This window comes from Gobio gobio (assembly GCF_949357685.1).
Source record: "Gobio gobio genome assembly, chromosome: 13".
Classification (NCBI taxonomy): domain Eukaryota; kingdom Metazoa; phylum Chordata; class Actinopteri; order Cypriniformes; family Gobionidae; genus Gobio; species Gobio gobio.
The window spans coordinates 15125911-15197999 of NC_137106.1; the positions used below are offsets into that span (position 1 = coordinate 15125911).

Consider the following 72089-nt stretch of genomic DNA (forward strand, 5'->3'; position numbering starts at 1 on the left):
ATGTCATCAGTTCATTTCAATTATCATACAGTGACAATGTGGGCTTTCGATCAGTAATTAGATCAGTAATTTAGTTTATATGGTTCATTTAGTTTAATAACTAGATTTATTTGGATATTTAGTTGAATAATAGTTGTATAATAGTATAAATAGTTGCATTTCAGTGATAATATCTAGGTGAAAGCGTCTCTATGTGCTGGGATTTTTCTGACTCCGGTGACGTGAGACAGCTAGCAGACGGTCCATCCCTCTTGGGGTGGTGCCGCTCTTCTCTCTAGTAATTTGGCACATAGTCTTAGAGCTAAACCTTTACTCACTAGGGCCCAGGTCAGGAAGCAGACAAACTGGCTAAACTGACCGTCTGCTAGGTGTTTCACGTCACCGGAGTCAGAAAAATCCCAGCACATAGAGACGCCCTAGACGCCCTGGGCCCTAGTGAGTCAAGGTTTAGCTCTAAGACTATGTGACAAATTACTATAGAGAAGAGCGGAACCACCCCAGGAGGGATGGATGCCATCCTTCTTCAACAGGTCAGTTCTGCCCCAAAAGCTTTTCCAATTGTCTATGAACCCTATGTTATTTTGCGGACACCACTTAGACAACCAGCCATTGAGTGATGATAGTCTGCTAACTATCTCATCACTCCTTACGGGGAGCGGACCAGAACAAAAAACTGCATTTGACATCGTACTAGTGAGTTCACACACCTCTTTAATGTTAATTTTGGTGATCTCCGAATGGCGAAGTCGAACATCTTTAGTGACGATGTGAATAATAATCTTAGAGAATTTACGATTAGCTTTAGCCAGCACTTTTAAATTTGCTTTGATGTCAGGTGCTCTGGCTCCCGGTAAACATGTGACTATGGTGGCTCTATTTTCACGTTCCGTGTAATAGAATCGCCAATCACTAGGGCACTTTCAACAGGATACTCAGTATGCTTCACTGAGAGGGGAGAACCTGTTTGATGTTCTAATCGGAACAGAAAAGCATTTTTTTTAGATCCGCGACTATAACGTCTCACCGTCACCCAGTTTCCCTGCTGCGGGGGCCCTGCAGCTGGAACCGAAGAATGTACAGAGTTCACTAAGCTATTTGCATCCAAATCAGTGTCTAAAGATGTTACATCCTCACTATTCTCAGATAAAGTATGGATGCGTGCTTCTAATTCTGAAATCTTCTCCGTCAGCCTAACTCTCCTTACATTTATCACATGTGAAGCCCTGTTCGCAAACGGTGAAGCCTATACTAAACATGCAGCAAGCAGTGCAAGTGACAATGACAGGAGATGACATGGCTTACCGTGTTTGTTGATTAATCCAACTTACCACAGTTGTTTGCTGGACACTATTTACTAATCCAATCAGGAGACCCGGGTGCAGAGATGACAAGCTAACAGGCTAACGAAATGCTAACGTGTGATGGTGATTTAGATTAAAAGCTAGCAATGTCAAATTTAGCGTGATAGGCAATATTTAAACAATGTATGGTGATGAGTAAGTTATATTTAGCAGTAGAACAAAGAAAATATATCAAAATAGAGATTCAAAAGCAAGATTGTACAGAGCTACAAACACTGAGCAGGAGGCAGACAGGAGACAGAAGACAGGAGCAATCGATCAGGAGCAATCGATCAGCAAATCATTGTTCGACAGAAAACAAACCATTGTTATATAGCTCAACACAGTTAATCTTATTGTTTAAATCTCGTTTTCTTGATTTACATTGAGTACCATGTTTTACCATGCCTAATATCCATCTAGCAATCTGCAGTGTGCAACAAGTGTCTCATAGTCACCCTGCTTCTGTAACTTCAATAAATCTTTTTTACATTAGCTCATCCATAAATATTATTTTTTTGCTGAGTCCCGTCAGATCCTGAAGACATCAACTCCCTTGATTCTGTAAAAAATCAAAAGCTATGCCTTTGTTTTGAATAAGCGACCTCTAGTGGCAAAAATTACATATTGTGCCTTTAAAATCCTGAAACCTCATACTCTAAACATCTCTAAAAGGTACTTAATAATGAGGTTGCAACTCCATGATTGTTTCTAATTATAACTAATTACAAACTAAATGTAAAATACAGAAAATATATTTTAAAATATTCAATTTTTTTTGGGAAAATTAAATGTTTTATCAGATCTTATCACATTAAATTATATGATAAATAGTCAAAACGTTTTCTAATGAAAAGGGATATTTGATATTTTTTTTATATTTGATAAGGGATGTATAAGGAATGTTTGATATTTTTGTGGAAATGGTAATACACTACCATTCAAAAGTTTGAGGTAAGTAAGATAAAAAATCAAGGATGCATAAAATTGAACAAAAGTGACAGTAGAGACATTTATAGTATTATATTTCAAATAAATGCGGCTCTTTTCAACTTTCTATTCATCAAATAAATTTTAGAAAATGTGTCACGGTTTCCAAAATATTGATAATAAGAACTATTATAACTGCACCAAATCAGCATATCATGTGACACTGAAGACTGGAGTAATGATGCTGAAAATTCAGCTTTGCCGTCACAGAAATAAATTACATTTCAAAATATATTAAAATTGTTATTTTAAAGTGTGATAATACTTCACAATATTACTTTTTTTACTGTATAAAATAAATCAATTATTTTTAAAATGAGTTTTTGCATAACCCTGACTCCAAAAAGAAACAAAGTAAAAAAATGTCTGTTAAAAGGGAAACTTTTGAAAAATAATTTGAAGGGTAAATAATAGGATTACTATTTTGGAAGTCATTGGGGTATCGGAAAGCAATAAAGTCAGTCTAAACAGAAAACGAGGGTTCTCTTCTTGATCCATGTTCACGTTGTTCTTCAGCTTTAGTACTTTTGTCTCTCCCCAGCAGCAGTTCTTAAGGCAGTAGTTATGTCTCTCAGAGGGAGACGTCTCATCGATGTGCACTCAAAGGGCAAACTCGGATTGTTTTCTTGGCTGTCCTTTTCCCTCCTGTCTGTGCTTTTAGTGCTCTCTGTGGATGCGAGTGTTTGTTAATGTTCAATGTTGTCCTCGTTTAAACCCTGTTTCTCTCCAGTGTGGGAGTGTGCGTTTTGTTTGTCCCTTGTCTCTTTCTTTCTCCATTATCGGTTTCCTCAAAGTGTGAACGGACAGACACCACCCAGCAAGGTTAAATGCATACTGACCCTATCCATCCTGTTTCACTACAAACTTAACGTTATCTGAAGCTCCTTGCTTATTTTCCTGTAAAGTGAGGTCGCAGGCCCCCCAACTGTAATGTCTGTTTGTAATTTCCATTTCTATTTGTTTTAAATTGATTCAGCGATGCTGTCGATTTAAACACTTCCTGAGGCTGAAATCAGGGGATATCTAGCTAATTGCGTCTCTGTGTCACCTGTGATTACCTTTCACTTATTGAGTGCTCTCTCACAACACCCTGCTTCAGCTGAAAGACAAAAGAGAAACCTGTTGAAAGTGTGAAATGAAGAAAAACAGGAGCCGTACACACGGTTTTTCATCTGATCACGCTAGTAAATATATTTTTGCAAATCAATAAGCTAATTTTTTGGTGTGTTTAATAGGCTTTGTTTTCTGATACTTTTTTAAAGTGCATGTCTTAATTTATGAGACTTTCTAATTTATGAGACAAATTTGTTTTGTGCGCAACGAACTGAATATGAATAATGCATCAAGTGAAACTGCAAACATGAGAACATTAGGAAGCAAGAGGGGATGAAAATTGGTGAAGAAATACAAGTTAGAGAGTTATGTGGCAGAGATTGTAAAGAACTGAACAGAGAATGTCAGTTCAATTCAATTCCTGATATTCAATTGAAAATGAATTGAAGTATCAAGCTCAGAAACACCTTTTCTATTTGCAGTATTTGGATTTCTTTAAAAAAAAAATAATATCCCAATTCCATAATTTGCAATTAGGTATTCAGGACACACTTGGAAGCTAAAAAAGATTCATATAGATTTACATTTTTGGTCTATGCTATCAAGCAGATCATTTGCTTTGAAACTGCCTCTGGTGTCTCCTAAAATCATTACACCCCAGGGCTATAAAAAATTTTGAAATCTAGCCAAGTAAACGGAACAATATTGAGAACTTTATTGAAGGGATAGTGCACACAAAAAATTAAATTCTGTCATTTACTCACACTTATGTTGCTCTAAATCTGTATGATGTACTTGTTCACACAATAAAAGCATGGCAGCATTTTCATTTTGGATGGAGTATCCTTTTAAGAAGTTGTGTGGTTTAGGGAATAGAAAATGTCATAAATACAATGGATGTCCCTGTCCTGTATAGTTATTCAGGTTGTACCTCTTCAACATACACAAATGTATCTGTTTGATCTTCTAATCTAGTCCATCTCAAGAAGGCCATGTACTGATAAACATCACACACATCGCACCAGCCTTCATGAATACTGGCGAACGAATATTCCTGTTTGGATTTACTGGTGCTTATGAATGATAATGAGTATAAAGATCTATTTTATGGGGTGTGACCTCATCCTTGCTGTGTGGATGAGTGAGAGGGAGCGTTTTCTGTTGATATACAGACTGTGAATATACAGACAATCTATCTCAACCAAATAGCCCAGCTTTACCCCGCACTCTCAAATGCTGTTTGAGAGCCTGCGGGCAGCACGTTCTGGGGATATGCCTCATTATTCCTGTCTGACTCAGGTCTACAGTCTCTTATTGCCATGTTTTCTTATCAAAAAACCTTTTGAACCAACACAGCTGACCTTCATCATAAGAAAGAATGATGGAGGGCAAGGTTTGCCAATTTCCTGGATGCCATTATTCATATATACCACTGCAGTCAGAGGTGCTTCACTTTCCACAAGTTGCATTATTGGGATATTTGACGAGGTAATGACCTTCAGACCAAAATAAATAAAAATATATAATACAAAAAAAATCCTAACCCTTTGCTGCAAAAGTTGCACCTTGTGTCAAAGAACATCCAAAATTTGAACTTTTGATGCTTTTCTTCTGCTGCATCATGCCCTGAAATGAGCCATGCAGCCTGAAGCCGGTTTTTCATTTTCACAATCATAAAACCCCTCAAACTCTGACATCAAAATGGAGGGAAGGAGAGGACTGAAAACAAACTTCTTTCAGACAAAAATACAAAACCACAAAACTTCAATCTTTTTTTTTTAATCTTATATAATGAACATTTTTATTTAGGGAGTCTATGCTAATGTTCATAAACCTCTGCACGGTCCTCAGGGGGCCCATATATGACGTTCCTATGGGAACAGCAGCCTTCATTTATTTGTATTCTTTTTAAATAAAGTGTCTTTCATGTTAATTTCACTCTGTTTCTGGTAAATAAGGCAGTTTATAGACAGCTATTGGTTACAGAGACAGTAGAACGTTGCTCTCTAGCGAAGGATTTGTAATCTTAGCATGCATTCATAAACTACGAGGAAGCATCAACAATATGGCACGATATTTTACAAGCTGTCTCATGAGAACAGTAATCTACATCGACCAGACACTGTAGGCGCGTTTAGGAGCTCACTGGAAAACAAACGGCAGGGTACGATGGGTCCTCAACAGCATATGAATAATTAAAGTTCACAGGATTCAGATTTTTTTCTGAGGAAATCCGCTAATTAAGTCATGAATGTGTCAAAACAGGGCAGAAGTGTAACATCAGTAGCATCTTTTAAACTTGGTGAGTTTGTGGAAGGCTTGTTTGAAGTCATCGTTGAAGGCAGTGTAGATGACTGGATTGATGAGCGAGTTGAGGTACCCCAGCCAGGTGAACACATCAAAGAGCACAGGATGAAACCAGCAGTCTTTACAGACCCCCATAACCAGCGTAAACACGAAGAAAGGGAGCCAGCACACTATAAACGCACCCAGGATAATCCCAAGAGTTTTGGTGGCCTTCTTCTCACGAGCAGCACAAAGACGCTTTCTTTCCAGTACGCTATCAGCCAGCTTCACTTTCACACTGTTCGTGAAAAGAGGAGACCCTCCTCCCCCACCTCCACCTCCACCTCCTCCTCCTCCTCCACCTCCAGGATGAAGATGTCCCTCCTGATTAGAGGTGGAATTCAGCGAGCAGAGCGAAGAGCCCGCTGAGTTCTGGATGAGCTGAGCAGCGGTGAACCGTTTTCCACTGGTCGCTGGTGTTTTAAAGATCCTGGAGCGAGCCGCCACGTAGATACGCCCATAGAGAATCATCAAGAGGATCGTGGGCACATAAAAGGCGCCAAATGTGGAATAAAGCGTGTAGGAGATCTGGTCAGTGTTGACCATGCACTCCGTGAGCTCCTCGTGTGCCTTAGCCTGCCGCCAGAATAGAGGAGGCAAGGAGATAGAGACGGAGATCACCCACACGACAGCGATCATCAGCGCCGCGCGCCGCATGGTGCGACGCTTCGAGTATTCCAGGGCGTCGGTGATGGCCCAGTATCGATCCAACGCGATCACACACAGGTGCAAGATGGAAGCCGTGCAGAACGTTATGTCAGATGATAGCCAGATATCGCACACGATCTGACCCAGAGTCCAAGTCTTACTGACCGTGTACACAATGCTGATCGGCATGACTAAAATGGACACCAGGAGGTCAGTCACTGCGAGGGAGCCGATCAGGAAGTTGGCAGGGGTGTGAAGCTTGCGTGTGAGGAAAATGGTTGCGATCACAAAAGCGTTGGACAGAGTGGTGGCCAAAGTGACGATTGCTAGCATGGCGGAGATGGAGATCTGAAGGCCGAGGAGCGTGGTTTCGTCCCAGGACTCCGGGGTTGTGGGACTGGCGGTAGCATTGGTGAGGAACAACTCATCAGAGCTGTTGAACAGATCCATGTTGCATGGTTCACCAGCGCTTCATATCATCTATGCATGATTCTTACTATAAATGATCAATTATTCCATGAAAACATCTTGTGGTGAAAGAGTAATTTAGTTTGCTGGTTGGAGATATTGGTGATGCTTTGCATTTGTGAAGGTCATGGCTGATAAATGTGAGCTGTAATTCATGGTTGAAGATGCTGTGACTGTTTCTAATGTTTTTTTGTGGAACGTTGGGATAAACAGAAAGTTAAATGCCGCAGAAGAAACAATAAACCGGTATTAGCCTTTGTGCTCGACTTTGAGTTATAAAAAATGTTCCCTTAGCCCTTAAATCACTGCTCATTATTTTCTTTATTGTCCCTTATGCTACCACAAGAACTGAAGATCCCACAATTTCAGCTCTTATGAACTGCTGGAAGACTTTAATTTATTTCTCCTTTTGGTCTGCAAAAGCTCTGTTGTTTCAGACGAATGGATCAGAATATTCCTTCATTCCCTGTATATCCAGTGATGGCTGCGAATGGTTTAGAGAGAGGTGATTTTGCAGTTTCCCAGAACACCAACACTGTAAGAAGTTCTCGTTTTAAATATTGGCAACGTGAAGGTGCTTGTCCAGAAGAAAGGATTTAATCCAGGTGAAGATCTGGAATAGAGAAAATGAAAAGAGAGAATTAAGAATGAGAACTTTAGAGAGCACTTCATGATTTTAGTCTCTACACACACACACACACACACAATAGTGGAACTTTAAGATGCACCTGTGCAAATATACTGAGAAGATTGATTTTAATAATGCAAATGAGGTTCTCACTGCTTACATTAGCATGTAAAACTTCATACAGAAGGATTTGGTAATGTTTTGTTTTGAATGGCAACATTTTCCTGGAAACATGCTTTAAAAAGTTTCATGTATAATTAAAATGAGCTATTATTGCAAAAATGTCTTGTTAAAACATTTTTTAAATTATATTTATATGTGTGAAAAATGTATAATGCATAATATTTTAAAATAATTAAACAATAAATATTAAATAATATAAAATATATTGAAAATTAGAAAATGTTCCAACTGAGAAATCAGAAAGAGCTCTTGTAGATAAAGACAGTGAGGAAACATCCATGAATCAGAAGATCAATGTTCTATTTACTGTAGGTTTTATTTAAATGGGTGCGGAATAACTAGCAGTTGGAAACTATTTCAATTTCTAGAGCTCTTCCTGCATACTATTTTGCAGGAGAAAGCCTAAAGTGCTTGAAAATATTAAAATGTTCGATTCAGATGTTTATTCTTGCAAAGCCAAACCCACATAATAAAATCAATTGAGCATGCACAAAGTATACTTGCTCTCCTTGCTTAAGATGCAAATGGAATTCATTATTTGTCTGATATCTTCATTAAAAACTTTAAGTAAAAATGTATGTAGTAAGTTTTTCCTCCATTAACATATTTCTTTACCCTGGGCTCTTATTTTCAGGCTCAAGCTTTGACTGATGAGTATCTAGAGTATTGTGCCTCTAGGGGAAACCTGTCACCATAGAGCTTCCAGAGTGCCTGTGTCTGACTAACAATGTGTCGTGACACCTGCAAGCATTCTGGTTCTGGCCTGGTGGGAAAAAGAAACCAAGCCGCAGAGCTCACTCTCCTGCCGTCAGGTCACACACATCAGTCACATCACCTGCCAACATCTTCACTTAAACATTAGCAGTCCCCGGTGTGCTGCAGAGCACGCTCACATTTCCTGTTCTTACACGCATGTACAGATATACATATCTGAATATTTATAGGAAAATCATTTCAAAACATGTCATGCCTCCATACGTCAAACTAGGTGGAAAAAAAGAATAATTGTGGTGCAATTTAAATTCTATGTGATGCTGTTTAGGGCCAAGCATTCAGAATTGCAATTGCAATTCTGCAAAGAAAACATGTCCACTGCCCTTCATGTATAAAACATGCCATTTCCGTACTTGTAATTGAAAGCATAAAGGTCAAACATCCAAATAGGACCGACACTTTTTCTGTAGGCCAGGATGAACGCAGAGCATCTCAGCGATGACACTACAGGTTGGCCCAAAAAAATATCAAATTCTGGGTTCAGTACAAGCTCAGTCGACAGCAGGATTGTCGTAAACCGTAAACATTAAAATACTGATTGTTTCAAAAGTACATACACTGTGTTTTTGTTTTTCAAAGAAAATGATTTTTTTTTTTTTTTTAGATAACTGGTATCAATCTCAGACAGGTTTGTTAAATAGTTTGCCAGGTCTACTTAGGTAAATGGAAATCCTACTTGTTCCGCATTATTAAGCAAGTCACAGTTCTCATGCAATATGGGGAGGGAGAAAGATCTTTCTAAAGATGAAAAGCATGAAATGGTGCAATGTTATGCAAAAGGCATGAAAACAACTAATACTGTGTGAAAACTGGATGGAGATTATCGAACTATCATAAGATTTGTGAGTAATGTACAGCACAAGAGAACTCGGTCAGATGAAGGCTTATTGAGGAAAGTATTAAAACGACATATAAAAAGCCACTGTTGAGCGGAAAACGGTATCTTAAGCTGCTGGTGTCTCTGGAATCTCAAGAACCTCTCCACGCAGGCTGGCAGTTGGGCGTAAAGTTGCATTTCAGCCACCTCTAACCACAGCTCACAAAGAGAAACGTTTACAGTGGGTGTAGAAATACACGAAGATTCATTTGAAATAGTTTTATTCTCTGACAGATGCCACACTACAATGGATGGTCTAGATGTATGGATTTCTGGATGGTTGGTGACTGGCCACCATGTTCCAACAAGACTGTGATGTCGGCAAGAAGCGTGACGATTTGGGCTGGAATATTGGGAAGTGGGACGGAAGGTCCCTTCAGGGTCTCTAAGGGTGTCAAAATGACTTCTGCAAGATATGTGGAGTTTGTAACTGACCATTTTCTGCTATGGTATAAAAAGAAGGATAGCGCCTTTTAATTCAGGATTTTAATTCAGGACAATGCACTATCCCATACATCAAAAAACATTGTACTCAAACATCTAAGTACTCAAAAGTATTTCTACACCCACTGTTAACATTTATTTTCTTGTTTACCTAAGTAGACCTGGCAAACTATTTAACAAATCTGTCTGAGATTGATACCAGTTATCTAAAAACATATGGAGAAATAAAACAAACAAACCAACAAACACTTTCTTTGAAAAACTATAAAATCTGAATGTTTATTGTACTGAAATCCTACAGGTATGTCACTTATATAATAATTTGGAACACAGTGTAGTATAAGCTACTGTTCAAAAGTTTGGGGTTGGTATAATTAAAAAATATATATATTTGATCAAGCATACAGTAAAAGCAGTAATATTGTGAAATATTATTAATTTGAACTGTATTAAAAACTGATGTGCAGGACAAGTTTAAAGCTACACTATGTAACTTTTCCGTCCACTAGAGGTCGCCTGTTCAAAACAAAGGCGTAGTTTGATGACTCCACGTTTGAGCACAGAATCTTGGGACATGTGGTCTTCACCTCACAGCCAGTGGAAAAGAGTCAGGATAGGACTCGGGCAGAAATCATGTTCATGGATGCGATTATTAACATTACTGTAGTATGAAGCAGAGCAGGACCGAGTGTAGTGAAGCTGAGCAAGTCCGCAGGAGTGATTGAAGTGCGGGACTGTTATTATGCCATAGTCGCTGGCGGGACTTTTATTATGACACGGTCGCCGGCGCCACTTCCTCTTTTCCAGTCATGAGTATATGAGGTAACACAACTCTGTTTATCGTATTAGATATATCTGAGTGTTGAAAAGGAAGTTATGACGTTCGCTCGGCGGCTGCTATGACACTTGTTCACACTGCAGTGAGAGTAAAGCGTTTCTGCTAAATAAAACCGGAAACCGAGGGTAACGCAGATATGATGCAATCAACAGGCGACTCCCTCAAACGCATAGCTCACACTTCCCGGTTCCTTGGTTAAAATAGCAATTTCTCACGATTTACAAATAGTTGGAAACATTTGGGATATTCTAAGTACTCAACTGAACAAAATATATAACACTGACCTAGTGGTTTTTGGATATTTTACTGCAAAAATCTTACATAGTTCACCTTTAATAGAAATCTTTTGTAATTTTATAAATGTCTATACTGTCACTGAATCAAAAGTATGAGTTACTATAACACTGTAGAACACTGTTCCGTCATTAATCAATAACTACACAGGAACAAATGAGCAACATAATATCAACATTCTAGTAACTGCTATTAACTAACAAAACATTCTGATTAATGAATAAGTAAGTAATAGCGCTTAGTTGAATGAGGTAGCTCACTATTAGCTAATCAATAACTATTTTGTCATACCTCATAGATGACTACTAGCCTAATTACTACTATATGCAGGTTCATAATTAATGTGAATAAAGCATTATGTATAATTAATTCTGAAGTGAAGATCATGATAACCCACTAGTATGAATCAAGTGTAGCTACATCCATTAGAAGAAATTACTGATTATTTGGATCAGATAACTCACTAGTAATGACTGAAGTCATTGTACGCTTTTGAGGTTTTTGGATAGCAATTACACAGATTTGGTAACACTTGAGTCATTACAAGTGTGTTACTATGATCTTCACTTTAGAATACTGATCCAAATGACCAGCAATTCCTTTAGAAGGATGTAGTAACACTTGAGTTATTACTATTCAGAACTTTACAAAAACCTATTTTCCTTCATTTCTTAATCAGAATTTCTTGTTAGTTAATAGCAGTTACTAGAATATTAATACTGCATTACTCATTTGTTCCTGTATAGTTATTTATTAATGATGTAACAGTATTCTAAAGCGTTGCCTTTCTTAAATTTCCTAAAATAATAATAATTTCACTGACCCCAAGCTTTCGAAACAGTAGTATACATATTGTGAGAATTGTGCAAAGACTAATGTGAGTTTCAGATGTTAAAGGGGATTTAATATCTACAAACTAAAGAACAGAATGTAGTGCTTTTGTTGTGGCTTGTATCTCTGTAAAACAGTGTCATCATTAGCATATACTTCATGTGAGACAGCAGGAAACAACAGCGGATTATCTCCACACCAGCAGATCCAACGGCTTGCACGCTAATGAGGCCAAGCCGAGGGTATTACCATGCTCCAAATGTTGGCACACCATTTTCTCTACTTTAATTTGATTTTGTGTAATTGGTAAAAGTCAGAAAAGCAAAATTAAAAACTATGGTCAGTAGATCAGGAAGGAAGAAGCCTTTGAGATTGCACTCAGACAACACAAAATGTGTTGCCACCTATTGCCAGTACTGGCCGAATGCTCACACAAAATCAAACGCACACAACAGTTTAAAATGATTTTGTATTTTGTAATGGTCAACTTGCATTTGTCAATTATTTTATTTCATTTTGCGTGCACTGTAAAATCCAACCTGTTGTTCTTACTAAGACTTTTTAGTAAACTTTACTTAAAGCTACACTATGTAACTTTTCCGTCCACTAGAGGTCGCCTGTTCAAAACAAAGGCGTAGTTTGATGACGCCACGTTTGAGCGCAGAATCTCGGGACATGTGGTCTTCACCTCACAGCCGGTGGGAAACAGTCAGGATAGGACTCGGGCAGAAATCATGTTCATGGATGCGATTATTAACATTACTGTATTCTGAAGCAGAGCAGGAGCGAGTGTTGTGGAGCTGAGCAAGGCCGCAGGAGCGATTGAAGAGCGGGACTGTTATTATGGCAGAGTCGCTGGCGGGACTTTTATTATGACACGGTTGCCGGCGGCACTTCCTCTTCTCCAGTGCTGAGTGTGAGGTAACGCAGCTCTGTTTATCGTATTAGATATATCTGAGTGTGTTGAAAAGGAAGTTATGACGTTCGCTCGGCGGCTGCTATGACACTTGTTCACAATGCAGTGAGAGTAAAGTGTTTCACTGAATAAAACCGGAGACCGAGGGTGACGCAGATATGACGCAATCGACAGGCGACTCCCTCAAACGCATAGCTCACACGTCCCGGCTCCTTGGTTAAAATAGCAATTTTCTCACGATTTACAAATAGTTGAAAACATTTGGGATATTCTAAGTACTCAACTGAACAAAATATATAACACTGGCCTAGTGGTTTCTGGATGTTTTACTGCAAAAATCCTACATAGTTCACCTTTAATGTCCAATAATTTGTTGCTTAAAACAATTAAGTAATCTGAACTATTTGCATGCTATGCATTTGTTACTTAGAAAACCCAAGTAAACATTACTTGACTGGTTTGAGTACCATTTTGCCAAAGCCAAAAAACAAAACAAAAAAGCAAGCAACCAGACAAAGTGTTTTTGAGGCGAGGCAATTTTTAATAGACTTTTCACTCATTCCCTCCACTTCCTCTCACCATAACTGTGATTAGTGTTCCCTTTGGTTGGGCATTTGGAACTTCATTATTGTAATTATCTTTCTATTAATGCAGCAATACAACAAGATATCATAGTTATCTGATTTCAAAAGAAGTGAAGAAATATATCTGTATAATATTTGTGAATTAATGACATATAACATAACTATATTTAATGTCAAATAATGATATTTAAAATAAAATTGATAATATATATGGCATAACCTTTAATATAATCCCTCTATATTTGTGACAATAGCAATTGACCATGCTTGAGTGAGTCACACACAGACTTCAACATTCAGCATGCAAAACACAATAATGGTAACAAGGATTTTTTATTTTATTTTAAATTTTATTTTTATTATTAATAAGATTTATTTGCTGTCGTTATTGGGGTTATACTGACAAAAGACAAATAGTAAAATAAAGCCAAAAATAGTAAAACGATTAATTTATTCATGTCGTAATGCACTCTGGGAGAACACATCCTCAGATCACAGATAGAATTAAGTTGACAAAAGTTAAGTTGACGGTTTAAGTAAGAACAACTTAATGCAATTAAGTAATGCTTACTTAATTGAATTAAGACAACGAGTTTGCACAACTGAATTAAGTAAACTGAACAAATTTGTTTTTACAGTGTGGATGACCTGACGGCACAGAGAGGAAGTGCATGTGAATGAATGCCCTTGAAGTCTACCTTGGATAAACTTGATGATTTAATCTTATATTATGTTCAATAACAGAATTTTTTTTATATATTGACTTCTTCACTGTAAAATCTAATTAGATAGACTTACTTTTAAAAAAAAGCATGCAAACCGATTGCCTTAAAAAAAACAAGTAAAGTGAAATAGGAATAGTATGTTGTGCTAACAATTGCTTAGTATAGTTCACTTAGTTTCACGGGTGTTTATGACATGTTAGCAATAAAATTGTAAACGATAATTATACGACATAAAGGGAAATATTACATATTAGTTCATTTTTAAAGGTGACCTTAATTTCTGACTAAATCTTTCACTATAGTTAATTATTCAGACAGAAGCTGGGTCAACTTTTAAAAGCAACCTATTTATTACTTCCCTCTTCCTTCTCTTCCTTTGATTTCTTGTTGTATCGCTGCATCAATAGGAACAGAGTTATAATAATATGAATGTTGCAAGTACCCAACCAAAGTGAACACTGATCACCATAATGGTGAGTTTTGTTTGTTTTTTTGCTTGACAAAATGGCACTCAAACCAATCAATTCATCTTCACTTGAGTAAGCAAGGAATAGTATGTGAATAGTACAGATTACTAGATTTTTACAATTAAGTTAAGACACTAAGTTAAGTTAACTAAAAAGTGTTAGTTAGAATCACTGTTGATTTTACAGTGTTATAACACAATATTATATTTTCTCCCAGAAATTACAATGGAAGGCAATGGGGTCCAATGCCATTGTGCAGAAGAACGAAAGTCATACAGCTTTGGAAGACATGAGGGTAAATAAATGGTGACAGAATTTTTCATTTTTGAGCAAACTTAATTGCAAAAATAATGAAAGCACATACAGTTCAAGAACTATGCAAATGCAGGCACATACAATGACAAGTCAAATAATAGTTAAGGGTAAAAATTTATTTAGATGGCCGACTTTAGGCATTCTACTAACTATAAGTAACTTTGCAACTACATATCAACTTATTCTACTAACCCGAACCCTAACACCTAACCTAACAGTCTAATAATACTCAAATGAGAACTTTGTAGTTGCACAGTTACTTAGTAGAATGTCTAAAGTGGACCATCAAAATAAAGTGTAATCAAGTTAAGTATTTAAGTCTAAACCATATAATCTAATAAAAAGTTCAGAACAAATACAGTTATGGTGCTAGTTAATGGAATACGATAATTTTTTGTTCTGTGTGTGGAAAATGGACAGGGATGAGAGTATATTAAATACTATATTTTAATGTATTTTTTTACCCTCAATTTGTCTGCCAGTGGTTATAAAATGAAACAGACTGCAGCCATGGTAACAGAGCAGATCTGGATATTATTGAATGACGTCAGCGGAGTGTTTGTTTGTGTGTGTGGCATATCCTTGTAATTCTGTGTCAGCACTCATGATTTGTGTAACAAACAACTCTAAACTCTGGCAGATACAGATCTCTCACTTAAAGTTTTCATATCCTGAGTTTGGCTGGAGTATAAGTCTTGCTTTCAGCTCCATTTGTGAAAAACTTTTTTTTGTTTGTTTTTGTGACAGGCTGATGGACTGGGGACCATTTAGTCAATGTGACATATTACTTCAAACAACTTTTTGTTTCACAGGTTTAGAAGTAAAGGCCCTTTTCCAACCTTTTCAATTACAGCTGCAGATAACAATCCAACACAACTCAAATAACAGATTGTCTCTCGAAAAAAAGAGCCAATTAATTCTGCAATTTCCAAACAAACAAACAAACAAACAAACAAAAAGTTTAACAAACAGTGACAAGAAGTTGGAAATTCATTATTTTATCAAATATTTGCAAATAATTTTTAGCAATTTATGTGCAGCAAAAAAAAAAAAAAAAAAAACATTTAAATTTAAATTAAAGAAAATCACTTAACCTTTACATTTTCTTTAATCAATAACAATATATTCAAACTGAACTTCATGAAGAAGTCATACAATCAATGCTACATTTTTGGTGAAAAACTACATTTTCTGACCCGTCATAACATACACTCTAAAAAAAAAAGTTCTATATGGCACCACAAATGGTTCTTGGCTCGTAATCATAGGGGAACCTTTTTTAGTGCTATATATACCAATTTTGGTCTTTCAGTGGTTCTTCAGCGGTTCTTCAGAGAAGAATGATTACGAGCCAAGAACCATTTTTGGTGCCATATAGAACCTTTTTTTTTTTTAGAGTGTATCTGACTCCAATTTGAATGACTTAAAAGTCCCATGACCTCAATATCAGCTTTCATAAGTGAGCAGAGCTGAGGAACGTGCATTTTTACGGGACGTGTTTCAGTGGACGCAATGCGACTCTAATGCATACTATAAATGTTTTCTATCTTCTTAGATGTGTAGGAGGAACGCTGGAGTTAACAAAAACCACTGTGCCTCTTTCACCACTCTGAATGATTCATCAGGTAAGTACCATAAGTTCACACTTCTACAAAGAAGCACCTTTTGTGGGCATGTAATGACTGTAGGAGGTTGTGATGTACTTCTGGAAGGTATATTCGAAGCTAAAGCTTTTGAATTTGGGGACTTTTTCAGTACCCTCTGTTGAAGCAGATGGGATCTGATGAGATTTGGGATGTACCTTACTGAGTTAATACATTAAGACACTTTCTAAACTTCAAAAACACTGTGTTCTTTTTGTAAATCAAGCTGTTGTGGTCACGACTGTGGCCTGAGGGCAGAAGGACTGCTATTGTCAGTTCAATGAGGTGAGTTGGGTTGGCAAGACTGTCGTGCAAAGACTGTGTAACATAAGGGTAACATCTCAGCAAAATTCTGCTTCACAGGGGTCTGAGCCAACTCTTTATGATTTCATTACATATGAACTGAGAAAACTGAGAAAACTTTGGGGTCTGTAAGATTTTTTGTTTTTGAAAGAACTCTCTTATGCTCACCAGGACTACATTTATTTGATCAAAACAGTAAAAACTGTAATATTGTAGAAATTATCACTTTTTAAAATAATTGTTTTCTGTTTTAATATTTTAAAATGCAATTTATTCCTGTTATGGAAAAGCTGGATTTTCAGCATCACTACTCCAGTCTTCAGTGTCACATGATCCTTCAGAAATATGTTGATTTGCTGCTCAAGAAAAATGTCTTATTGTTTAAATATTGAAATTCTTTCTTATTATTTCAGTGTTACTATATCAATGTTGAAAACAGTCACACTGCTTAATATTTTTGTAGAATCTGTTACATTTTTTCAGGATTATTTGATGAATAGAAAGTTCAAAAGAACAGCATTTATTAAAAATTGTATTCAATTTTACTGGCCCCACACTTTTGAAGAGTAAATATGTTTATATATACATGTAAACATTTAAAGTATTATCACACAGATGTTCAAGGGTGTCTATATATACATTAAATGCAAAAGCAAGTGTGAGGTCTGAATGTGGCACATTGGTAAATTGCTGCCCAAGGTGACTTTGTCCTGTAATCCCCAAGGTGACTGTATGTCCTAGACTAGTCACTAGGTATTTTTGCGCTATACTTTTTCCAGTGGCGTAACTTTGCTTTGAAAAGTGGTGGGGACAATGCCGCGCTCCCATTACGCGCATCACGCGCTGCGTAGGGCACCCCTCCCCTTTTAAGCACTATATAATTTGCGAACGCTGTCACCGCGGGCATCATAAAGTGATCGCGCATAGGGCATCAAAATGGCCAGCGGCGGTACTGGGTGGGGACACTGCACAACTCGTTTTGCTATGTGTTTATATAATACGGTGACGCATTGTTGCCACATGCATATTATTTTTCCACTCAATTATGTAGTATTAACGAGATCTTATGTTGTTTTAACAACATCTTTTCTCATAATAATGAGATCTTGTGCCATAAAAACGACATAATTTTCTCGAAAAAACGAGATCGTATGTTGTTAAAACAACATATTTTTCTCGTTAAAATTACATATTTTCTCCTAATAAGGGCATGTGTTGTATAGTGATGTGTGTATATATGTCTGTATCCATATTAGAGAATTTATTTAGCAACACTTGTTTGAAAAGCAGAAGCAAGCTCAGCGTAAAATATCTCATCCGCTGCCTGTATCAATGGCAGTGCCCATAGCACGAAATTGTTGTAGCCTAATTTATTGATGTAGCCTATAGTTCTTAACAGCCATGGGTAGCAGGTGCCATGGACCACTCATGATTAGTGGCGCAACTTTAACATAGTAATGACGGACCCCGGTGCAGCCACAAATATAATAACTATCTATAGGCATAATTTTTGGAATGACTTATCACGTGAGGAAAAAAATTGTTTTAGTCGCATAACATCAGTTAATGGAAACGCTGTCATTTCACAATATTTTTTTTATCGACTATTAGGAAATATGGCAAAAGTTTTGCGCAAATCTGTAATGGAAAAAAAAGCTTCTGACCGGCGGAAAAATCTGTTGAATGAATTACGATTTGTAGATCGTGCTTTTACTTTAATACACACCTTACGCAATCTATTTTTCAATTACTTTTAAAAAGTGGTGGGGACAATATCGAGCCTGGCAAAAAGTGGTGGGGACATGTCCCACCCGTCCCACCCGTAAATTACGCCTATGACTTTTTCATTTCTTACTAGAAGTTATAATTAGGTCAGATCACACTTCACACGGACACATGTCTCTTCTTCTTTTTTTGTGTGAAAGAATTTTAATAATAGTTGCTTTTATATCAAAGCCTTTATCCAGGACATAATTGTAAATTTGAAATGTAAATGAAAAAAAGTAGGTCAAATTTTGTAATACAAATATACCCAGAGCCCAACTGAGAGCTTCTCTGACCTTTCTCCTCTCCTGTCAGGTCTGATAAGTGTTACATTTGCACCAAAAAAAAAAAAAAAGCGGACAAAAAAAAAAAAATGGTGCTAAGTATGCCGGCAGGCTTTACATGTCTCTTTGATACCATTTGACCTCCATTGCTGCCTTTCATCATCTCCTCCCACTCTTGCCCTTGCTGTTGTGTTTGGCTCTGGCTCTGAACTTCATGAGTGATGCGTGGACAAGTGGTATTATTCAGGATGTTGATGTGTGTAAAAGCCTATTGATGTATAAATAAGTGCCGAAGACTTGAATTAAACTACCAGAGCTTCTTGTGAGTTACTATTATCCTAAGAGTTACAAGGGCAATAAAGGCCCCAAAATACTCACAGCGAAGTAAATAGAAGTTTGAAATACCTGAGCAGCTGTATATTGTTAGAAAACATCTCGAGACCTCCCACACTGACAGCGGTGAGAAAACAACAGTTAAGAAAGCATCTGATTGTAGCGATGTGGATATGTTTGCGCAAACTCTGTAATTCGGCATTACAGTCACATCATATTCATTTTTATGGTACTTTATACAATAGATTGCTTTAAAGCAAGCCTGCTTTACAGTAATAAACAGAGTCAGTGTCACTTTCAATTAGAATTACAACTTCATTTCTATTATAAAGCAGCTCTCCAGTGTGCTCATGTTTTACTCGCTTCTGATCTCGGCGGACTAGGAAATGAACCAGAGAAGTTCCCTTTCGAGGGAACTCGCACTGCATCGGAACGACGCTTTGGGGATGCTCCCTTAGCATCAGCGAATCTGAAACCAGAATGCCAACTAGGCCAATCCGATTGGCGTGCGTGATGACGTCATCGGCATACCCGGAAGTATAAAAGGGGGGCTGGAACGTAATGGCGGTAGTTATTGCTCTTCAGCAAGCGCTATCTGTCAAACTGTCTGTCTATTTACTGTTGTATTGTCAGTGAAAGTGTGTGTGACTGAAAAATGGAAAAATGTGAGAGTGTGAGAGAGTTTAAGCAGTGTGTGCATCCTTGCCCTCGCTACATGTCAGGCTCGGATACACACCTGCTTTGTGTGCATTGCCTGGGCGTTCAGCATGCTCAAGCGGCTCTCGAGGGAGCTGCTTGTGAGCATTACAAGAAGCTGACGCTCAGGGTGCTCCGCTCTCGAGCCTCGTGAGCCCCGTGGATCGGTCCCGCATCCGCCGAGGCGGTGCGGCGAGGCTGGTCATGGGGCTCACGGATGGACTGTCAGCGGGACTGGGACTGCTGAGGCATCTTCCCAGTCTTTATCTGACAGTTCAGATGTTCTCCTTCCCCGTGTGGAAGCCCGCGCTGCGGCTTCTTCCCCCGGGGCGGAGGACCCGATGTGTGAGCGGTCTGATTCTGAGGAATTAGACGTGCTCAGCATCGTGGCAGTCAAAGTTATAAGCACTTCTTAAATATGCAAGATTCCATCTCGCGATTGCAGAAAAAAAAGGCAGCGCGCAGGTTATGGGTCTGCAATTAAAGTGAACACACGCGATCGGTGTGCATGAGATACTGGTTGGCTTAACGGCGAGTCCGTATAGTACGTTAAATCAGTATTGTCTGATATGGCTGCATTTAAGTCTGAGGATTTAAATGAGATATGATCTGACTCTGAGGAGTTAGATATTCAGCCTGTCATTCAGACCATGTTTCACCGTATTGTGTGACACTGTTTGGCTTTTTTCTCGAGGGATGAAAACCAATTGTATTATGACGGCTTGAACCACGTTGCTGAGGCAACGCGGGGTCTATGAGTCCGTATAATACAAATAAAACAGTGTTGTCTGATTAATTACGGCTACATTTAATTCTAAGGAATTAAATAAAATATAATCTGACTTTGAGGAGTTAGATATTTAGCCTATCATTCAGACTATGTTTCACCTTATTGTGGCTGCATTTAATTCTGAGGAATTAAATGTCGTTCTCGCCGCCTTGTGGCCTGCGGGACACATCAGTTTCAGGCAATTGCTAATCGCAGTGTCCGCTCTAGTGTTGTGGCCCTGTTGAGCTGCTCCCTTAGATGAGGCCCCTGCTGGCCAGCCCCCTCTCCCGGGTAGGAGCGATCAAAGTCGTCTCCCCTGTGGAGTTTTTCGGGAGTCGATGCTGTGTTCCCGCCATCTAGTACGCTTCGGGCCACATCGTTTCCCCGTGCACGCGTGCTGCACCAGCCGCCTCTAGCAAGACTTGCGGTGGTCCAGCAAACGCGTACGCACACCGAAAATCTTCCTCGATTTCGCCCTGCCGGTTAGCCGCTTCAGGGGGTCGGGGAGGAGGCTCGGTTGACACCCGAGACATCGGATATCACGCCTCCCTCACTGGTTGGGGCACGGCAGGGGGGGTTTGAGGTTGCGCCCTCTTTGCAGACTGGCGCATCACATCCTCCTGTGGTCCCAAGGGAAACTGTTGTCCATCAGGGCAATGTATGTCCCGGGGGTCCAAAATCAGGGAGCAGACATCCTGCTGAGGCAGGGGCTGAGGCCCGGGGAGTGGCGACTCCACCCAGAGGTGGTGGAGGCCATATGCAAGAGGTTCGGCCCAGTGGAAGTGGATTATTTGCGTCTCGAGAGACGTCCCACTGCCCACTGTGGTTTTTCCTCACGCATCCAGCCTCGCTGGGGTTGGATGCCATGGTTCAGACGTAGCCGAGGCTGTGTCTGTGCGCATTTCCCCCGATTGCTCTGCTTCCGGGAGTCCTGGAGAGGGTCAGGCGACATATTTTACCCCCGCCCGGAGATTTGGAACCTGTGGCAGAGGAGGAGATCGCAACAACTGTTGGTGTGTTTTGGCTCACCTAAGAAGGGATTGCCTGCGTCTACTCAGACAATCAGTAATTGGATTGTCCAGGCGATTACCATGGCCTACCAGGTGCGCAGTTTGCCTTCACCTGTGGCCGTGAGGGCTCATTCCACCAGAGGCATGGCCTCTTCGGTGGCCCTTCTTTCTGGGGTCCCCTTGCAGGATATCTGCGAGGCGGCCGGGTGGGCTACCCCACACACTTTTATCAGGTTCTATAGCCTGGATCTCCCTACGACGCCTGGTGCTAGGGTGCTCCAGTCCTAGCTGTGCCCGGTCTCCGGCTTCACACTAGGGCAGGTGCTACCCTTCGGTGTGGCCTAGTGGGTACTCGTTCCCCAAAGCGTCGTTCCGATGCAGTGCGAGTTCCCTCGAAAGGGAACTGCTCGGGTTATGTATATAACCCTTGTTCCCTGAGAAAGTGAACGAGCACTGCATCCCGACGCCACACCTCGGCGCGCCTGGAGCGCATGCTTCAGAGCAATTACTACCGCCATTACGTTCCAGCCCCCCTTTTATACTTCCGAGTATGCCGTCACGATGACGTCATCACGCACGCCAATCGGATTGGCCTAGTTGGCATTCTGGTTTCAGATTCGCTGATGCTAAGGGAGCATCCCCAAAGCGTCGTTCCGATGCAGTGCTCGTTCCCTTTCTCAGGGAACAAGGGTTATATACATAACCCGAGCAGATTTCCAGATCAAAGAAGGCGGAGCCTCAGAGTCGCTAACGTGCCGCACAAAGCCAAAGCATCTCGATCGCCCCCAGGTGATTGGTCCAAGTATAGCTCATGAACCCAATCCCCTCTAATGGGACATGAGACAAACTAAACAATCAAATTTCTCTCATTTTAGGTAGCTTTTTATCATGCTGATGTAAGTTCAAGTGTTCTTTTTTAAAATAAATTAGGTTTTAGATAGTTATTTGATGCTATAAAAATGGGGATGTGACGTCATGATTGACAGCTGAGATTGACAGTTTCTCTGAGCCAAGTTGTCACTGAGGCACCAACTGCCTATTTTCAGGATTTTCGGGAGGAGATTAGAGCTTTAGCTTTAATTTCTACATTTCCATAACTGTTTATTTCACACAGACATAATGAGTTGTTCTGCAGTAAACTGTACTAGATATGCGGGAGTGTGGACAGGGTTTTGATATCGTGTTTCTACTCTATGCTATCTACTGTGCAGACGCAGGTTCCAAATCAGTGCAAGATGTCAGCGCCATATTCGGACATTGGCGGCTTCAATGGAAGAAGAGGCGTTGTCCATCTTTTTTTACAGTCTATGCACCTACCTAATATGTAATCACCATGGACCAAAGGTAGTTTGGCATTTACCAGCTGGAGCAAACTTTTCTGGAAACTGGAATCTCCAAACAAACTTAATTTTGATCTGATTGTGTTCGATTTTATGTCAAACCAGGTTGTTGTTTGGTTTCACTTGAAGTTTATCAGGGGGATATTCCAGAAAGCAAAGTTAACTTACCATAACATATACCTTGAACTCTCGATTGATTAACCCAAACCTTGCTTACTCGAGGTATGCTGGTTCCAAAAACGTGTCCAGGAGTAAGTTCAGACAACTCAGAGTATGTTAACCTTGAACAGACAAGTTATTTGGTGGTTATGCAATCATCTTTCCGTTTAATAAGTAATCTTTAAAAAATTATATTTGTTTTTGCTATTTTTGCCAGCTGATATACCTTTGGATAATAATTGAAAAGCGAACAGCCATCAGTGTAATGACAATAGTATTATTTGCCTGAAAACAATTCAATTAGCAGAATCATATTCATAAAGACTGAGATGTAAAGAAACAGTGGTGGCCACTATCGGAATGAACTGTCAATAGTGATAAGGTATAGCTAAGAGTGCTCCAGACCAACCTTACGAACGAATGTCTTACAGAAGGTATTCTTAACTAAGATCGTTTCGGGAAACACGTATTAACGATAAGATACACCTTAAGGTATAACTTAAGAACGACGTAGTGTTAAGAAGGTTTCGGGAAATCCAGCCATGAACTAGCAAGATGTGGGAAAGTTTCACAAAACTTCAAACTAAGGCTGCGTCTCAATCAGCTCCCTAGTTCAGAAGTCAGGGCACTGATCAGGGAGTTAGCCCATTGATTCTTGTCCTGATCAGTGCTCTGACTACTGAACTAGGGAGCTGATTGAGACGTGCAAGGCGAAACTTTTCACGGGAGCACAACGTGCATGTTGGAGCACTTAAAGGGTTAGTTCACCCAAAAATTAAATGTCATTAATTACTCACCCTCATGTCGTTCGACACCCGTAAGACCTCCGTTCATCTTCGGAACACAAATGAAGATATTTTTGTTGAAAGCTGATGGCTGAGAAAGGCCTCAGATAGGCCTCCATTGGCATTCAGTACATTCACACTCACAAGACCCATAAAAGGCACTAAAAACGTTGTTACAAAGTCCATCTCTCTACAGTGGCTCTACAATAATTTTACGAAGCGACGACAATAGTTTTTGTGCTAAAAAAAAAATCTAAATACCGACTTTATTCCACAAGTTCTTGTCTTCCGTTTTGGCCTCTGCCGTGAACTCACGAAGCACCATGATGCAGTGCCGGCGTTCGGGAATCCATGAAATGCACACTTTAGTCCCATTTTGAGCACTACGCCGAGACCTAAAGCACGATCAATGTAGAATTCAACAGCTTAGATAAGGTGCGTCTTCCTATGCTTGTAACCAAATCTCCTCCTCGCTTCTGGGTCATGTGTCCGAACGCCGGATCTGCTTAATATTCTCGCGCATGCGTCGTGGTGCTTTGTGAGTTCACGTCCGAGGCCTACACGGAAGACAAGAACTTGTGGAATAAAGTCATTATTTCGATTTTTTTTGCGCACAAAAACTATTGTCGTCGCTTCGTAAAATTATTGTAGAGCCACTGTAGTGAGATGGACTTTGTAACAACGTTTTTAGTGCCTTTTATGGGTCTTGTGAGTGTGAATGTACTGAATGCCAATGGAAGCCTATCTGAGGCCTTTCTCAGCCATCAGCTTTCAACAAAAATATCTTCATTTGTGTTCCGAAGATGAACGGAGGTCTTACGGGTGTCGAACGACATGAGGGTGAGTAATTAATGACATAATTTTCATTTCTGGGTGAACTAACCCTTTAAAGAGGAAACAACTAACTAACTAGCGGTAAATCTCTTTATTAGAGAATGCATTACTAATAATAATTGTAATAATATTAACAATAATAATATAATTACAGTAATGTGATGATTTATTTAGCATAGAATAAAGTTTGATCGAGCTTGGAGTCAGGACTGTTTTTATTATTATAACACTATTAGGTATTATAGTCTCATCACTTGCCTGTATTTTGTTCCATATGCATGAAGACTTACAAAAGGCGATGTTAGGAAGAATATCATGACAGTTACTTTTTCATATTGTTAATTAAAAGGTGAATGAGAATCTGTCAGCTCAATTGTCATGTAAGAGATTAATATTATGTCATTTTGTCTGCAATGTCATTTGCAGGTTAATATTTTTACCATTCTTTGTGTCCTGAAGTAAATGTCCTCTTTTTCTGTTCCAGTTCTAAGAAAAGCAGTGGGCCTATTATTGTTTTACAAATGAAGCTCTTAATACTGCTGCCAAGAGATGTTTACATTCAAACATCTATTTTTTTTGTCTGTAATGCAGCTAATTTTTGTTTATTATTATTTATTTTTTCAATTGAAAGTGAACAGAATATTTAAACAATGCTTAGAGAGCATTTGTGTGTGATTTGAGTTCTGAGAACTTGGCTCAAAGTTAATTAAAACAACCATTTCAAAAGCTGAAGTGACTTTCTTTTTTATATATTATAGTTAGAATATGTATAACTCAATGTTTGAACGAATTGAAAAAGCTGAATAATCGTTCAAAATTTACTTATTAGTCGTCGATGGCAATGGCAATAATCGATGATTGGTCGATTAACAGTTCTAATAATAGTTAGATTAATCGATTATTAAAATAATAATTTGTTGCAGCCCTACTCGTGAACAGAAAACGTGTTGTTTGGCTTTCAGTCAAAAGAAGGCGATTCAAGTCGAGCTACACGTTCATTTAACATTTAAAGCTGCTGTCCGTAACTTTTTTTGTTCAAGAATTACAAAAAATTATATAATGAGAATGTACAATATGAATCCATTTTCCAAACCGTGTTTTTGTCTTACCCTGAATCAGTATGGTACATTTATAATAAGTGTTCATATTGGGACTATTTCAGACTGGTCTGGTAGGAACCGCTGCGGAGGAGCACAGTCCCTGCGTGACTCGCCACAGACATAAACAGAGAGAAGTAGCTCCCTCTGTAATGTTCTTCCGCAAGACGCATGCAGTTCTGTTTATTAACCGCAAAAAAAGAGCGCAAAAAGTTACGGACTGCAGCTTTAAAAAAAATATTTTAGAAAACATTGACAGACAAGTGCAATCTAAACTACCAGCAAAAAAAATCATTATTGTTGATCCTTGTAAGGTAATGAATATGGGGAAAAAACACAAATCAAAAACAGACAGCAGCAATCAACTTGCAGTCTGGTATTGTAATTGACACACAAACACAGAGACTACACTGTCAAACTGATGAGTGCATCTCTGCATTTGTGTATGGAGCCAGTCAAATCGATTTTTCAGTTCTAGTTGTCTTCCCTGAAGGATTATGATTCTAGCAAGCAAAAAGCTCCAAGGACCAGTTAAATATCGACACAAACGATGGCCTTAATTTGTAGAGCACTATGCAGTCCTACTGAGTTTCCAAGGTGCTCTGGGTAAATGTGAATTCTGTAGTAAGATGCTTTTATCTTAGCCTGATGTCGTCATACTCAATTCTAGTCAGAATATGAGTCGGATACTGCTCCATTGGGCTGTGATTATGGGGCGTGTTTCAACTGAACCAGGAAAGACCTCAATCGAATAGACCTACAACCAGTAAGAGCAACGGAGCGACACATAGTTGTCAACAGAACTCAACTGCACGCATGCTGGAAAAAGTAGAAGAAAATGAGTGTAAACGATCTTTACCGGTGTTGTAAAAAATTATTTAATGATACACAGACAACTTGCCAACACGATCATCATTTTTGAGAGAAATAGCAAAGGTGAATGCATATACGAACAAGTTCTTCGTTTAGGATTAGAACGAATTCAACCCAAGCACTCTTTGGTGACGTGAATGCTTACATTACTGTTTATCATCTGTCCATCATCGTATAAAGCCCACCCTGCAATTTAATTGGTGCGAACAGCTCCTGTTCGGGCTCAGTTGCTCCACAACAGATCAAGTCCAGACCGAATTTCTACATTCGGCTGGCATCCAGGCTACTTTTATCTTATAAGGACACATAAGGTTATTCAAATAGAGCTTTAGAGAAGAGCCAATAAATGCATGGTATAATATAATCAGTAATTAGATCTGTTTCTCTTTTACATGCAGTAGTTTAGTTGTATGCCTGGTAATGCAGGCCGCGAACCCCAGACTGCTCCAGAGGAATGTCGCTGTAATTACTGCACCGTAGGTCACTTTGGGATGAAAAGCATCTCGTAGATAACAGCCGATTGAACTGATATAGAACTCTTGCTTAAGAAAACAGCACTTAAACTCTTACTGCAGTGTTATCACGTCCCTATAGTTTCTCCAATCAAATAAAAGCTTAGCCCTGCATATACGTATTCATGCCCCTTTGACCTTTTCACTCTTGGTGTGAATGTGCTGTAGATACGATTCATCAGATCTTTATGAACCCAACTATTAACGGAGGCCAAGAATGATAAGTGTGAAGGTGTGGCTGTTTGCTTTTGTGAATTAAATATTGAAGACCAGCTGAAGTGTGTGGCTTGAGTCTGAAACCTGGGCTTCGAGCCAAACAGCACAGACTCCAGGCAACGTGCAGTGCATTTGAATTATGGATTTGAGAGGCCTTATGATCGCGGGTCAAATATCAGCAGAGTGGCATGCAGAGATCTGTGAGCATCAATAAACAGAAGAGTCTAAACACAACTTGTTCATTTGTGCTAATCAATGTATCATGGGAACAATCAATATCAATGTAAACTAAGGATGATTTAACTGTTTAATTTTATTCATTGAGTGGTTGGGATTTAATGAGTGATCCAAAGAAAAACCTTGCAATTACCTAGAGGAAAAGCCAGTTTGATTATACACAGGGTGATTGTGCTCAGTACATCAACCCTTACAAAAAAAAAAAAAGTTTATTCAAGTGTGCAATTAGTATACGATAAGAAAAATAAGTATACTTTCTGACTAGTTTTTATGTACTTCTCAGAAATATACTTACAAGTATACTTGACTTATACTGACAGAAAAGACAGAAAAGTATATTTGGCCTATACTTGTACAATCTTGATATACTTAAAAGTAAAATTAAGTATTCTAAGTATACTTGGCTTATAGTTGTGTTTAATATTTTGATTGAGTAGCCTATTACATGCTTTTTCACATAGTTTTACATACTGTCTTATAAACTTAGTTTGAAAATATTGATTATAAAGAAAACAGATTTGTCCCTAATTCTCTGAGTATCTGATTTTTGTGTGTGTAGACGAATCCACTGGTAAAATAACGCGATCATCAAACATTGAACAGCATATAAATCAAAACTGCCTAGTGCCTTATGTTACTGAATGAAATGAAGTGGAAATGCCTGTGATGCTTTGGGGGTGTTGATGGACGCAATATACTCCATCTGTGTTTTGATCATAGTTCTGAATCCCATCCATATAGTCTTTGACAAAAATGCAATTTTATCAGTTTTTGTTTAAAAAGTTGCTTTTTTTGAAACTTACCCACATTTGAATGTTGATAAAGTACAGTACAGTAAAAGTACAGTTAAAGGTATATTTCAAGTATAAAAAATGAATACCTAAACAGGAACATAGTAGTATACTTAAATTGCACCAATATTATATAAATAGTAAACTATAAGTTTGATGTTATGGTCACTTAAAGAAAACGTACACGTATACTTGCAGTACAAAAGTAGTAGCTTACTGAGAGTAAGTACTTTCATAAACTAAAAAGAAAATACTACAAGTATGAAAATAGTAAACTACTAGTATACGTATAAGTTCAATTGTAGTATATAAGTTTGATTGTAGTACTTAAAGTTTACTACTATTACACTTATAGTACACTTAAACATATACAAACTTAAACATATAGTTTACTACTAGTACATTTATATTAGTATACTTAGGCCTACTACATAAACTATACTTAAAAAATATACTTGAACATTACTTGCGTATATTTCATATAATGATCTTGAAGTATACTACTTTTTTGTGCGTGAATACACAGTCTGGATTGAGTTGCTCAAAAACAGCATATAATATAAATATAAAACATTTTCTTTTATAGTTAAAATGAATGTGTCAGATACAACGTAGGAACTCTGCTTTCATCTGTTCGTGGGAATGTCCTCAATCTCCTCAAATCTGGAACCTTGCTGTGCTGATCAGAAGATGCTTGTCATCTCTCATCGACTGCTCAATCAGTGCTGCAACAACTCCATTGAATCCAACCATAGAAACAAAGAATGGATATTCCATAAGCATGCAAGGGAAAACACAGATTTGAGTGATGCAATGTTTTAGAATGTAGTCAGTGTCTCCTCTGTGTTAAACCAGATAAGCCGCAAAAGATCCTAAGCCTCACAGTGTTCATGTAATTTTCATCTGTTGCCTTCTTAAACCTTCACTAATCACGTAACCCTCTGACTGAATTACATTGCAGAGCTCGGAATCCTACGCTAAACAGTTAGCACTCCTAAAATAGCTCTAGCAGATAAGCCTTGATCGTTTCAATCCTAAAATGACTTTAGCTGTCTGTGGGTAGCTGTGAGTAAAGTTATGGACTAAAGTTGAAGAATTCTGTTGTCACTTAAACCTGTATTATTTACTTTATTTTATGGAATACACCAATTGCCTTGTATCCCAGAAAATATTAAAGATGCAGCCCATGTAACTCAAAAGTCTTCCTAAACCATGCCATAGCTTTGTGTGAGGAACAGGCTGAAATTTAGGTCATTATTTACGATCTTTCTCTCTGCTGTCACATGTCACATCAGATTTGATTGTCATCGATGACTTATATTTTGGTTTGTTCCTCCCACAAAGCTATCGTATGGCTTCAAGATTTGGACTATAGATTCATATGGACTACCTTCATGATGTTGTTGTTGAAGAGCTTGACAGCAGGGATGCACCAATTGTAAAATGCAGGTTATGCGCAACAAATTTCCATATTCTGTAAAGCAGGTTGCATCGCTTTTGGTTCAGGTCTTTTGTATGTGAAATGTTAAATATGGAGCTGTATTACTCAAGATGAGCATAACTCATGTCCATCACATATGCAGGTTGACAAATGCTTTGAGTGTTAGTTGTCGGCAAAGGTAATTTGAACTTTAAAAATCGGGGAAATGAGCATGAACAATTAAACAGCCAATATCTAATATATTTTTTTAAAAATCGGCCAGTAACTAATGTGGTACAGATATGTCGAGCATCATTCGAGCACATTCTTCAAAAGTTTGAGTTCAACAGAAAATAAATAAAGAAAACAAAACAAAGTCAGTCTTGAAATTACAGAAGGGTGAGTAAATTATAAAAAATGTCACATTTGCTCTCTGCACTGTTCTTCACCCAAGCACCGAACTCTGGGTGAAGTAAACTATGGACCAATCTAAGCACATATGGCTGAATTCTGACTTGTGATGCAGCCTGAATCATAATGACTCCGTGTTAGATTGAGAACTGGCCCCCCAACTGAGCCTGTTTTCTCCATTCTGTCACCTGATGGAGTTTGGGATGGAGCCACCTCTGTGCTTGCTTAGTTGAGGACACTTTATATTCAACAATATTATTGATCTGACTGTACTGACACTGTTGTATGAGAACTGAACTGAGCTGGACTATGATATAATTTTTTGCAGAACTGTTTTATAGATGACAAGCTAATATGATGATCTTTACAATGGAACTGAATCAATACTGAACTGACTTCAGCTAAACAACAGCCGAAATGCTTCATATTCCTGTTATCCCTGTTGCTTTAAAACAATCTGTATTGTATAGGGTGCTTTATAAATAAAGGTGACTTGACTTGATAAGGCGAAGAGATAATCTGTGCCATCTGCAGTAGGAAATTCAGAACAGAGATCATAACAAGGTAAGGCTGACTGTTCTTATCTGACTGAACTCATAGCATTTGTTTCTTTGAAGCATGTCTCGAAGCCACATTCGAAGCCACAAACCACTGTCTTATCTGATAACACATTTCAAAAATAATGGAATACATGTTTTAGCCAAGGAACTGTGTAACAGAGAAACCTCTCAATGCATGTTGAGTTCATCACGTCAGGCTCCACAGACCGCAAAGACTGCAGTGACATGGTGGAACCTGAGAAGTGATGAATTTTTAATAATTCAGAAGAACAGCATTCAATCATCTTTGCTGAGAGATTGGCCGGCATTGAACCTGAACCTGCTGAATCATAATAAGATCACTTATCTTTTTTGTAGAGGAATCGGCTGGACTTGGGCTGAGTTAAAATGATGCTATTTTTAAAGGTCAAGAGTTGTTCTCAAAAGTTCCAAACCTGAACAGAATGAGGGTGGTGTAGATACAGTGTAGTGGGATTTTCTCCTTAAAGGTGCAGTGTGTAATATTTATGAGGATCTATTGACAGAAATGCAATGTAATATACATAACTATGTGTATAAAGTCTTGTATAAAGACCTTACATAATGTGTCGTTGTGTTTTTATTAACGTAGAATGAGCCATTTCTATCTACATACACGCGGGTCCCCTTACAGGGAAGTTACCATTTTGCACCACTATGAACTACAGAAGCACTAAACGGACAAACTTCTCTAAAGAGCGCTAGGCTACTCTCTGCTAGTGTTGCACGATATGCTGGTACTAGAAAAGTATCGTGATACCCTGCTATAAAAACGGTACAATATGACATTTTATTAGTACCGGTACTTTAAGAATGACAGCACTCTAATAAGAGCAGTATTTCTTAATTTGCATCAATGTGTGACAGCAGGAGTCAGGACGTGTGTGCAGAGCTCTGAGTTAAGTATGACAAAGAAAGCAACAGAAACATGCATGCATGAGAAAATAAAGTAGGGATGCTCCGATCCGATACTCAGAATCGGTATCGGCTCCGATACTGCCATTTTTGCCATTTTTAATCCGATATTGTGCGTATAATATTCAGTGTTATTGTTAAGCCCCACAAAAGGCACAAAAACATTAAAAAGCACCATGAAATTTTCATGCACTATATTCCAAGTTTTCTGAAGCTTTGATAGTTTAATGTGAGGTACACAGTGGTGGAAAGAGTACTGAAAAAGCATACTCAAGTACTGTTACTTGTCAAAAAATGTAGTGCTAGTAGAGTAAAAGTACCTGTCCTAAATACTGTCCTAATTTACTCAAAGTAGGAGTAAAAAGTAGCCCTTTTAAAAGTACTCAAGAGTAGTGGGTAGTGAGTATTATGCTACGAATGTTATTCCACCTTATATCCTGCAAATTAAAAATGTAGCTTACTCTTTTATGGATGATTCTCAGTAAGAACAAAAAAAAACCATGAGATCACCAACAGTATTTCAGTATTTCTCCAAGTTTTATTTCTGACTGCTAGCACTAAAAATACAGCCATGTAATATTTGAGAAAGCAACCAATAATCTGGTAACATTTATGACAACCATTCTGTAGAGGTTTTCTTGCGGTTAATTAAAAAAGGTTGCAAAGCGTTGTACATTAACAATTTTATGTTAAAAAAAAAAAAAAATTCTTTCACTGCAAAAATGCTTTTCTTACTTAGTATTTTTGTCTTGTTTTCAGTCCAAATATCTAAAACATCTTACATTAAGAAGCATTTACTAGACAAGCAAAAGTTTTTGTCTTATTTTGGGGGAAAATAACTCAAAATTTAAAATAAGCAAAATAATCTGCCAATGGGGTAAGCAAAATAATCTTAATTCAAACAGAAAACAAGATTATTTTGTTTACCCCACTGGCAGATTATTTTGCTTATATTAAGCAAAAACTCCCTTAATTAACTTAATTAATTTTGAGTTATTTTCCCCCAAAACAAGACAGATTTTTTAGATATTTGGACTGAAAACAAGACAAAATATTAAGTAAGAAAAGCATTTTTTGCAGTGACGCATGTCCTGCTGTAATTTCAATGGATGTTTTAAAAGAGTACACTTCAGAAATCAGAATCGAGTAACTCACAATTTTCTCCACTTATTTTTGCTTGCAATTAATTAATAATTAATTATTGATGTTTTAGGAAAGTTATTTGCTATAAACATGGACTCAAATTTTAAATCGCAATGTAAGAACACATTACATTAAAATATGCAAACCTGGCAAACAATCAAGCTAAATTAAGTGTGTCCAGCAGATGGCACTGCGAGCTCATGCAGTGCTAACAGAATACGTACCATTTGTGCGTGTATTAGAAAATGTAATATTCTATTGTAAATTTTTAGTAATTGTTTAAGGCAATTTCACGATATCAGTCATCATACAGTAACCAGCAACAGCCCCCTTTCATAAAGCGCGCGTGCCTCTCACTCTAGGCTGGTCTAAAGCCTTGTTTATACTCGACGCGTCTGCACGAATGCGAGGGTGTCACACATTTGAGGGGAGTCACGCGCGTGTACTGATTATTCCTCTTAGCCAATCACGTTGACATGAAAAAATATATAAAAATAATGTAGCGACGGCAAGTTTAGGGAAAATAGCGCAGTAAAAGTACCGATACAGCACTTAAAATGTACTAAAGTAAAAGTACACCGTTTTTAAACTACTTAATAAAGTACAATTCCTGAGAAAAACGACTCAATTACAGTAACGAGAGTATTTGTAATTTGTTACTTTACACCACTGGAGGTACAGATGAATATTTAAGTCATTAAATTCACATGAATGCTTCCCTCCGCTGCGGCTGTCAGTCATTCTCCATTCAGCATTCAAACTGTGTGTCGCGGTCGGTTACGACAAGATGATTCAATGTTCCCATACTTGATCTGTTGATAAAAAGGTATATGCGGGACATGCTCGCGGACTCTGACCTGAAGCTCACACACACGCCTTTCACTCAGACAGCTTGCGATCACTACATCAGTTTTGCGGATTATTGGGTTTGAATGGTCAAAAAGATGTAACGTCCTGGCGAGTATTCGGGTAAATGCAGTCGGATATGTCTTAAGTGACCCTATACAGAGTTGAGTGAGAAATCGGATGTGTTACAATATATTGGGTCCGTGACCGGGTCTTAAAGGGCCAGGCATAATATTCTGCGTGATTAATGTTAATCAAACAACAAAAGAAAGTAGAAAATCACCCCATGCTTGACTGAATAACTTTTTTACGAATCAATGTATGTTTTGTTTTTTGTTTTTACATTTGATTATTTAATTTCTTTCTTGAATGCTACTGTTAAATAGACCTACTGTAGCTGTAAATAAAGCACTATTTTTGTCATATTGTTAGTGATTTACATTTTTTTCAAACAAAGATAAATATATACAGTATATATATATATTTTTTTTTAATAAAGAGGAGGGAATGGTCAAAAAGCAGGGCAGGAACAGGCTGGCCAAGTGAGTTTTTAGTAAAAAAAAAAAAAAAAAAAACATTTATATAAACATTGAATAATAAGTTCTGTCATATTATTCAATTACTTTTACTGTTTTTTGCCGTGGTATCGATTCAGTCTCGGTATCAAAGTATTTTAGTCTGGTATCATATCGTATTTTAAGTATTTTAGCCAGGAGCTTTAATGCGCAAAGTCTTTAAAGCAGGATGGATTCTGATTGGCTGTCAATGTTTTTATTGTTTATCAGCTGAAAAAAAAAATAGATCTGAATGTGATTCCAACAATATTATTCCCCTGCTTCATCATCGTTATAGTTGTGGTGTGGACTCTGCTATTCTTTTATATTTGGAATGGTTTTTAAAAGTATATCTTTTTCATTATAGTTATCCTTGGTGTGAACAGGCCTTAACTCTTGCTGTATACCAATCTGACCCTCAGTGAGAAAAAACGTTTTGCTATAACGCCAAAAAAGATCCAGTTATTTCTAACCTGCAAGAGAGTGATAGACAGAACCTTTAATTGTTTTTTTCCAAACTTTGTCTACAAGACACACATATTAATAAACTTAGAAACAAAATCCTTAAAGATATCCAGCTTATGCAACGCATCTTCAAGTTGCATCAGATGTGTTGAAAGAGGACTAGAATTGAAGACCTATTTAATTTAGTGAACAGTAAAGTGGCACCATCCTTGATGCTCAACACTACAGACGTACCATCATGTGTGTGAGCGAGCAAGTCTGTGTACGAGTGTGTAGTTCTGAGTGCTGGCTTGTACGAGTTAAATAAAATGCATAGATTGTTTGTAATTTCTAGAAAGGAATGACTGCTGAAAGCACAATGGAAGTGTGCCGTACGGCACACATTATTCACAGAATGGTGAAGGTGTTGATATCGAATTATCTTTGTTTAATTTCACCTAGATTTCTTAGAAAATATGGAATCACATTAATGCATGACTAAATCATTTCCATTTGTTGAAACAGTTAATCTAAAAAATGTGTATGAAAACATGTTTTTTTCCCTTCTGTGAAATACCAAAGAGAAAAACATATTGTGTGTTCCACAGATGTATCACATACATTTACTACCAGTCAAACGTCTAGACAAACCTACTCATGTGTGATAATAAAGCCATCAAATCTATGACACAAATAGAAATGTTCTCTGTACACTTGGCATTCTCTCAGTTAAATTCATGAGGTGCCACATGGGCATTTTTCACATTTGTTGGCTGCTTCTACTTCACTCTCAAATCTCCATTTTTGTTTGTTTGTTTTTTTCTTTGGTAAAGAAATGCTTATGTGGATACAGTTTTAAAGTGTCTGCAATAAGGATTTACAATGAATAACTATATTCATTCATTATGCACTCAAAACTAATATCAAGTATTTTCATAACCCATATAAAAATAGTAACATAAATTTAGTCAAGCATTTTCAAACTTGGTACATCATATAGGAAGATGTACTGCAGAAAGTAATATAGTAACTTCTCAAGAACACATCAATAAGAAGAATTGTCAAGGCAGCCTTTTAAAAAATAATTGTATGTCATATTTGTCTCATGGATAGAAATTGACTGTAATGACTGACCAGAAATAGAACACAGAGGCAGTAAATGCTAATGATCTGGAGGTAGTTATATACATTACGTAATCATCCATTACAGTGTAATGAACTCACACACGGGGGGAAAACAATGATAAAATATGGTTTACAGAGAGAGAACAAATCATATGCAAATATTAGTACATTATAAAGAATTAAATAATCTAGAGTACAAGAACTAATCTAAAGGTTATATTTTTTATATAATATTTACAGTATAAGGCAAATGAGAAACAGAAACTTTCAGAGGTTTTGGGTAAATATGTCAAAATACAAGAGGGAAAAATTGGCAAATAATGTGAGGGGAATATTGCGTATGCCTTGTCAGTACATTTTTCCTCTAGAACATCCCAGATTAAGATTATCTCAATGGGATTATTAGATCAGTTTCTTTCTTTCTTTCTTTTTTCTTTTTTTTTTTTTTAACTGTGTTTCGTTTATTATGTAGGGCACCAGAATTACCTGAGCTAAGACAATGATTTTGAGTGAAATTTTTGATGAATTACAAAATAAATAAATAAATAAAATGAAAGTTATTATTTTTTAATTGCTTTGTATACAGAAAATACAGATGCATAAAATATTCTGGTTGTGCCCTGTTCTGTATGTCTATTATATAGGCTATCTAGTCTATTATAGTCTATATACAAACATACAGCCAATTTCGGTGTGCATATATATATATATATATATATATATATATATATATATATATATATATATATATATATATATACACACACCGATTAGGCATAACATTATGACATTAGGAAGTGAATAACACTGATTATCTCTTCATCACGGCACCTGTTAGTGGGTGGGATTTATTAGGCAGCAAGTGAATATTTTGCCCTCAAAGTTGATGTGTTAGAAGCAGGAAAAATGGGAAAGCATAAGGATTTGAGCGAATTTGACAAGGGCCAAATTGTGATGGCTAGATGGGTCAGAGCTCCTCCAAAACTGCAGCTCTTGTGGGGTGCTCCCGGTCTGCAGTGGTCAATTTCAATCAAAAGTGATCCAAGGAAGGAACAGTGGTGAACCGACAACAGGGTCATGGGCGGCCAAAGCTCATTGATGCATGTGTGGAGCGAAGGCTGGTCCGTGTGGTCCTATCAAACAGACGAGCTACTGTAGCTCAAATTGCTCAAGAAGTTAATGCTGGTTCTGATAGAAAGGTGTCAGAATACGCATCGCAGATTGTTGCGTATTGGGTAATATAGCCCATAGACAGTAAAAGAAATGGACACAGCGATCCCATAGACTTCCACTTAGAAAAGAGAAGTAAATTAGAAGCACTCACTTCCTGATGGCTGAACGTTACTGCGCTATCTCAGACTGAGCTTGACGACGTAGATGTGACATGGGCAACCTGTCTGACAGTTGTAAGTCTTCTAGTAGTTGGGCAAAGTGAAATCTGAATCACCGAATCTTGCAGAGACGGAGAGCGTGAGTATTCTTATTAATTGTTTTGTCATTTTGCATAGTATTTATTTATTTGAATAAATTGCCTCATAGACAGTAAAAGATTGCCTGCGAGCTTCTCCTCCCGTCTATACGGTCATTTCTCTACTGTGCGACGGTTGTCGTGTGGTTATGACGCAATCGTTAGCCTATTTTTTACAAAAACGGCTTCTACGGGGCGATAGTGTAAGATACAAGGTAATGGAGACTTTTATACATTGTCATGTTTCTTTAGAAATAAACAATGGACAAATGGAGTCTTTAAACGCCTCAGATGTAAAGATATTCACTGTCAAAGTGACGCCAAAATGAATGGGAGTCAATTGAATGCTAACAGCAGGTGATGGCTTGGTTAGCAATGGCTGCCCCTATGGAAGGTATGCTTTCCGGGTGCTGGATTACCCCGTTGGTATAGCCACAAGCCAGTCAGGGTGCCCATGCTGACCCCTGTCCACTTTACCTCTTTCAGCAGGATAATGCGCCCTGCCACAAAGCAAAAAAGGTTCAGGAATGGTTTGAGGAGCACACCAACGAGTTTGAGGTGTTGACTTGGCCTCCAAATTCCACAGATCTCAATCCAATCAAGCATCTGTGGGATGTGCTAAACAAACGAGCCCGATCCATGGAGGCCCCACCTCGCAACTTACAGGACTCAAAGGATCTGCTACTAACATCTTGGTGCCAGATACCACAGCAGACCTTTAAGGGTCCAGTGGAGTTCATTCCTCGACCGGTCATGGCTGTTTTGGCAGCGAAAGGGGGACTAACACAATATTAGGAAGGTGGTATATATATATATATATAAGATGTATACATTTGCTACCAAACCTCTGACTAAACCGGCCATCCCAGACTAAACTGACCAAATCAGTTGAACTGCTGCTTCAAATAAAGCACACAGCTACAAAAGTATTTTGTTCATTTACAGGTTGAACACAAGCTCAACCAACGCTATCTCATGACCAATTTGTACGTATTTTACGAGGTGTCTAACTCGTACGAATTTTAAAATTTTGTCTAAACTCCAGTGACGGGTAGGTTTAGGGGCGGGGTTTGAGGTAGGTCATTCGTACGAATTCATACAAATTTGTCAACTATTGGCAACTCATCAAATACGTAAGAATTAGTAAAAATCGTACACATTCGTACGAGTGAGATCATCCAAATTCGTACGAATTAGCCACCTCGAAAAATATGTACGAATTGCCGTGAGATCGGGTTGGCTCAACCCATCTTTAATATATCCAGAATGAATTGGGTTATACGCAGGACTGGAAACAACATATCTGAATTCCTTCTTCATGCACGAGTCAATTTCACAGGCATACATATGCCTGCATGCATATGGTCCATATATGGTTTGATAGAAATATATGGTTTGAAAGTAAATGACATGGCATCTAACAGTCCTATTCTGAAGTCCATTTACCCCATTTCTTTATTTTAATGCAATAATACATACAGGCAATCTTATCTTTGCAAAAAACAAAAAAAACAAAAAAAAAACACTGTTTTGTCAAAACAAAATGAATATACTTAATTTAACAGTACTTTATGATTCCCCAAAGCAGATTATAAAATATATAATCACTTAAAACTTACAACACCCAGAAATAAACGCTAACTATGAACCATAACGATTTTGAAATGAACCTGTGTATATAAAATCCCCATCTACCAGTCATGACTCGTTATCTGCTAAAGTAAAGACCTGGATTGCTTTGATTCTCCAGAGATGTTGCTACGGTTACACAAATGCAACATTCCACCGCTTGCGAGTAGATACAGAGAAACACATACACATGTGTGAGCAAAATAGTGCAAGGTGCTCTCCTCCCTTCCCCTGCTTTCTACCTTCAATCTCAGTATAATTTCTCTCTTTCATTGGTTTCATATAGCTGGAAATTGACTGCGCTCTGTAGAGAAGACCTATATGGATGTATGTGGATGGGTCAGGTTCAGATACAATTTCTAAATTACAGCTGTTAATTCAAATGAGATGAAATTGAAACTAAAAAGAATAAAATAAAAAATTGATGGTAAGTCTTAAGAATATACTCCTCCTAAAATTGATCTTGACTCAGAATTGTTGAAGTTAAAAAATACTTTAAATGAGTCATCGCTGTAAAATAATAGATGCTATTTACACCAAGTGCAAATAGCAACTAGATTCTATTTAGTTACACTAAAAGCCCTCCCTACACCGACCCCTAACCCTACTCAATACATGCTTTTATTATTATTATTATTATTATTATTATTATTAAACATTTGGTTAGGCACTTTATTTCCACTTTTAGAACGTTTTCTTAATTTTTATCGAAAGTAAATGTTTTTCCGATGTGATATGTGATGGGAAAAGGGAGAAGAGCGAGCGCTGCAAAAAGCGTGTGATTTTGTCAAAACCTAGATCCTTAAGCATTAAACCTTACTGACTGCACCACTGAAGACGTTGAAAAACCTGTGTTTTTTTATCTTGTTTGGCCCAACCAGGCATTGTTAGGCAGGGCTTGTGCGAATAGCACTTGCCAACAAGGCACGTGTAAATAGACACTCCGGTAAAGGCATGTGTCTGTGTATTTCCCACTGGATTAGGCTTACAAAGAATCATGGTTCAGAATGCATATATGCAAATGTTCATTTGTACATCACGTCAACCGTATGCTGGTCATTCGGGCAGAGGATTTACTCAGCGAGGTCACAGCTATCTGCTGACAATTCACACTGAGCATCCAAAGATCCAGCACATATGCTTCACTTTCACACCAGCAATCTGTCCATCTCACATAGCCTATTGCAGCTGTGCTGTGTGTGTGGTGTGTTTGCAAGATAGACAGATATGGGAGGGTGACAAAGCAGGAGAAAGGAGGAGAGAGAAAGGCAAGAAAAGTAAGAAAGGAGAAAAGAGCAACTAAGCATAAGTGATTGAACATTACAGTGACCAGTAGTGCTCTGCCCTTCATACATTATCACACTATGTGAGAGTTTATACATCCTGATAGACAGTAAAACTCAAACACATTCACACTGATCATGGCAATGACCTTTAACAACGGCCACCCATGCTATGCAGACATTCAAAAACTCTGCCTGACGGATTGAACATCACACCGCAAGGTTGTTAATTAAACACTACATAGGTTTCATTCATTTAAAACAATGAGGTGGGGGTTGTTGCAGAAAACAGAGGAAAAGACACAAGGTCAGACTATGTGATATGAGATTTAACTTTCCAATGCATACTAAACTAGCCTAAATTGAACCTGCAAAGGTCATCTTAAATCAGTTTTTCAGCAGGTGATGCATCTATAAAGAATCGCATTGATGGTGCATTATCAGTTTCTAGTGCTGATGTTTCCTGCGCTGCTAGGTTTGTATTAACTTGGAATATAAATCCCTCTACTGACTTGGTTACATGTTCTGGTACGATCGAATCTCTGTTGGAAAATCCAGTTTAAGCTGCTACCTGTTTTGGAACATGGGTCCTGTTTCTAACTGGTCCAAAGAGCAAGCTGACACTCTTGGACATGCAACAAACCAGCATTTTACACCAGCTAGAAACCAACATGCTCCGAGACATTTTTCCACAGGGTTCAGGAAGGTGAGGAAATATTGGCTACATCACCTATAGGCTACAGTTTCAACGTACACGTTCAGCCCCAAAACAACAAGTTTTATATGATGTGATAGTCATTGTTAACCAAATTGTTAAACAAAGTTGATAAACACGAACGTTTTAATTGACTAACTGACACGCGTAAATGTTTACTGATCATTTTAACGTTCAGAAAATGAATCTCGATAACCAGGGTCATGGTATTCTGAGCACACATCGCATCGGCTTCAGATTGAGTGTCTGTCAGGTGTTTCAAAAACTTACCAAGCTGAAGTTTTTCATCATTTCATCAGGCGCGAGACTTCAAATCAAAGTCACCAGTCCGTTTCAAGTCGAGTATCCAAAAGAACTGTCACTTTTCAACCATAACGGTCACTAACGCTTTGATGCTGTGCGTTGCGCCTTATCCAGCACAATGGTTAAAGACCGTGCATAATTACACGAGACTCCAAAGCCAGATGAGATGACACTTTATATCGTATCATTACGAATAGCGCAAAAAGCTTTGAATAGTGTTCAACACATGAGAATAAAATATCTGTCTTTGTAGTAAGTATGAAGCGATGAGTAGCCTACGCCAGAGTACACTGTCCCGTTTTGTGCTGCTGTCTTCCCTGCGCGCGCTCTCTCTCTCTCTCTCTCTCTCTCTCTCTCTCTCTCTCTCTCTCTCTCTCTCTCTCTCTCTCTCTCTCTCTCTCTCTCTCTCTCTCTCTCTCTCTCTCTCTCTCTCTCTCTCTCTCTCTCTCATGCGTCTGCTGAGCGAGTGTGGAAAGCGCGTGGTGAGTGTTGAGTTTGAGTGTGAGTGATTTTTCGTGGCTGCTGTGCCTAGAACTATTCACCATCAGTTATTTTTCTATATTTTCTTGTTTTTTTTTATCTCCCTCTCTCTTTCCCCCTTGTTTTGTTTTAGTTGCTAATAATAGTTTTCTGGTGCATTGATCCGGGCCGTGTGCTATTTGAGGAAGCATTGCTGTCCCGGACTCGCAGGTAGGCTCACGCCGCGCTACGCAGTGAAGGTGGCGTGACGTCCGCGGTGAGTGTAGATGTTGTTTGGCTATAGGAGAAGTTGTGGGCCGTTGTCTCCGATTTAAAAAAAACAACAATTGGAAGCGGATCTTCGTTGTTGAAACATGTAGGCTAGTTTCTTTTAGGCGATTTGCCTCGATTGTGAAGGATATGGCGCTGAATTAAACTTTGTGCAAATTCCGAATCGATGATTTTGACTATTTTGTATTTGCAACAACAGGGAAAATTAATGCAATAAAGTGGGATATTTAGTGCGTGATTGCCCTGATAAAAGAGAAACATCAGCAACAGAGCAAAAGGCTATAGCCTAAATGATGCAACTGCCCGCGACAAGTCAACCCATAGACAGTATAGCCTACCGAGTCAGACGCAAATCGCGGCAGACTCAGAGCAAGCTGAACCTGTGCCGATTGCATCAGAGCTGCAAGAGGTAGGCTAAATCGGGCCCATTCTGCGATTATAAAAAAGTCGTTTAATAAAAAGGCAGATGCTGCGGACGTACTTTGACGGATCCAGGTCTCACTTGTGGACAGTGACGCCTTAAAGGTGCCAGAGGTCTCCCAGCGCGACGGAGAACAGCCGTTGATCGAGGACAGATGCGAGAACGATGGCATTGACCAGTCCTTCCAAAAAAATGCGGCCTTTTTTTGTGATTTTTTTGCGGCCAAAAATCCTTGATTATGCGGCACGTTTTCTTAAAAAATGCGTTGGAAAATGCGGGATATTAATGCAATTTTATGCAATAAAATTGCGAGAACTTGCAAAAACTGCGGTTTGATGAAAAAGAGAAAAAAAAGCACTAGCCTACATCACAGAAAGTGCTGGGAATATTAAAGTTCTCATCTTGTTTTATTGAAGACCTTAATAAACACATGGCTCAAATTTACAAGGCTTTACAAAAGGAATATGCTACAACTTCTGAAAAAATGAATAAATAACTTCCTGTTTTACAGAGGTAGCTATACAAAACAGACATTTGAATGTTTCCAAAAATGAAAATTCTGTCATTAATGACTTCCCCTCATGTCGTTGGACCTCCGTTCATCTTCGGAACACAAATTAAGATATTTTAGTTGAAATCCGATGGCTCAGAAAGGCCTCCATTGGCACAATGCACTGTGCACTCTCAAGACCCATAAAAGGTACTAAAGATGTCATTACAAAGTCCATCTCACTACACTGGTTCTACAATAACTTTATGAAGCGACGAGAATAGTTTTTGTGCTAAAACCTAAATAACGACTTGTATAGTGATGACTGATTTCAATAAACAGCATCATGAAGCTTCGAAGCGTTATGAATCAGCGAGTCGATTCATGATTCGGATTGCGTGTCAAACTGCTGAAATACATGACTTTGGCGATCCAAACTGCTGAATCGACTCACTGATTCATAACGCTTCGAAGCTTTATGATGCTGTTTTTTGAAATCGGTGAACACACCGGGAAACTGCTTTGCACGGTCTTTTGCTGTTATTTTTGTTGGCAAATGGGAATTTGCGTGCTTCATCATGGTTTCACCGATATCTATGGTTTCACCACGGGGTTTGCAGCTTTTCGATGACGTTTACGTCGGGTAATTACGTCACATCAAAACATTCCCATGGCAATAGGGGGAAATGGCGGCTCTTGTGTGAAGTAAACAAACATTTTTCAACTTTGAATTTTTTAGACTTTTTTGCAACAAAAATTTTGGGGATTATGAAATCATGTTAGCCCTACATATTTTGCACACGGAAATAGGCAATTTAGGCAAGAAAAAATGCGGCCCCCGCATAAATATGCAGACTTTGACTGATTATGCATTAAATCATGCGATCGCATAATCATGTTTTTCTGGAGGGACTGATTGACAAAGAGACATAACGCACACTGTTTAAAGAGCTACTGCTAAAATGGAGGAAAAGTGAGAATGAGTCGCGACCTGTAGCTATAGAAAACAAATGTAGCTGAACGTGAGGACCAGGGTGAAACAGAGAGTGATTATGAATCAGATTCTATGGCCTCTCTTTTTCTCAGAGTAGGCTAATGCGCAAGTCAAAATTATGAAGTGGAAGATAGGCTATTAAACTCTTTCTTAAAGCAACAAAAAATAAGAGGAGTATGAGTGAATAAATATTTTCCTGACCTTAAAGGGGTCATATAATGGTACATGCACTTTTACAAGTTGATTGTATGGAAATGTGTGTTGGCAGTGCCTGTACACAACCATCCTATAATGATAAAAATCCATCCAGTATTTTTTTTTAAATCTCCTTATATGTTTTCCCCTGTCTCAAATCGAGCCGTCTGACCGTGTGACGCCACACGGTCAGATGCCCCTCTCACGATTTTTTATTTACAGTAGAGTTTCAACACAGACCCGCCCTGAGTGAGCTGCCATCAGTCCGCCATTGTTGATACGCTGGAGCAGAATGGCGTCTAAGCGATTGTGGTGTTCTGTTCTTGGGTGTAATAACGAATACAGCAGTCATTTTGATGTTCCTAAATCCGAACCGCTGAAGACGCTAGTGGCTGAGTTTTGTTTTCGAAGGGAATATTCCTCCCGATCAACATCAATGCTTTCATGTTTGCGCGAATCATTTCTCACCAGACTGCTTTATAAACGAGGGTCAGTATAAAGCAGGTTTTGCTAAGAAGCTGCTCCTGAAAAAAGGCTCGCTACCAACTATTCGTGTTCCTGCTGCACCTCCAGAAGAAGTGAGTGTAACGTTTTAGTAACCTTTATATGAATCTTTGCAAATCACTTGCACGCTTCACGATGAATGCGGCTAAAGTTTACAGGGTAAGTTACATTACGGCATGCTTTCTATGTATGACGTTCTCAATTTAATTCATAATCCCATGTTTATAATGAACAACGCGTTATGGTTATTACAAACTGTGTACGCTGGTAATAAAGTTAACGTGGTAACACTACAATCTGTCAATGAACTAACGTATACATCAGTAAACACATAGCATTCGTATCTCATTACGCTACCCTGCCAGTACAAAGATAGATCAAAGTGACATTACGTTAACCACCCATTTAGAAACGTTATAAACGTCAGAAACCTTAATTGTCTAACTTCGTTTGGGCCGTCATCTTGTTCCGGGTCCGACTCCGGTTCAAATTGATACGATTGCACTCAGAGACTCCCTTAATCCAAAATATACCCTCAACTGTTGTCAAGGCAACACTCCACATGTGCTGTGTCAAAGCCCCACAGAACAGAGGGGCGGGGTGAGCAAAGCTCATTATCATTTAAAGTCACATGCACTGAAATGGCTTGCTGAAAACAGCTGTTTTTGTCCAGGTAAAATTAGTGTTTTCTTACAATACTTATGAGAATTTTTAATTAAAGTATATTACAAACTTTTCATTTGGACACTAAAGAATCATATTAACTTACAAAAATGGCATTATATGTCCCCTTTAAGCAATTCATTGAAAAGACAAAGTGTCTGAAGGCTTAAGTTATTTATTTTTTACTAATAAGGAAATTTACAGGTTAAAAAAAATTGTGAGAACTCAATAGGCCTACTGAAATTAGTAATGATGGTGGTGAAAAAAAAGCTAATTTAATGATAATCAGTGGTCTGGTTTTACTGTTTTTTTTTTTATTCATAATGGGTGAATTTAGTGTTTTTTCAGTGAATAAATGGAGCAAGAGATGTGGAAAAACAATTGTATCATTATATGAAATGTCTAAAGAGAAAAAAAACTAGATATTATTTTACTTCAAGAAACTCACAGTGATTTAAAGAACGCTGCAGATTGGGAAAGAGAATGGGATGACATCTCTATTTTAAGTCACAACACGTTTTCTTATGATGTTGAAGAGATTATAAAGGGCAGACTTTTAAAGGTTAGAGCTTTATTTGAAAATCATGTTTTTGTTTTTTATTTGTGTTTATGCCCCTATCTCAGGAGTTGAAAGAATGCTGTTTTTAAGTACCCTCAATTCAACCCTGCACAATTGTAATAGTTTCTGGGAGGTGATTTTAATTGTACTGAACAAAATCTTGATAGAAATCACATGGAGCCCAATGAGCCATCTCGTAAGAGACACATCCAAGTCATTAAAACACATGAACTGTGTGACATATGCAGACATGTTAATGGTAGTCTAAGACAATATACTTGGGTTCATACCCATGGCAATGTTTTTTTCTTTAGCTAGGTTGGATAGATTGTATGGTTTTAAACATCAATGTGGTATTTTTTAGCAAATGTTTTATTGTTCCAGTTAGTTTCTCTGATCATAGTATGGTGTGCTGTTCTTTTATTTTTGACCTCTACACGACCAAATGGTGCTTATTGGCATTTTAACAGTTTGCTGTTAAATGATAAACATTTTATGGACACTTTTTAATATTTTTTGGGAAACTTTTAGAGCCACAAAGAACTCTTTCCAGTCATTGTGGTGGGATTTTGGTCAAATGCAAATTAAACAGTTTTGTCAACAGCATACTCGAAATATTACTGTACAGTAATCAAAATCAATAAAAAAAATTGGAGACATCAATAGTTCAATTTCAAGAATTATCGGAGCTCTGGTTCGGTTCCGTTTTCAGAATATTGACCAAATGGATGCTCTAACTAAATTCTTCTTTAATTTAGAAAAAAAGAATGGACAGAAAAGATTAATTCATGCACTGCGCTCTGAATCTGGTATGTTACTATCTGACCCCATTGATATTAGAAAGAGAGCAGCTGTCAGTGTGTTGCAGAGTCTGACACTGACAATGTCTTTTTTGACAGCTTGGCACAGGTGTCAACACGGAACTCAGTAAGGCCATGAGCCTCGAAGAGTTGTACAAGGCCCTTCAGTGCATGGAGTCCGGGAAGGCTCCCGGCATCGATGGTCTCCCAGTTGACTTTTATAAGTCTTGCTGGACAGTATTGGGGGAAGATTTGCTCGCGGTGCTCAATGAAAGCTTGGCTGGATGGCGGCTGCCGTTGAGCTGCCATAGAGCAGTTCTTGCACTCCTGCCGAAGAAAGGAGATCTGACGGATATTACAAACTGGCGTCCTGTGTCGCCGCTTTGCACAGATTACAAACTGCTCTCAAAAACTTTGGCAAATAGAATGACAGAAGTAATGGAGCAAGTTATTCATCCGGACCAGAGCTATTGCATACCTGGTAGGTCCATTTTTGATAATATTTCTCTCTGGAAGGCGTTTGATAGAGTTGAACACAATTACCTCTGGAAAACTTTTAACAGCTCTCAGATTCTGCCAAGATTTTGTGGAAATGATTAAGATGCTGTATACTGATGTTGAGAGTGTGCTGAAAGTGAATGGTGGCTTATGCACTCATTTCATGGTTGGTAGAGGTGTTAGGCAAGGATGTGCATTGTCAGGATGTACTTTACATATACATTGGGTTACATATACTACCTGGCTCTAACAGTAACATTCATTTATCAGCTTATGCTGATGATGTGATTGTATTGGTCAGCAGTCAAAAATATATGGAGATTTTAACAAAAAATACTTATAGAAGATATATCTTCTGCTAAAATAAACTGGAAAAAAAGTGAAGCTTTTATATGTGGAAAGTGGACAATAGGGCTTGGGCGCCGCGTTGCATTCTGGGACGTGGCGGCCAAGTTGATGGCCTCGCGAATGTAAACATACAGCAAATCGAACGAGGAGAAGCAGAGTTGGGAGAAAGAAAAACTATGTTAAAATCCCGACAAGGATGTGGAATTTACCGGGATACATTAAATAGGGAAGCCAGGGACCGGTATATGGACAAAAGCGGAACTATTAACGGTTTGGATCCATATGAAATGTGCAGTTCACAAATGTATGGGTTCAGGAGCTGCAGATCATGAAGCCTATGTAACGTTAACCTTTTACCTTGAAGCATTCTGCACCGTTCTGTGTTCTCAGGTTGCACTACTTGCAAATAAACACTGAAAAACATCTGATTGTGTGGCACTTCTTGCTTTTGCACATTATACTGTTATTGCGTCTTGTTTATAAGACACATGCATTTAATTTAAGTATATTTGTTGTGAAGATTATGGGTATGGATGCAACAGAAACTTATGGCTGTATTTAATGCACATTTATTTCAGCACAACACTAGGGCTCATGTTTGTCAGAGCACAACATACAGACACAATCTTATCGAGGAATGTCATGTCTTCGTCCTTGCTTGGCAACACCATGGGAATCGGTACTTTATCTGACAAAATAGTGTACTTGTTGCGGACGGTTCCAATCACCCTTTCCACGTGAATTCGTAGGTGGGCATTCTTTCTTGTGCTCTCCACATCTCTTGCATCCAGCTGACAGCGTCCTTTTGTGAAAGCCGACGACTCTTTGTTACCTCGGATACTTGGTCTCCGTGGTTGCGCCTCCAAGCAGGAAAGCGGTGGAAAGTTAATCCATTTTCGATGCCAAATTAATCAAATTAAGACTGAGAGGGAGTACGTCAATAAACAATGCGTAGTAGTCCGAGTAGCAGTAAAGGAGGCCATCAACATGGCCACCACGCCAAGTAATGACGTCACGACGCCCAAGCCCTATAGAAGAGCTAAGCATTCCTGATGGTTTACTTTGGAGTAAAGGGGGTTTTAAATATTTGGGGATCTTTTTAGGAGACAAGACAACTGTATTGAAAAATTGGGAAGGGATTATTGAAAAAGTTAAAGGTCGTTTAGCCAAATGGAAATGGCTGGCCCCAAACAATCCTATAAAGGGCGTATTTTAATTATTAATAATTTAATTGCGTCCTCTCTGGCATAAGCTGGCATAGATAGATCCACCTTTAAAACTGATGAATGAAATTCAAGCCTTACTGGTGGACTTTTTCTGGGATAAAATACACTGGATTACTAAGAGCATTTTGTTTTTGTCTAAAGAAGAAGGTGGACAGGGACTGATAAACTTGCAAAGCAGAACAGCAACTTTCCACTTACAATTTATTCAAAGGCTTCTTTCAAGGTCAAGTGACTTTTGTTGGAGAGTGGCTGCATGAGCTATTTTACAGAGTCTAGGAAGCCTACAGATGGACAAATCTCTCTTCGTTTTAGACCCCCTAAGACTGGGTACTTCCAATATGCCATTTTTATATGACAATTTTTTTTAAAAGTATGGGGTCTTTTTAATCAACAAAGGGCATTGTGTAAGAAATCACTCTTCTGGTTGTTAAACAAACCCATAATACATGGAGCCCTTTTAGATATTTCTGCCGTTGAACACACTTTTCCTGGACTAAACAATATCCTTTGCAAATCCAAGATGACGACCTTAAGTCTTCTGTTAAATATGGCTGGACCTAATTTTATGAACATTGAGAAGGTCGTCTTTGTGTTTCGATTTTTTTTTTCGGTAACAGGGAGAATCTTGTACAAAGCTTGTGTTTTGGTCTTTAACAAGAAGATTTTAGATGGCGATATTTTTTAAAACTGGATGCGAATGTTGAATTTGAATTTTGTGTAAGCCACCATTAACAACGAGAGTTGGGGATATACAATGGAGGGTTCCCCATGGAGCAATATCTGTCAATGCTTTTATTTATGCTTTAAATCCTGAGGTTAGCTCTGAATGTCCTTTTTGTTTTAAAAGAGAAACCATTTTTCATGCATTTATGGAGTGCTCTAGATTAAAGCCCTTATTTAATTCATTAAGAAATCCTTTTGATGTTTTTAATGAAACATTTTCAATGGAAATATTTGTTTTGGGTGCTAAATATGTGCAGAAAAGACGAGTTGATTGTCAATTAGGGAATGTTATCTTGGATCAAGCTAAACTAGCTATCTACTCAAAAAATAAGATTGAACAAAGGTCTAGACATAATGTTACTGTTTCATTTTCAACTCTAGAGTAAAGTCTAGAGTGTTCATTGTTTTTAATTTTTAGTGTTCACTTCTTTATACAGACTGAGCAGGGGGCAGGGCATCTGTACTAGTTTACTTGATTTAACAAAATGCGTTGTCATGAAACACAAATATAGCTATCTAATATAGCTAGATAAAATCGCTGCAGGGGCCCCACTAATGGACAGTGCTTGGTGGGTTTTCCCCGCAATAGAGTGGTGCAGGTAGCCTATAAAAAATACAATTGTATATTAAAGCTGCAAGCAGTGATGAAAGGGCCCTCGCACCTGTGCCACCGCGACCCAGTGGCTTTAGGAAAACAGAGCACGGTGGGCAATATGCATTTAAGTCGACACACTTCCTTGCTACCAGCTGGTGGCGCTATGTCTATAACTATTTTGGCATGTAGATGTCTTCAGGCCAGGACTCTTATCAAACATGTGAAGTTTGAGGCACATTGTATGCCCGAGTTGGGAAACATCAAAATTTGTCAGGCCGCCACGGACACGCCCTTCAGGGAAAGCTCAAGATCTTCACAATTAACGTTGCAATGCAAAAGCCTTTAGATTAGACTGACCAAATGATGTTGATCTGTTTACATCTCTAGGAGGAGTTCGTTAAAGTACAATGTCTGGAAATGGCAAAAACTGAAAAACTTTTGCTGAGAAAATTCAAAATTATCTGACTTTCTGTTGGGTTTTCCGATTTTGCTTTTTTCATAGGTATTGGGCTGTTACATGTGTCTACCGAATGTTATACTTGTATGTGAAATGTAGAGCAAACGGCACTTATTTGGAATTTTGTAGGTGGCGCTATCGAGCCATTTTGCCACGCCTAATTCTGAAACCCATATCAGATGTACAATTTCACCACTTTGACGCATGTGCAAAGTTTCATGAGTTTTCGAGCATGTTTAGGCCCTCAAAAATGCAATTAATTTCACAGAAGAATAATAGACTGAGCAATTCCAATAGGGTCATCACACCATAGGTGCTCGGGCCCTAATAAATAAGGAAATAAATACTCATTTAGTTTTGTTTTTTACAATTCTTTGAATATTTATTTATGTGTTTATTAATTTATTATTTTGGCAGAATTGGAATTCCATATATATGATCATGTGCACATTTCATTTGAAGATGATCTCAAAGTAAAGCATAATGCATTCAAACCCTGAGGTCATTTAATTAAGATCTCTTATGTGATCAGTCAGTTCTAGCTACATGAATCAGCAAAATGAATCAGAATTTGATCAGCTCAGAGAAAATAAAAATGACTCTACTCTGACAGGCCATTTTACCAAAGAATGATGAGCCACCTAAGAGTGGAAACCCACAAATTGGTTTGGGAAGGTGTCATACTGCCAGGAATAATTATCATTCCAACGATAACATTAAAAAACCCTGCATGATCTTTTTTTCATGGTGAGGAAAAGAAAGCTCTATATGGTTAAGCGCGTGACACCGGCCTATAAATCAAACAGAAATGTGTGACAAAAACCCAGAACCGCTGTGTATAATGCCCAGCCTTGTGCAATGTAACACAACTCATTCTGAGAATGAATTGCCATTTAGGTTACCGAACATGTGCAGAATACTGCATAGGAAAATCTGCAGATCTTCAACAGAGTATTTGAAGAGGAAAAGAGTAATGTAGCCTATACTATTCCTGTTGCACATCATACAATTCATTGACCGATCCAATTCTTACTTTAATCACATATGGTGCTTGTATTAAGCTGTTTTGATTTAATTGGACTGAACATTTGGAACCATTCCACTCGATCTTTGCTGGCTATATGTCTATGTCATTCAATCACCACACAATTAATTCTTTGCCAATTTTATGGTGGGCCATGAATCAGTTATGTGTAATCTATGGGGTGTAGATTTGGGTATAGATTGATGGTCTACCAGAGTTAAGTCTACTGAATAATCCCTTCCAATAATTCTACAGTACTCAGAGTGATTAAGTGCAGTATAAGTGCTGTTGCTGTGCCATGTGTCATTTGTTAAATGAAAGCATTTCATTTCCCTTTATAAAAACACTTATGCAGACACAAGTCGCAAGTAAACTGATCTAGTGGGTTGTTCAGTTAGGTAATGCAGTCCCACTCACACTCACACCATGATGCAGGTTTTGTGTTGTTTCAAAACAATACTTTATATAAGGGAGGACTGGTTACTGCAAGCAATGTTTTAAGCTGGATTTTGTCAGAAGTGGACTGATGTGACAGTGATTAACAAGAAAAATGTAAAAGTGGTTCAATTTGATATTAATTTCTTATCACTTTACACACTATCAGTTGTTAATGTAAACAATCTAAGTAAACAATGTGTTGTCATGATAATACATATGCAGCCTAACATATCTATATTAACACAGAGGAGAGACTGATAATTAATTGTTTTGGTCATAGTTGTAATGTGTAATGAGTAAAATGCTGTTGGAGGTCTGAGGCCAAGCTGTTCTTTTTTCTTTTTCTTTTTTTTTTTAAGATTTCATTGTTGCCTGTCTCATGACACCAAGAAGATAGCTAGGTCATTACTTCTTGTTTGATATATGTGTATGCGTATATGTATCAGTGTGTCAATGATTTTAAAATGTCCCTACCATTTTTAGGGATGCAGTGATACCAATACATCTACAAATGTTAGACTTAGCATGTAAACAAGTGTTGTGTTGGTTATTAGTTTTTTTTTTTTTTTTTAGATATAAACATGATCATTTAGTTTGAGGGCATATTATTTACACAGTCTATATGGTCATCAGTTTTAAACAACACATCTCAATTAAACAATCATGGAACATGCATGTGTGTATATGACAGCTACTCTTCACCACAATGGTAACCAAAAGGGCAACTCTGCACAAGGGCACCAGTCTGAACAGCACTAGTTGGATCAACATAAATTAACTATGTTCAGTAAACATTCACAGAATATACGTCAAATGAAATTGGTGTGATCTCATTCAATGAGGATGAATTTTACTCATCAGTACAATCAACCTAGTTTAAGTTCAAATAAATCAAAACTGTGTGGAAATAGGTGTCATAATTGAATTAGTATAGACCAACAAGCAATTTTTTTGAGTGTATATTATGAAACAGGTTCGTAACACAGGTTGAAGATCCAAACGCAGCTTTTATTTAGGGTAATCCATAAACAGGCACAGGGTAATAAACACGGGCAAACAATCCAAAAATAAAACAAGTAGTGATGGGACATTTGAACCGAGGCGTCGGAGCTTATGTCGAGAATAAATGGGCGTGCCAGATGAAGCCCCGATTCGAGGCTTGTGTTGTTAACGGTGAAATCATGTGATCAATGACAAACGAGGCCTCGGTTTGTGTAAAATACGTCATCGGTTCGGTCTGAGTGTCGCTTCGGGTTCGAAACTCGCGCCACCTTGTGGTTGTTGTGGCGTTTCAGAGAAGTGTCATGAGTAGTAGAAGTGTGAGTGTCAGAGAGTTATAGGGTTGTGTCGTTATTGTGGTTCATATGTGTTAGGGCTATATATTATAACATTATACTATTATACTACAGTATAGCCTACTACATTATTACTATTAGGCTAGATAGTTTTTCTCTAAATTAGTTTTTCTCTATTATTAGGTGTCCTTTGGAATCTGCTCTATAGGTTGATAACAGTATAAATAATTAATTAACAGTGAGTCTGACAGTTGTCTTTGTGCAAGTAAAGTGAGACAAAGAAAGATATGTATTTTATTTTATACCCAGGCAATGGACAAATGTCTGCTCAGGTCATTGGCTCAGGATTATTGGATTTGTCTGCCATTTCTTTATACAGTAGCTATAGGTGTCACTAGTGAGCTTTTGGTGAAGCAATGGGCTGCGAGGTCTCAGTGGTTCAGAAAGCCTCAATTTGCTCACAGGCAAATTAGGTAATCCAAAGAACAGGCAAAAGGTCAAAACCATGAAACCGGGAACCAGGAAAGAACGCTCAGAATTGCAGTTGTAACACAAACAAGACTTTGCAATGAATGAGTGGAAACACAGGGCTTATAAAGGCAGAGGTAAACAAGGTCACACACAGCTGAACATAATCATACATAACGAGTCAGACCAAAGCCACTTGAAGGCAAGCCTGCAACTTTAGCCAAAAAAAGTAATGTTAGCTAAAACCGGTTGCCTATGCATCAAGGTTATTTTCGTAAACGAAAACTGAAACTAAGACTAAAGCTATTGGTCAAAAAACATTTTCATAAACTGAAATAAAATAAAAAAATCATAATAAATGAAAAACTAAAACTAAACGAAACTAACAATTCTTACTAAAAAACTAACTGAAATAAAATAATAATTAGCAAAAATAAATATTATTTTTCATAATTAATAAGCTCTCTTTACTGTGGCGGAAAATCTGACCTGTAGCGGTTGAAGGAGTGTCTGGCGCTACTGTGCGTGAAATGAGTTGAGGAGATTAACCGCTGTCCCGTGACGCGACGCGTGCAGTCAACACACATCGCTAGTCCTAAACGGCTGTTCACAAAGAATGCGTTCGTGGCAGTGAAATGGGACATGACACAAGGTTATGAGACGCACGTTGAACTTGAGTTCACTGCTTTTAGAATGACGTTACATACGCGAGAGACGCAGGTGCAACAGAAACTATAGCAAGTATACTGTGTGTTTGAGATTTCATGTTTGCATAATATTGACTGGCTCAAAGGTGTTATAATTGTTTTTACAAATCATTTACTACTTGTAATATTATTATCCGTGTGGAGACATTTCCCCACAAAGTAGGGAATACCAGGACACACACACACACACACACACACACACACACACACACACACACACACACACACACACACACACACACACACACACACACACACACACACACACACACACACACACACACACACACACACACACACACACACACACACACACAGACAGCATATACACTTCATTATTTGTCTTCACAATAGTTTGTGTTGGCTGTAGTCAGATGACTTTAGCTGTGGTCACACTGCTAGCCTACATTGTACTACTGAAGAAATAATCTTTAAATAAATAAGATTTTGATTGTTTTACAATATTTCATCTTTAATATGAATGAGTTTTTCTGGAATTTATCATTTTTACTTTTATATTTTTACGTTGCATTTATTTGGTTCTTTGTTAAATCTCAGACCATTGTTTGTCGTATAGGTCATAGTTTGACTCTTAAAGGTGAAGACCCAACTTTATGCATGTTTTGTAGATTCCCCTCTCCGTTAATCATGTTTTGTTGGACTGTCCTGGGTTAAAACAAGAATGCTCTTTTATCAAGTTATTTCACTTAAGGATTTATTTAGTAAGATTATGCATGAAAAGGTTTTGGATTAAGTTGGCTTTAAAAATCTTATATATGACTTGTGTTTGTTTGTTTGGTTTTATTGTATTTATATGATATTTTTTTTAATTAAAATTTTTGCCATGAATATAGCCTTAGATGCTGACATGGCATTAAATAAAACAATCTGTATTCCATTATTTTATTTTTATTATTAAGATGTCTGCACATGAGTTAACTCTAATCTGTGCAAACATTAAACTTTACTGAAATTAAAAATCTTGATTTGATCTCTACACTTCGTTCTGGTAACTCTGCTAAACTATAATTACTAAAACTAAAACTGAAACGAAATATATAAAAACTAAATAGAAATGTGTTTACAAAATAAAAACTAAACTAAAACTAGCAAAACAATTTATAAAACTAACTAAAACTAAACTGAAATTTGTTGCAAAATTGAAAACGATAATAAAATAAAAACTAATTTAAAAATGCAAAATAACCTTGCTATGCATGGAAGGAGACAAGAGGCCATATTCTTTGAGTGGATGTTAATGGAGGAGAGGCTTCACTACACTGAATAAACAGCTTTTGTGAGGAAATAGCTTATAATTTAATAAACTGACAGGTTATCTGCTAATCTTCAACATATTAGCTCTTAAACATTCATTTTGGATTGATATATTTTTAGAGTTTACACCCGAAAAAAATGCTGTTTTATAAGAGAAGTCATTGACAATCACTTCTCCACAGACATTGGTTATCAAGATACACTTGATATAAGTTAGCTGTTACGCTTTCTCCAATGATAGAGCCATGGACTCTCGATTATGGGCACCCCAGCTAACGGATGTCAATTGAAAATCAATTGTTTTAAATGTTAATGAATTTGGGCATCACAACAATATAACATCCAGTGTGGAAAAAAATATTGATTTTAAGATTTGTTAAAAATTACTCAAATGTATTATTTGTTGTCACATCCTTAATGTTTTTAAAGCTTAACTTTAAGTGAGCACTAGTTTATGGCAAATTTAAAAGTAAGGGAAAGGGGTATGCACAATTAAGTACACTTGTGGTTAATGATATAATATACTGAACCTGCGTCTTTGGTCTAATCAAATAATTGCTAAATCACCTTTTTGATGAGTTCTGACTCATAGATAATTGCAGTCTGAACTACTGACTGGGCTGTTGAAAGAGTATCACCTTTCCTGCAGCATGCAGTGTTCCCCACACACACACACACACACACACACACACACACACACACACACACACACACACACACACACACACACACACACACACACACACACACACACACACACACACACACACACACACACACACACACACACAAAAACACACTGCCAACAATCCTGAATGTAACAAAAACATATTTGAATAAGTATGTCCATGTAATGGTCATAGAAATGTTCCAAAGGTACTGAAGGAGAAATATCCTTGGCTCTGTTTGTGCTTTGGAAGAGTACATCACCAAAAATACCAGACAGCTCAGCTCGCCTTTTCTCACATTCACTACCATCATACACACAACAACAACACACACAAATCTTTATGCCTTGAGTGTATCTCTCAGGAGTTTCAGTATCTACTCTAAGAAAGCAAGGCTCAAAGAGGATTCTCTCCAGCAGGAGTGCAGTGCTGTTAAAAACAGTGAATGCGGGTGGAGGTGGGTGGCTGGATATTGTGAGGTTGCTATAGTGCTACGTAATTATTTTTGTCTCAAGTTTGTCTTTCCTGTCCTATATTGCATAGACAAAACATTCTTAAAAATTCTTTGTCTCCTCTCCACCAACAAGCTGGTGTTCTGGCGCAATATGGCTGCCTTCGCATCATCCAGGTGGATGCTACACATTGGTGGTGGTTGAGGAGATCCCCCCCCCCCCCCCACTTTGAGTGCCTAGAAAAAGCGCCATATAAATGTAACAAATTATTATTTATGGAACATTTTTATAATGTTATTAATAGTTAATAGACGTTCTCGTAATGTCTCGTCAGCCTTAAGCATTACAAAGCATTTTGTAAAATGACAATGTTTGAAACTCTGTATGAAACAGTATACACAGAACACAATTTTGTGGTGTTTTCTTTTTCTGTTCTATTGTTTTCCACACGTCTTGTTAGATTTGACTTGTGTGCTGTCTAGTTGTATGTTTGAGTTTGTGTTCTTTTTTCCCTAGTTTAACCTTTGCTCTTTATGATTCCATGTTTTGGATTATAATTTCTTATAATTTGAATTCACGTAAATAAAACAGGGCAGCTCAGTGGCTCAGTGGGTAGCACTGTCAACTCACAGCAAGAAGGTCCCTGGTTTGAGTCCCGGCCGAGACAGGAGTTAGCAGGTTCTCTGTGTGTGTGTCAGTGTGGGTTTTCTTCAGGTACCCTAGTTTCCACCACAGCTCAAAGACATGCAGCATAGGTAGAATGACGATACTAAAGTGTGTGTGAGCCCTGTGATGGACTGGCCATCCTTCCAAGGTGTTTTGAACATTCAGAAAACATCCAGAAACAACATTTTCAAAATGATAGAATGGAATGTTCCTTTAACGTTAACATAAACCAAGAAAGAACGTTCTTAAAGGGATAGTTCACCCAAAAATGAAAATTCTGTCATCATTTACTCACCCTCATGATGTTCCAAACCTTTATGAGTTTCTTTGTTCTGCTGAACACAAAAGAAGATATTTGAAAGAATGTTTGTAACAAAGCAGAGAGAGCAACCATTGACTACCATAGTATTTTTCCCCCTACTGTGGTAGTCAATGGTTGCTCTATCTGCTTGGTTACAAACATTCTTCTAAATATCTTGCTTTGTGTTCAGAAGAACAAAGAAATGTATACTTGAGGGTGAGTAAATGATGACAGAATTTTCATTTTGGGGTGAACTAACCCTTTAATACCAGTGTTAATTTTGACAGCAAATTTTGATTTAGTTTTAGTCATAGTCTTTCGACTAAAATGCAATTTAGTTTTAGTCATATTTTAATCACCTGAATTTTTTTTTAGTTTTAGTCTTGTTTTAATTGACTAAATATCATAAGATTTTTGTCGACTACAGTAGATTTAGTCAACTAAAATCTAATGAGTTTAGTTAAATTGTAATGCATTCATTGAGCATTTAAGCATTACATAACTGACTGTTACTTGAATACATGTCCAAACATGACATTTTTACAGAGTTGTGTTTTTGATCGTTGAAGCACAAAAATACACAAAAGAGAGCTCAATTCACTTTTTTTGTTTGTTTTTAAAAACATCTATATAGCTTTTATAATGTATTTCTGTTTTAGTTAGTATATAAGGTTAAGCTACAGCTTCAAATAAGTTTGTCTGTTTTTTTTCAGTTAACATTTATTTAATTTCAAGTAATGAATATTTTTTAAATAATTTTAGTTAACTATTATAACCCTGATACTTTATTGAATAATACGTCAAACCTGTTCTTAGTCTTTGGTCTTTCTTAGTTTCCTCCTGACTATGAATTAAATGAGAATTAAATTAAATACAGTTTATTGTGTAACCAAAAACATATATATAATACGTGACTTTTATAAACAAGCTTGAAATACACATTGACTTTTTTGAAATGTCTGCTCATTCAAGTTCAGATGAGGGAGATAACATTTGCATTGTTACTACAGTCTAAAACATATTACCATATGCACATCGTAAAGTAAACATTGTCATTAATCCTCAGCATTAGTTCATAAACAATTACCTTGCATAAACGTGCGCTATTCATTGATTGAGCCGCTCTGAAGCGCTGTCGCGTGAGCCTGTAGAACGCGCAGCAGAGCCACATTTTCAGGCGGTTAGATCAGCACGTTAAGACTGAAGGAATTGAAAATAATCAAAGATATTTGATATTTGAAATCCAACAAATAAATTTGATTTACTGTTGTCAACCCACATTCCTTATCAGAGGGGCCATTTGGAAGACAAAAGAAAGCCCTGTATGCCAAATGGGTGCCACACCTTTACAGTGGGGAAAGTTTGGTATGATTGGTCAGTTTAAATGAATACATTTGGTTTCAGTCACATGGTCAAGGAATAGATAAAAGAAGATTGGAAATGTTGCTTTTTCTCTCTTTTTCTCTGGCTCTTGAGGTCATTGGGGCTTCTCTTCTTGGCTCTCTTCTTCTCTCTCTCTCTCTCTCTCTCTCTCTCTCTCTCTCTTTTCTATCCCTCAGGTAACATTTTATTCATGCTGTGTAAGATTAATGGAATAAGTTTATCATCTCATACATCCATTTTGAAGCTATTTTAAGTGTAACCAAAAAGTGAAGCGGAAAAGTGAATATTTAGTGTGCGAATAGTTCGCGTCAAAACCATTCACATCATCTGTGACATGAATTTGCAACGTCTGTGACGTTTCAGAGCTCCAACATTCCAAAACATTTGCGGCGACAACTGAGAAAACACGGATACTTCCTCATTCAGTGAAGACAAGCTTTTCATTTTATTTAAAATACAGAGAAGAAGGTTTTGGGTGCACCCAGTCTTAAAAGAACAGAGAGTCGAATATGCTAATCTTGTACAGGAACTAGAACTTTATGTTCCGCACTTACTTTCAAATGTCCGTGGGACAATTTGAGGAGCTCCTCCTCAGTAGCAGCGCATCTGACGAGACGAACCACACTTAAGGAACAAATCAATCCGGAGCAGCTATGTTTCCAGCTGAGTCACAATGTAAACATTTAAATGCCACAGTCGTACTTACGGAAACACATTCACTTTCCATAGTCGCGGACACAATTAGGTTTAGAAAAAAATCTACGAGTTTTAACTCAAAAGGTTATGTTATTGTTGTCTGTAGCCTACTGTCACAATTCAGCAGTGTGAGTCCCCGTGGCTACCACCCAAGGGCACTCCACCCCGGACGGTCACTCCATCAAGGACTACATCTCCCATAATCCTTTGCCCGGACTCATCAGCACTCATTGATTACATCCACCTGCACCCCATTACCTTGTTAGCTCACACTATAATAGCCTGGTCATGTCTATCATTCATTGCAAAGTCTTGTTTTGTGTAACACTGCATTTCTGAGCGTTTTCTCTGGTTTCATGTCTCTTGGTCTTGGATTACTTGCCCGTTCCGTGGATTTCCCTTTTGCCTGTCTCTCCTGTTTTGTTTGCCTGATTGGACTGATTACCTGTTATGACCTCTTACAGTCCGTTACAACTACACGTTACGGTACAACAACGTTACGGTAACTACAACTACAGCTTTAATCATGAGAAATGCGATACCTGGCAATAGTTAATGTTGATTTAATAGCTAATGACATCAAATGGACATTTCATCACATTTTTTTCCGTGTATGTAAATGGTTTAAGCCTTTTCTGTCCCTGCGAGAGTTTAATAAAATCATGCATTGGAAGCACTCATTACACAAACAGCTGATCAAAAAATAAAACCATTGCGCGAATTATTTGCGCGCCAAAATTGCGTCCAGTGTGAAAGGACCATTACAATTAAAATTACGTCTGTGAATGTTTCACATTTTTTTTAACTCAATGGGAATGTTAGCAAAACTTTCTAAGAACGTATTTTTGTTAGCTGAGTACACCCAAAAAAAGGTACGTTTTCTCGAAATGTGTAGCAGAAAATTATCTCATCAAAGTTATTGAGATGACAAGCCATGTTGCTCTTGTCTTTTTAATTACAGCTGTTTTACAGCTTAACAAAAGACAAATCAACACCTTCTTAAAGCTGAGTGGCCGTTTATCAAGGCATCATTCGGAATGATCCACAAAGCAGAATGTGCTTGCTGATTATATAGCAAGTTAATTATATATTCTCCTAGGAACCATCCCAAATCATGTCGGCTTTAATCCAAGGTGTCAGATTTTCTCCAAAAACCACAACTGGCACAGAAATGAATAGAAATCTCGAAGGCTTTCGAAATGTCTTTGTACAGTGAATCTTATTTAACTCGCTAAATCTCACGAGGCGCAGATACAAGGCATAAACGCCCGACCGCTTCAGATTGTATCCGATTTCAATACCATGGAGTATTTAACATTCATTTAATGTTAGGCAGTCACTGAGTCACTTACTCTATTTTTGCTCTTTCAAATGAACCGAAGAACACTGAGAGATTAATGATAGCATTGAAAAGGACAATGGACATCAAGCCTAAACATGACAGGCAGTCCATTGGGTAATCGGACCATCTCTGAGAATATGAAGCCTCATTGATTTCCGTGTGATGTCTGGCTGCTTTATCCACTCATTCATTCCTCTTTCTATTGTCCCATGAGGCACTATTGTGTGGATCTCGCTGACAGAGCTGAAGTATAAGCCCAGTATAAGCTCAGAGTCCCTGCACTCCACCGCCTTAAGGAACAGCAGAGGAAGTCCACGGGGGTTTGTGGTTGTGTTTTGTGTTGTTTTGTGCACCACATCACTGAGATAATCATCAGTGGTTTATTTCATTCTGACCTGTAAAGGGCATGGAATGAGTCAGTTTAAACACAAGCAGGAAGGAAAAAAAGTCTGAATTCATCTGCATACAAATGGTGTTTGTGGTGCTAATTCCATGTACTGCTGACTTAAGAAAGAAAGAAAGAAAGAAAGAAAGAAAGAAAGAAAGAAAGAAAGAAAGAAAGAAAGAAAGAAAGAAAGAAAGAAAGAAAGAAAGAAAGAAAGAAAGAAATTGAAAGACTAACGGCATCACTGTAAAATAAATTATTGTTGGTTTAGCTTAAAAAAGTAAGTAACCTAGTTGCCTTAATTTTAAATTAATCTGTATTAACATTATGACCACTGACAGTTATGTCAGTGTGAATAACACTGATTATCTCTTGATCACGGCACTGGTTAGTGAGTGGGATATATTAGGCAGCAAGTGAACATTTTGGCCTCAAAATTGATGTTTTAGAAGCAGGAAAAATGGGCAAGCGTAAGGATTTGAGCGAGTTTGAAAAGGGCCAAATTGTGATGGCTAGATGACTGGGTCAGAACATCTAAGAAATTGCAGCTCTTGTGGGGTGTTCCCGGTCTGCAGTGGTCAATTTCTATCAAAAGTGGTCCAAGGAAGGAACAGAGGTGAACCGGCGACAGGGTCATGGGCGGCCAAGGCTCATTGATGCATGCGCTCCGGCTGGCCTGTGTGGTCCGATCAAAGAAACTCAAGAAGTTAATGCTGGTTCTGATAGAAAGGTGTCAGAATACACAGTGCATCGTAGTTTGTTGCGTATGGGGCTGACTCCTGTCCACTGCCGAAAGCGCCAACAGTGGTCACATGACCATCAGAATTGGACCACAGAGCAATGGAAGAAGGTGGCCTGGTCTGATGAATCAGTTTTCTTTTACATCATGTGGATGGCCAGGTGCGTGTGCATCGCTTACCTGGGGAACACATGGCACCAGGATGCACTGAGAAGAAGGCAAGCAGGCGTAGGCAGTGTGATGCCTTGGGCAATGTTCTGCTGGGAAACCTTGGGTCCTGCCATCCATGTGGATGTTACTTTGACATGTACCACCTACCTAAGCATTGTTGCAGACCATGTACACCCTTTCATGGAAACGGTATTCCCTGGTGGCTGTGGCCTCTTTCAACAGGATAATGTGCTCTGCCACAAAACAAAAATGGTTCAGGAATGGTTTGAGGAGCACAACAAAGAGTTTGAGGTGTTTACTTGGCCTCCAAATTCTCCAGTTCTCAATCCAAACGAGCATCTGTGGGATGTGCTGAACAAACAAGTCCAATCCATGAAGACCCCCTACCTCGCAACTTACATGACTTAAAGGATCTACTGCTAACAACTTGGTGCCAGATACCTCAGTACACCTTCAGGGGTCTAGTGGAGTCAATGACTCGACGGGTCAGGGCTGTTTTGGCAGCAAAAAGGGTCCAGCACAAAATTAGGAAGGTAGTCAAAATGCTATGCCTGTGATCGCAATGTATATATATAATTTTTATATAATGTTATATATATATATATATATATATATATATATAATTGTTTTTATTATTATTTTTTAAAGACTTTTTTTGGGGAAAAAAATAAATTAAATTAAATCCCAGTTTTATTTTTATTTCCACTAACTAAAATACTTTTATAGCAGATCATGCCACAACAAATATTTCTTATCCCTGGAAACTTTGAAATGGTAAAATCATATTCTTTTCAGTTCAGGTGCATAATGCATAATTGTTCAGTGCTGTGGGTATGGGGAGCATATTACCTCTACCTTTTATCTTCATGTGGTTTGCCGTGTCCTTGGGTAATCAACATGTCATCAGTTGTTTTATAGCCTATACATCATAAAATGAAATTGACTCAATCAATTCAAGTTCAGTCAACTTTTGTTTACCGTAGATTAAACAACGTTTTAGTCTTCAGCAAGGCAGAGAGCTAAATTAGAGATGTATGTTCTTGCATGTACATTCTTTTGAACATGAAAAATAAATGAATATGAGTTGAGTCATCACAAACCTTGTTGCATTTAAAATGTCCCCACAACACAAAACAAACCGGCAGGGGCGTCGCTAGCAATTTTGGGCCCTATGAAAGAATATGAGGTTGGGCCCCATACCGTACCAAACATACAGGCCAATCTATAGCAATCCCAAAATCGTTGTCAGCAATTGAATTATATGTAGGCTATATGTTAAATAGCACGATACCTGCTTCCCTAATTTGACAGTTAACCATCTGATCGCACCATGGAACCATACAGTGAATGGGAGGGGGGTCATTTTGACAGAAATGGAGAAATAAGACGTAATTTTGTTTTATTTGTTACTCTGGTAGACTAAACATTTATAATTTTTATTACATTACTACTAGTACTGTTAATACTAATAAAATCCAATCTCTGGGGGCCCAAAAAGTGCGTGGGCCCTTTGAATCGTCCTAACTTTCTCCCCCTTTAGCGGCGCCCCTGCAAACTGGACTGCCACATCTGTTTATCATCATGTTAAAATATGATAAAAATATATGCTGTAAGATGGCTTGTTTTCTTGTAAGATTACTTTTCGGCTGATAGCCTACCTTTGGCTTCTCTGGCATTTACATCTGGATAACAAATAGAACCAGTTTATTTTACGAAAGCTTTTATAGATTTTACTTTCATGGTAATGTTGCTAGTGGAACATGTTCACGGCGCAGATGAAATTGCCTCTGACCGATAAAGAGGTGAATTGGGGCTCTGATGCCATAGATAAGTAAATACTTAGCAAAAAAGAAAAAAAAATGGATGCAACTCTGACAGTTCATAACCAGTTGCCATGGTTATGCTTGTGGTAATCAGCTGCGTAAATGAAGGGCTCACAAAGCCTGAAATGTTAAAATGGCATGTTATACAAAGGACAAAACAAGTACACTTACATAAACTCATCTAAATACAAACATGTGCACTTGTACACGGCGAAATGTTCTCTCATAGTTTATTTGACTAAATAAACCAGGTCTTCTGCCTGGTTTGCTTTCACCAAGTTCTGCTTTTTCTAATAATAAGCTCCTTATGATCTGAACATAAGCACACTGCTGCAAAATCTGATAAGGGAGTAAGATGCCACTCACCAAGCTTTTGTGCCAAGAACGAGAGCACAAGTGTTGTTGAGTTGCCATACTTGTGAAGGCAAATATTATAAAACCTCTCAATATACTTGCGAGTATGGTATGGTAAAAACGTCTTGGGTTACGACTGTAACCCTGGTTCCCTGAGAACAGGGAACGAGACATTGCGTCGAAGCGCTGTGGGGAACGCCTTAGCGTGACTGATAACTGAAAAATCACAGCAATCCTATTGGCCGCTGACAGCCATGACGTCATACTAGTGCGACCTGGAAGTATAAAAGGGGCACCCAGAGAACATGTCATCCTCTTCTTCTTCCGTCTTCAGGGACTGAGTTTACTGTAGTTCACGTTGATCATCATGGCAAGTGACAAGTGTTTCAGAAAGTATCTTCTTCAGTCATCAGTCACGCTGAGGCATTCCCCATAGCGCTTCGACATAATGCAAGTTCCCTTTCGAAAGGGAAGCTTTATTAAGGAACAGAATCATTTATTTTTATGTCAAAGGTTTAGACTTAGGGCAGGACATCATGCACATATTCTGTATCTATGCATGTATTTATTCAATATTTAAATAGTGACAGTCCTGACTAAGGCTGGCCACACACTTGAAGATTTTAAGATTTTTTATTTTTTTTAAGCCTGATTTTGAGCCGATTTGCACCCCAAAGCGACCAGGAGGTGTGACCCGATTCAAGGCTTGTCGCAAACAACTTTTTGTCCAAAAAATCCTCAATTATGTGGTGTCATTACGATTATTTTACTGCTCCCGATTGCGCCGGAGCCCACACAATCCCAAATCATAAATATCAAACATGAATCTTGATCGGGCTGCCTCTGACGTGATACCCTTGTGTACTACGTGTGCTTGAAACTTGGCAGCCACAAACATGCCACGAAAGTGGAGTATTGAGATCACCCATATTCTTATTCGTTTTTCTTCCTGTAAAACAAAACTCATGCCAGGGGAACCAGCTGACAACGTCAACCGTTTTTTTTTTGTTTGTTTGTCTTTTCCCCTCTTAAGTCACGCGAGTCTCCATGAGATCTCGTCTCACTGTGGAAATGTTACTACAAACGACAGGAGTGTGGACCCGCGGTCCAGACACATATTCTAGTGTGTGCATTCGGAGGATTATAATGCTAAAAATCGGTTGAAATTACCCTTCGCTTAAGATTAAAAACGATTAAGATTTGAAAATCATCTAATGTTAAAAATCGGTTGAAACTACCCTTCGCTTAAGATTAAAAACGATTAAGATTTGAAAATCATCTAATGTGTCCCAGGCTTAACATATCCCTGGTAAGAAAAGATGATCAAAGGAAAAAAAAAAACAATAAGAAAAAGGGTATAGTTTCTGTTTAATATGCATCTTTGTTAAAATCTTAGATTGATAAATATAATAAAACAAGTTAAATTGCAACTGAACAGTATTTTTCATATATTTGTGTTGTATAAAGAGCAGCTTTGACAGTTTAAACACCCATTTTGTCTTACACTTGAAAGTGTGAGCATTTCAAGGTAACATTGGTGTGAGGATGGGGCAATAATCATTTCTCTTCAGCAACCTGTCAGTCAAGTGAGATCGCATTAGCAAACTACAACCATCCAATGATCCAATCAATTCCCAATTAATTCATGAATTCTCATTCAAGAAGCCGTTTTACGTTATATGTCACAAGAAAAAATATTTTTTTGCTGAATTTTACTTGGCTATGGACATGTCGCTTCCATTTCCAAACATAACTTAAACTGATAAGTTTTCTGCTCAGTATTCTAATAATAAGCCTCTCATGATCTGAACATAAGTAGATTTCTGCAGAATCTGATAAGGGCAGAAAGACGTCAGTCACGGAGCTTTTATGCCAACAATGGGAGCACAAGTGTGTACTTGATTTGCTACACTTGTTAGGGCCAATTTCCTGAAAATCTCCTCTCAAATACCCTCAAATCTACAGTCCTTGCTAGTAAAAAAAGAATATTAAATGAAAATAAAATAAAAATTCACCATTTGTCAGGTGTGTGTGCTGAAGTTTTGAAGGACGCTGTCACTCTCCCCATGGAGTCTTTAAACAGATTCAAGCTGTCACCCCAGATAATTACTCCTGACTACAGGTCCTTATACAAGATGGGGAACAGACTCTGCCTGTCAAAACACCCAGTGATACACAAATATACGCTCTTTGTATACAGGCAAAGCAACCTCTTTGAGAAACCTCTGTCAACCAATACTGTGTCCATGAAATATTTGTCAATTCAAACCACTTTGCAGCTCCTAATGTAGAGCTAATTCTGTCAGGAGGGTCTTTTTAAGGTGAAGCGCTCAAATTACAACTCTGAATGAAATGGAAATGATGGTGGGCTTGTGAAAGCTTCTAGGGCAGCTCTTATGATGGATACAACACTGATGACAAAAGCGGCCAGAGAATACTAATGACAAGGGCCTGCCGCGGCAGACACCTCAACAGAGCTCATTTTCACAGGGAATAAGAGGAAGGTTGATTACAGTTTGTTTGGTGAATAGAGATGGAGGGATTTATAGTTATTTGTGTAAAGGAAAGAAGGCATGTCAGGTTCACTGATCCATCCTAGTGTCCTAGTGTCAGGTTCACTGATCCATCCTCCAGAGAAATGTGATAATGTTTTAATGAAGCTGAAGCTTTTGGGAGATTCTGCCCTGATTGCCTAATTGTAAAGTTAAGGAACAATTCCAAATGCGATCTTATCAGTTTTGGCAACATATATGGAAGCCAACTGCCTATTGGGTTAAATTAAGAAAAGTTATTTCCCAACAGGTTATAAAGCAATCAGGGCAGAATCTCCCAAAAGCTTCAGCTTCATTAAAACATTATCACATTTCTCTGGAGGAAAGAGCATATAGCACTGATTCCAGCCTGCCATTAAACAGTCATCATCAGAAATCAATGTTTTTGCAAAACCAGTGCATTGTGATATGGAAGTGACATTGTGCAGTAAATAAGGCCTGATGAAACCTTCAATCTGGCTTTAATTCATAAGTGCAATTTCTTGTATAATGTAACTCTGTACCGTTCATATTGAAAGCCCACATCTTAGCATTTAAATCAAATACTGGGCTGTGATGTGAATTTAAATGTGCTGAAGCTAATGAACCTTGTGCGGGACTCGAGGGAAAGACACTTCATTGTGCATTTTGGGACATGGAATCAGTGACTAAGCTTCAAGACTTGGACATGTGACTGCAGTTTTCGTATTTATGCGCTTCAATTAGTTCACTCAGTAGTTCCTTTCATTTTTGCACACATGAGACCTACTCGTCTGGCATGCTAACTTTGATTAACTTTGTGATTTGAAATTAATTAAAATCTGTGATAAAGAAATCTAAGCTAAATTACTCCCTTTTAAGCACATCAATTCACCAAAGAACGTGTCACATCAAACTCTCAAATTTGTGTAACTCCATTTGTTCTCATTAATTTGCATTTTTTCTTTCTGGTCTTTCTCCAAGAGGTTGAATATTCTCAATGATTTCACAACATTTTAGTCTGTCTTGCTTTATTAATATCTTATAAACAATATAATTGATGTGAGCACCTGGACAATTAAATAACCACAGTCACACATATAAGGTTTATAATTTGTATTATTTGTAAATTTAAAATCAAAAGGCTTATACACAATAATGTTCAAAAAGTTTTTGAGAGAAATTAAATATTTTATTCAACAAGGATTGCATTAAACTGATCAAAAATGACAGCAAATACATTTTACAAAATAATTCTGTTTCAAATAAATGCTGTTCTTTTTAACTTTCTCTTCATCAAAAAATCCTGGGAAAAAAATGTATCTCAAAAATATTAACATTGAAATGTTTTCAACATTGATAATAATAAGAGATGTTTATTGAGCACCAAATCAGTATATTAGAATGATTTCTGAAGAATCATGTGACAATAAAGACTGAAGTAATGATGTTGAACATTTTCAAAACGTTATTTAAAACATCTCGGTTACGTATGTAATTCTCGTTCCCTGAAGGAGGGAACGGAGACGTACGTTGAACGTGACCGACTGAATGGAAACTGTAATAATACTGCACAATTTTACATGTTTTTACTGGATTTTTCGGTCAAATAAATGGATTCTTCATGAGCATAGGAGACTTCTGTCAAAAAACAAAAAAATTAAAAGCACATTTGTTTTTTAAAGACCTGTGCTACCAATATGTTAGTGTACTTAAGTTTTAATAAATTATTACAGAAATTTTTACAATGTTACATTATTTGAATTAATTTTTTACATTTCCGTTGAAACTGATTGTTTTTAGAAGATAAAAAGTATTTGATACATTAATTATTATTTAATAACAACGGGGGGCAATCACAATTGCTTCATTTCCTTCAAAACAAGAATATAGGCATCTGAATGTATATACAGGTGCATCTCAATAAATTAGAATGTCGTGGAAAAGTTAATTTATTTCAGTAATTCAACTTAAAACGTGAAACTAATATATATTATAGACTCAATGCATGCTAAGTGAGATATTTCAAGCCTTTATTTGTTATAATTTTGATGATTATGGCTTACCTCCAAAGTAGTAAAGCTTATGAAACCCCCAAAATCTAAATCTCAGAAAATTTGAATATTACATGAAATCAATAAAAAAAATGATTTTAAATACAGAAATGTCCTCCCTCTGAAAAGTATAATCATGCATATGTACTCAGTACTTGGTTTGGGCCCCTTTTGCATGAATTTCTGCCTCCATGCGGCGTGGCATGTATGCTATCAGCCTGTCGCACTGCTGAGGTGTTATGGAAGACCAGGATGCTTCAATAGCGGCCTTCAGCTCTTCTGCATTGTTCCGTCTCATGTCTCTCATCTTTCTCTTGGCAAGGATCAGGTCAGGCGAGTTTGCTGGCCAATCAAGCACAGTAATCCCATGGTCATTGAACCAGGTTTTGGTACTTGTTGGCAGTGTGGGCAGGTGACAAGTCCTGCTGGAAAATGAAGTCAGCATCTCCATAAAGCTTGTCTTCTGAAAGAAACATGAAGTGCTCTAAAATGTCCTGGTAGACGGGTGCGTTGACTCTGGACTTAATAAAGCACAGTGGACCAACGCCAGCCAATGGCATGGCTCCCCAAACCATCACAGACTGTGGAAACTTCATAGCCTGGCTCCGTCCTCCTACGTAGTTCTGCTCAATTTTAATTTTCCTTCAGTACTTCGTCTGAAGGCTGCCGAATATCCAGAAGTTAAAGCCGGAGCAAGAACAATCTTTGCTGAGTTTAGTTGGTGCCCCTGATGTTGTGTCCCGGGAAAAGTTTGATTTTCCAGCTTGCTCCGTTAGTGCTGAAGGAGTTGGCTGAAGCCCCGGTAATTGTTTCTCGTGCGGTCGGAAGGTATTGTCATCATTTACAGGGGCTAGTCAGTGATTTTATTGCTGTCCGTCTCCCATCACCCGTGTAAAAATCCCCGGCCGAATGACCTACTGCTTTTGACAAACACCAAGGTCGTGTGGTGATTTGATTGCTGTCCGAATCCACTTCTCTGAGTTTTCAAGAATATATCACTTCAAAATCCACTGTTTATATTCTTTTTGACCACTGCAGAGCACCGTACGGTTGCGCTTCGCTGTAATTTGGATGCATTTCTAGACTTGTATTTCTTTAAATGCTGGCAAGTATTTTCAAAAAACAATATATTTTATCACGCTCAAAAAATAAAATGAAGAAAAGCATGTAAACATTTGAATCGGGACGTTATTTACAGCAGCATTTATTCGTATCATACCAAGCATATGATATTTTATTTACAGCATGCATACAATCATGTTATGGACCACGTGAGCAGCACATTCCCGATCACAAAATTCTCCCTTCCACCATGAATAAATCACAATCCGAATGCACAAGGTTTTATCACTGAGGTGGCTGCACATTTATTTGTACGGACTTCCATGTGAGAAACAGAGGCGAACGGCGCATGAAATACGTCACGACCAAACGTTTGCGATTGGTTATGGCAGATCCAGAGTGGCTCTTGGCAGATCCAATAGTTTTAAACTTCAACAGAGAACCCGCCTTCAAGGAAGTTAATGCTTGTCAATGGAGAGTGGCCAGACTCTCTGTACAAATGAAATGTACGAGAGTCTCGTAGGACCAGGCTAGAAACTTCACCCTGGACTTCAAGCCTCTTGGAGTGTGTGCCTCTCCATTCTTCCTCCAGACTCTGGGACCTTGGTTTCCAAATGAGATGCAAAATTTGCTCTCATCAGAAGAGAGGGTTGGACCACTGAGCAACAGACCAGTTCTTTATATCTTTAGCCCAGGAAAGACGCTTCTGACTACATTTGAAGCCCATGTCCAGGATCCGCCTGTGTGTGGTGGCTCTTGATGCAGTAACTCCAGCCTCAGTCCACTCCTTGTGAAGCTCCCCCACACATTTGAATGGCCTTCTCCTGACAATCCTCTCCCTGCAGCTTATGTACCTTTTTCTTCCACACTTTTCCCTTCCACTTAACTTTCTATTAATGTGCTTTGATACTGTACGTTGAGAACATCCAACTTCTTTTGCAATTACCTTTTGGGGCTTTCCCTCCTTGTGGAAGGTGTCAATGATGGTTTTCTACACAACTGCCTGGTCAGCAGTCTTCCCCATGATTGTGAATTCTACTGAACCAGACTGAGAGACAATTTAAAGGCTCAGGAACCCTTTGCAGATGTGTTGGATTAATTAGCTGATTAGAGTGTGACACTTTGAGCATACAATACTGAACCTTTTCAGGTGTAAGCTGTAAGCCATAATCATTAAAATTATATCAAATAAAGGCTTGAAATATCTCATATCTATATAATATATTAGTTTCACCTTTTAAGTTGAATTACTGAAATAAATGAACTTTTCCATGACATTCTAATTTATTGAGGTGCACCTGTATATATATATATATATATGGTACAACCCCAAATCAGAAAAAGTTGGGACAGTATGGAAAACGCAAATAAATAAAAAAAGAAGTGATTTCTAAATTTACTTTGACTTGTATTTCATTGCAGACAATATGAACACAAAATATTTCATGTTTTGTCTGGTCAACTTCATGTCATTTGTAAATATGCATCATTTCCTGTCATTCAGACCTGCAACACATTTAAAAAAAAGTTGGGACAGTAAAGCATTTACCACTTTGTAATGTCGCCATTCCTTTTCACAACACTTAAAAGACGTTTAGGGACTGAAGACACCAAGTGATGAAGTGTTTCAGGTGTAATTTTGTCCCATTCTTCCTGCAAGCAAGTCTTAAGGTGGGCAACAGTACGGGGTCTTCGTTGTCGCATTTTGCGCTTCAAAATGTGCAACACATTCTCTATTGGAGACAGGTCGGGACCAGTGTTGGGCACGTTACTTTAAAAAAGTAATTAGTTATAGTTACTAGTTACTTCTTACAAATAGTAACTGAGTTAGTAACTGAGTTATATCATTATA

The 72089-nt window shown here is 38.0% G+C and overlaps 1 protein-coding gene across 1 annotated transcript; it reads right to left on the minus strand.

The window, feature by feature from the left end:
• Positions 1–5163: 5163 nt before the first annotated feature.
• On the minus strand, positions 5164–41520 carry htr1d (5-hydroxytryptamine (serotonin) receptor 1D, G protein-coupled). The gene is made up of 2 exons (XM_079832509.1): positions 41169–41520; positions 5164–7458 (listed from the first exon to the last, which is right to left on the minus strand). Exon 2 carries the CDS (start codon positions 6825–6827, stop codon positions 5664–5666), a length of 1164 nt encoding a protein of 387 aa, XP_079688635.1. The 5' UTR covers positions 6828–7458; positions 41169–41520; the 3' UTR covers positions 5164–5663.
• Between the last annotated feature and the right edge of the window lie 30569 nt (positions 41521–72089).

What these genes read in the sequence shown, in the direction of transcription:
- htr1d (XM_079832509.1), bottom strand. Translation starts at nt 6,827, where the DNA reads ATGGATCTGTTCAACAGCTCTGATGAGTTGTTCCTCACCAATGCTACC.